The sequence below is a fragment of the Pinus tabuliformis genome, chromosome 4_2 (genome assembly GCF_031772625.1).
Source record: "Pinus tabuliformis cultivar Carrire ecotype Pingquan chromosome 4_2, CPIR1, whole genome shotgun sequence".
NCBI lineage: Eukaryota > Viridiplantae > Streptophyta > Pinopsida > Pinales > Pinaceae > Pinus > Pinus tabuliformis.
The window spans coordinates 950,796,165-950,868,253 of NC_142304.1; positions in this window are offsets into that span (position 1 = coordinate 950,796,165).

Here is a 72,089-nt window from a genome sequence, read left to right on the forward strand (position 1 = left end):
TGGAAGATGGTTCTCGTTTTTGGATTTATCATTGAGGGGGGAATGTTAGACTCTCTCATAAAACAATAATAAATCCAAAAATAAATTAATTAATTAAATATTCCAAGTTAGGAATTTGTGCCTAACTCTTGGGTTGTTCCTCTAAGATAGGAGTTAGTTTAGGTAACTCCTATATTGGTGTGTCTGGTGAGAAATTATCTCAACCAAAGGAGAAATTATCTCAACCAAAGATGTCCAAGATAGCACGCACTATCTTGAGACCAATATCTCTCATCTATTTATTTGTAACACTATTTCAATTATTTGATGTAAGAATGATAGTGAGAGAATACATGAGGCTTCAGCCTTTTTCCGTGAATATTTTGTCTCTGGGTTTTATGTGTGTGTTTCTGTAATGTGTCTGAGTTAATCTCAATTTTAATTAAATTTCAAATATAAAATTAGCTTATAAATATGAGTCATTGTTTCAATTTATAGTTAAATAAATTTTAATTTATGTTTATTAATTAAATTTATTATGTTTTTATATAATTATTAATTAAATTTTTTGAAATATGTATAATTTTTTTCATCTTTATTTTAATGCCATATATATGTTATGATTTTTTTTAATGAAAAATTTTATTTGCAATTTTATTAATAAAAATAGATTACAATATTACAAAAAAATCAAATAGATTTATTTTTTTAATTACATTTTAATTTCTTTAATATTTTTTAAAGTGAGGGAACTCTATGTTCTATAATTAATTTAATGCTTATTTTATGGAAATTGTAAATCTCTCACATTAATACAATATTTAATTGTTTACACTATTTTACAACCACTATATCATCTCCCTCATACAATACAACCTACGTCATGATGCATTGTAAAAACTTTGATTTGTTCTTAAAACTAAAAATATTATAGAATATTTTATTGTTTAAATCTCTACTATCCATTTAATAATTGTTTATAACTAAATTAAAATTATGGAAATCCTATTCTAAAATCAATATACATACATATGCATCAACATCTATATTTTTAAAAATTTAAAAAACAAAAAAACAACATTCCATTTAGATACAAATCAAATTATTACTCTGTAATATATTTAAGAATGTCAAATTATTAACCTTTAATATATTTAATGATTCTTTGAAAAAATCTTCGTAATAGATATTAAAAACATCAACCAAATATGATATTGTTATGGATATTCCAAAATTTAACTCAACAAAACCTTTAATATGACCTTTTCTTTATAAAAAAAAAAAACTTTAATAATTTCTTAAACTTATCAGAAAAAATGAATTCATTATATTTTATATTTGTAATGATCTTCAGATTCATGTTAATATAATATAGCATACTTCGAAGATAAAGATGAAGACATAAAATAACTAATTTGTTAGTGAAAAAGTTCACGAACACAATCTCTTATTGCACATATAATTATCAATCAAGTAGATTTAATTTACATATTATGATATTGTAATGTTTAAGTCAATCAATACCTTAACTACGAAACTAAATTATATATATATTTAAATGTTTTTTTTTAAATTATTTTTTATAAAATAAATTTTATTTTATAACATAAATTTATAAAATGTTTACAAATTAATAAGTACAAAGTTTCTCAATGCTCAATTTCTTGTAATTTAATTCTATAATTTTCTATTATAATACTGGATTCAAAAACCAGGTTGAATCTTTTCTTCTCTCTTCTTTTTTTTCATTCTTAAGGATAAGAGTTCATTATGAAAAATTATCTGTCACAATTAAGGTTAATAGTTGAATGTTCATTTATTTTTTTAGAAATTGCCATGGCAACGGGAGGAGCCAGATTTGACATGTTCTTCTAGCCATCAAACTCGTTTGATTCATGATTCTTCTTTTGCTAACAAACTAGAGGCGTTGTTGAATCTAAATATCACTCTTTCTCAATACACCTTTATAAATTAATAAAATAATCTAACAAGTCCCAATATTCTATTTACAACAAAAGTGGAATAAGACCCTCTTATATACATCTTCACCCCAGATCTATCAAGCTATCGAGAGGGATCAAATCTCTCAAGGTGTAAACCTCTTTTTGAGTGTAAAAACTGAGGAAAATTTTGCACCTCTAGAGATTTGATCCCTCATACATCTAGGTTTAAGATGGATATATCTTGATTTCCATCATGCGCGACCACAAAAAATATGTTGAACACCTAATTCTTATAATCATTTTAAATATGTTAAATATGCCTAAGATTAATATGATCATTGTAATTTTAAATTTCCCCAATTAGCTTAGTTTGTTGAGATAACAGAGACTATTAATGACTTCAATGACAAATATTGATGAGATAAAAAATTTGAATACAAAGTGACAATGTAACAATGTTGAATAATATGTAATAGCCTTAATATACAGTGACTAAAATCTGAAATACACACAGTAACTAAAATCTGAAATACAGAAGCCTGAACATTAAATCGGTACATACCTTAACTGCTGCTGATCCTGCTTCTGTCTGGTGAATCTGCTGCTGGTGATGCTGTGGTTAATTTGATCAAATTTTCGAGAGGCCAATACCTCCCAACCGGACGGAGCAAACCTAGCTGCTCAATCCAGAAAGCTTCTCCACAGAAGCTTTCTGTCCCTCCGTGCCCAAAGCCTCAGATCACTCAAAGCTCTTCAATAGATAATCCCCTTCTCCCAGTTTCCTCTGGTGGATTTATGCTTCTCATCCTCTGCTGCTGCTCTCCCCTGTTTTTCCCCCTGCATCGGTCCAGGATAGCGATATATATAGGCAGGCTTGGCGGTGGCCACCCTCCTGCTTCCGGCCACCGCCCTGCTCCCTCATGACACCTCCCGCATGCAATTCAATTCTCTCATATCCTGTCCTGGCCGCATTAATGGTTTCAGAGATGGTTCTGGTAGGTTACCGCATACATCCTCATGAATCTATTTATTTAGCTTACAGCATATGGACTTTATAGATAATCTGTAAGGTTTCAATTATATGCTTTATAATATCTCTTATTTATAAAGTTTCATTTACACTTTATAATATTCACATTATATAAGGTTCCATATATATATATATATATATATATATATATATATATATATATATATATATATACTTTATTTATATAAAGTTCGATATGTATATATATACTTTATAACTTTTACATTATATAAGGTTCTGTATATATATACTTTATTTATATAAAGTTCCATATGTATATATATATACTTTATAACTTTTACATTATATAAAATTCAATTATATATTTTGTAATTTAATATATGTATATATATATTATAAATTCTAATTATATATTTTATAAAATTTTAACTTATATATGTTTTAAATTTAAATTGTATTTATAAACTTAACATACTTATAGTTTAAATTTCCTCACAATTGATTTTATTATAAGTTTAAAACTTTATAAAATGGATTAATCTAGCTGGGTTGTTACATAATAGAAAATGTGAATAATAAAAATGTAGTCAATTAGATCAACATCTACACTGAAATCAATGCATAAAATTATAAAATAGCAACTACTCTGAAATCATTGCATCTAATTCAAGCAATCAAACAGGATTAGAAATCAACATCTACACTGAAATCAATACATCTAGTACTAGAAATCAAATATAATTAGAAATGAACATCTACACTAAAATCAATGCATCTAGTCCCAACAAACAAATATAATTAGAAATCAACACCTACACTAAAATCAATGCATCTAATGCAAACTGTCAAAGAGGATTAGAAATCAACATCTACACTAAAATTAATGCATCTATTGCAAACAATCAAATAGGATTAGAAATCAACATCTACTGCATACAATCAAATATGATGAGAAATCAGCATATACATTGAAATCAATGCATCTATTCCAAGCAATTTTTTTCGCTTTATCTCCCCCCTCCATCAATATCTATATCTTCATACATCTCTCATTTTTCTCTCTATCGCAAACCCCAAACACACACACACACTCCATATCTATTTATTTCTTCCTCCCCCCTCTCTTTATCTCTCTCTTTTTCCCTCTCTCCCTGATCTGTAATTGATCTAAGATAATTAATAAGGTATTATATACTCATGTGCATGGATGTGCCTATGTTATTTTGTGCAATGGATTGATAAGATTGTGAAATACACAGGCAATGAAGCAGTAAAGAAAACATAACAGGAAACACATATAAACACAACAAGTTTAATAAGGAGTTCACCCAATACTCCTGGGCTACGTCTCCTGATCCAGCCTTTAGTGGTGGCCTCTCTATTATGTCTTCAAAGCAGATTTTTTACAACATTGAGCTCAATTTGAGTCTCACACAATAGATACAAATCAGTAAGACTGTACTTGGATCCCCCAAGTCTCCCAGGAGTACACAGACTCTCCTCATTGACTCTCTATCTCTATTGGTTACAATAGTATGAGCCCAATATGATACTATATACATAACAGGCGTGCAGAGGAGTTTGCTTGAACCTCTCAAGCCTTCTCTGGAGTACCCACACTCTCTGACTCTCTTTGTCTCTATCTTAACTCTGGCTCGATGCTACCTTTGCTTCTGCAAGTCAGCTCGACTTCTTCTCTCTACTTTCAGCTTACCACTCTCTTACAGCTCTTCTCTCTTCTCTATATCAATCTGTGGCTTTAAAGCCATCTTCTTCTTGATTGTTCTTTTCCGCTTCTCGGCTTTCTAATTCCCCGCCTCTGTCTGTCTGAATCCCTTCTTTTGGCATTTACAGTCACTGCCTAACACTTCACAGGGTGGTGGCCACCTATTCTGTAACGGATGAGTGTGTCAGGTTCACTAGAAATGCTTGAACAATCGTTATTTCCATTTGCTCCAAGATTGCCCGCAAAACATGAATCTTCTGCCAACGCATCATCCATATCGGACTTCAAATCCCATGCGATCTTGCTCTATAACCTTGTCAAATCCAGTCATCCATCGGGATGCACCTCCGCTGTTGATCTGCCCCCCCCCCAAATCCTACGATTGTTGCTCATATTAGGCAATTGAGTAGCTCGATGGTTACCCATCCGATGTGAGCAGTTTTCTCTCTCTTCCGCTGGACGCGTGGAAATCACCGTGTGGCAATCGCTGTGTGGCATCAGGTGGGACTCAGTTGAAACCACTTACCGCCTCGAAGCCCTTCCGATAAACCTGCTAGTTTTGTGGAATCTCGCTCCGATGGAACCGAAACAATACTTTTTCGCATTTCATAATTATTTCGGGTCCAGGTGCTCGGGGCTTCTCTTCACTAAGAGGTTTTCCCTGTCGCTAATCACATATCGGAAACTACCTCCGTTGCTCAGATTTGTCCCTGCATTTGTTGGTTGGTGTCAGTGCGTGTTACCATGGTTCGCCGCTCTGCACGCTAGATCGACGACCCTCATTGATATGCACTGATTGCCATTGCAACTGTCTAAGGATTCCCTCTAATAGCTTGATCTTTATAAGACTTTGAATCTTTGGCATAATTTTATAAAGAGTTCATGAAAACTTAAAGAGTGTTCTAGGATCCATTTGGATCACTCCCCCTTCAATCTGTATCTCTATGCCCTTTTGTATATCCTTCTTTGTCTCTCTATATCACCTCAAAAACATACACACTCTTTACCCATATCTATCTATATCTCCCTTCCTCTTCCTCTCCCTCCCTCTCTCTCTCTCTCTCCCTCTTCACTCCCTCTTACTCTCTTCCCCATTTATCCTTCTTCCCTCTTACTCTCCTCTCTCATTCTCCCTTGACACTCCCTCTCTCTCTCCCCACCATTCTATTTTCACATCTTTCTTCTTACCTCCCTCTCTCTCTTCCTCCCTCCTTCTCTCTTTCTTCCTTCCTCTCTCTACCTTTCTCTCCCACCTACCTCTGTTTCTTCCCCTCATCACTTAGTTTCTCTCTCTCTCTCTCTCTCTCTCCTCCAAATTTTTCATTATCTCCCTCCATCTCCTCTTCTCTCTCTATTTCTCTCCCCCTTTTCTCCATCTCTCTTTTGTCTCTCTATGTTATGAAACCAGCTCACAAAAACTTAGAAAATATAGATCAACACCTTAGAATTCAGCCTCTTCAAGGGGGCAACCTCCTTTACATTACACAAATGAATAATTCTTGGATGATGCAAATGAAAAGACCTCCTTTCTATATATAGGAGTCTAAGGGGTCATAATATAATCAGAGCTGACATAACAATAATATGTAAGGGCAGAATAATAACAATAGTGGGCTTCTATGGGGCACAATAGTAACAATATGGGGACTACATGGGTACAAAAATATAATAAGGGGGTTGTACTAATAACAATAAGGGGTTACACTAGTAGTATAGGGGCCTAACATGCCCCTCTCCTTCAAAAAGTGTTGTCCTCAATGCTTGAGTAGTTCTTGCTGCTTCTGTATAAAATTCTTGTCCTCCCATGTGGAATCTTTAGAAGGTAAGTTCTTCGACTTGATGAGATACTCTGAAATTGACTGATTTTGTAGCTGTCGGGTTCTTGTTTTTTTGACTGCTCCAGGTTCCAGTATGATTTTTCCTTCCTCTTCAAGTTCTGGCAATATTGTTTGAATTGCAATCTTCTGCAACTTTTGAATGAGCGGCCATACTTCTTTGTCCTTCTTCCATTCATCCCTTGCTTCATTTATCCAATTTGGTTGGATAATAGGAATAGCACAAAACAATGCTTCCACATCCTCATCCTTCCTTGAGAGTGAATCTGCAACAAAATTTTGCTTCCCTTTTCTATAGATGATGTCAAAGTCATAACCCAACATATTTGTGACCCATTTTTTCTATTCCTCCAAAGATAATAATTGTTCTAAAAATTATTTAAGACTATCATGATCCATTTTTACGTTGAAGTGTCTTCCCATTCGGTAAGGTCGTCATTTCTTAAGTGCATGTAGTATTGCCAACATTTCCTTCTCATAAATAGCTTGCTTGAGATGTAGCAGTAAAAATACCCAATCACCTACATCAAAACAATTTTCACTACGTTGTTGATCTACCTGTTGTTTCATTCGATTTTGCACCAAATTGACGTTATCCTTTAAAAGTTGGAGAACTTGTTGTTGATGCTCGATGTGATCTTTTACTGCTTGAACCTTTTTCTTCTTGATATGTCCTTCTATCTTTAGAGTTTGAGGAGTGGTAATTTCTTCCAATGCATTAAAAGATATGGTCAGATTCATTTCTTGATGCTTGATGTGATCTTTCACTTCTTGAACATTTTTCTTCTTGATGTGTCCTTCTATCTTGATAGTTTGAGGAGTGGTAATTCCAACCAATGTATTACAAGATATGGTTGGATTCATTTCTTCTTTGTCGATGTGATATTTCACTTATTGAACCTTTTTCTTCTTGATATGTCCTTCTATCCTGAGAGTTTGAAGAGTGGTAATTCTTGCCAATGCTTTACAAGATATGGTCGGATTCATTTCTTCTTGCTCTGGGGTTGGGTCCTGGAATATATCCTCTTCTTTTGATGTTTCTTGATCATTTTCTTTCTCCTCTTCATAATCTATGTAAAATAATTTCTTCTCAGCACACTTATGACCTTTAGTGCATTTGCTACCACAATTGTAACAAAGCCCTTTTTTTCTTTTTTCTTCCAATTGTTGTGGTGTAACCCTTATAGGTTGTGGAAGGCTAGGAGAAACAACACTTCCATATTTATAGTTGTGAGGTGTAGAATTCCTTGTTTCCATAATTTTTCTCTCCACTTTGTAACGAAGCCCTTTTTCTCTTTTTTCTTCCAATTGTTGTGGTGTTGCTCTAAAGAAGGTGTTGCTCTTTGTGTTCTCATAATGTGTTATAATTTCCTCCGTGAAAATTGACCATGTAACAAGTTGTTTACGAGAAAGAAGCCCTTTATACCATCAAAATTGATCTTGTTCTAAATATGAAGATGCAATACATAGCTTTCGTAATAGTGGTACACCATGTAGATCAAAATATTTCTCCATCTGTAGTATCCAATTTACCGGATCCTTACCATCAAACTTCATCATCTCGCCTACTCTTGATTTTAGGAGCTCGATCTTGAAATGATTGTAACTCTGTACTTTCGGATCTTTATGTTCTGAAATTGTGACCTGCAGTAGCTCTCTGCATCCTCTTTCCAATGCCACCAGTCTGATCAAATTTAGATTCTCCAAGAAAGAATTGTGCACAATCTTCCAAGATGACCTAATTATGTACCTTTTCAGAAGAGCGAAATTGTATGAAGTTCGACGTGTCACTTTTTTGACCTTCAGATGTAAAAAATATACACAAGAAACTACATTCCATCCTCTTTCTGTAACTTCTTACGAAATTCTACTCTGATGCTCAGAACAAAAGTTATGAGGATTTTCCCCAGGTCACCTGTTTGGAATATAATTTGGGAGTCTACAAAAAGGAAAACTTCCTCGGATTATATCTCCACAAATATAGTGCGAAAAACTCTGAAACAATTTCAACCCAAATGGGTTTTTTTTTCGGTTCTGAAATGTTGCAGAAAAAAACTTATAGCGAACATGCCACGATGACGTGTTTGGAGCAACGAAACCCTAGAATCCAAAGCTCTGATACCAAATATCATGGAACCATCTCACAGAAACATAGAAAAGATAGATCAATGCCTTAGAATTCAGCCTCTTCGAGGGGGCAACCTCCTTTACATTACACAAATGAATAATTCTTGGATGATACAAATGAAAAGACCTCCTTTTATATATAGGAGTATAAGGGGTCATAATATAATCAGAGCCCACATAACAATAGTATGTAAGGACACAATAATAACAATAGTGGGCTTCTATGGGGCACAATAGTAACAATATGGGGACTACATGGGTACAACAATATAATAAGGCGGTTGTACTAATAACAATAAGGGGTTACACTAGTACTATAGGGGCCTAACACTCTCTCTCACCCCGAATATACATACTCTCTCCATCTCTCTCTCTCTGTCTCTCTCTCCTTCCCTCCCTATCTTTCCCTCCAACTCCATCTCTCTCTCCCTCCCCCTCTCCTCCTCTCTTATCTTTCCTCTCTCCCTTTCTCTTCTACCTCCCTCTCTCTCTCTCTCTATCCTCCAACATTATCACTATCTCCCTCCCTCTCTCCTTTTCTCTTCCGCCTCCATCTTTTTTTCTCCTTCTCTCCCTCCCTCTATCCTCTCTTCTCTCACTCTTCACTCCTCTCCTCTCCCCCTCACTTTATCACCATCTCTCCTTTCTCACTCCCTCTATGTCTCCACCTCTATCACTTTATGTCTTTGTGCTTCTCTACCATATATATGGTATTAATATATTATAATATAACAAGTTTAATATTATTATAATATAATATATTATATAATCTTAATATATTAATATATCATAATATAACAAATTTAACATTATATTAAAGTTAATCCATATCAACGTGTACTAATCATGTTGCTTATTCGAACGGAATGAAGCTTGGTGTGAAAAATAGCCTCAATCTTACATGATGAATGAGTGGTTTAATGATAAACTTAAAAGATTATCAAAATTATTTAAGTTCAATTTTTATTTATTTTTTATGATTAATTTGAAAAGTTAAAAGGAATGGAAATCAAATATTTATGAATATTTTTAACCTATAATAAACTTAATCATATAAAATAAATCAAATTTAAACTTAACATAATTTTAATAATATTTTGTAATTTTATCACACAATCAAAATCCAACTCAATTTAAAGCTTTACCCTTTGAAATTAAATCCTAAACTAAAACATTAAATCTAAAAATATTAAAAAATATAATTAAAATAAATTCCTTTTAAATCCTAAACTAAAACAGTAAATCTACAGATATTAAAAATTATAATTAAAATAAATTCCAACCATACTTTACTCCAACTTCACCATGTGGATGTAAATACTTAACCTAAACATAGAAATCTTAAAGTACGGCCAGTGCCACAAACCCTTTTCCGCTATTCAACCTAGACGCTTTATATGAATTATATCGGTGGTGAACCCATTTGAACTTAAAGAAAATAATCAATCGACCATCCATTGTTATCGAATTTCCCTTACTATATTAATCGATATTTTAATTTTTAATGAGCCAGGGTAAATTCCCATCCACGATTCTCCTCTATTTTTCCTTCTCTTCTAAAGCTGTTCGCCCTACTACCTTTGAGTGCTGCTCAACCGTCAGATCTTCCGGGCAGATCCTTGGGACCATGATTTCTTTTCCAGCCCATACTAAGATCCAAAAAATAAACAAAACGAAGAAGAATAAACTCTGCATGGAGCGGTCAGAGGGCCGCCGCTTGTAACAGTAAATAGATTCTTTTGTATCAGTGAAATATTAATTACTCTCCTCAAATTGTGCAATCAAACAATGTCAAAGTTCTCCATGTCCCTCGCTACAGGAATCCAGCGATTGTGAACTAAGTCAGTTAAAATCAGTTAATGGCTGTTAATAGATTTATAGGTATTTAGATTTTTGTTTAATTTTACATTTTATATATATATCCGTCTATATTGAAATTATATATCACTTACAAATTGTGCTGTAAAATGAGCCTCTGGGTATAATGATACAAATTGGATCCATACCTCATAAAATACAGGATTAGAATGAAGCTTTATATACTCAATTATTCCAAGCTTTATTTACTCAATCATGGTGATGTTTCCCACTGGTTTTGATGTAACCATTTAAATCAAAATATTTAAAGACTCATAATTTTTCAAAGTTATTGGAAGCTTTTAAGATATAGAAAATGTTAATGTGTTACAAAAGATTTTCAAACAACAAAATAAAATTATTGCAAATAGATTCCAAAACACCAAAATTAATTAAAAACTCTCTAATTCCCGGCTATATGACCCTTCATAGTAGCGCGGGTTTCGTAGATTCCACTGTCTGGCAGATATTTTGAAGTAAAAATCTATTATTCGAATGTGGTAATGAAGCCATATTTTAAATTTCGTTTTCCACACCAATGTCATGTGTCGCCTTCAACAGCCCTATGGACTTTGGAATTTGTCCAGCGACAATTTCTAATTCCCGCAAACAAAAGTTCCTCCAAAAATGTTCACATAAATTTGGCATCGAGAAACAAGGAATATAGTAATGAGAGTGAAAATCCCAAGGCATCACCCATGTCTTTTGAATTCTTAGCGTCAAAGGCAACTAAATTACATAAATTTCATGTTTAGAAACGAGAAAAATAATAATTCAATGGGGTAAGGACCATAGGACTAATTTTACTTGAGATAAGATTGTGTAAATTTAATAACATATTAATTAAGTAAAGAAGAAGTTGCATTAAAGCAATGAGGTTAATGACCCTCATTGTCGTAGACTAATCCAGACTTAAGTTTGTCCGGAAAATTATGGAAATTTGGATAAGATTTTAATAAAATTTATTATATATTTTTTTTTTGTAAATTTAGATTCAAGATTTAAGATAAGCAAGATAAGCAAGAGTTTTTGTTTTTATGATAAATACAATTCAAACACTGTTATTACTAACTCTTGTTTTTGATGATAAATACAATTCAAACGCTTTTATTACTAAATTAAAAAAAAAAAAAAAATGAGAGAAAGTAGTGATTTACCGTGGCCGCACGGCAGAGAACGCCAAATTGACGTGACAGCCAATCGTCGGTTCGGTGGTTCATAAAAAAAAATATAAGGTGGCATGATAATTAAAAACGTTTGTGCGTGTTGAGTACACGCATTAGGATGTCAGTGCACGAGTCAAGTACTCGACATGCTTGCGTGGCATGGTACCAGTGGCATGTATTCATGGACGAAATCAAAGCAACCTCGAGACCTTTAAATCCGACTATGTGCACTTGAAACACTTACTGGTATGAACGTATTCATGAACTCGGGAATATGGTTAAAATGCAAGAACTCTGGAATTTTACCACCTGTGTTATTGTTGGCAGGGGACAAAATTGACAGGTAATTATTTGTATTTTTTATTTAATTGTTAAACATTAATTGTTTTAAAATTTTAAAATACGTATATTATTGACGGTTAGATTGATGGGTGATCTAAAATTATATATATAACAATTTCAAGTAAAATTATAGGAAAAAAAGTTAGTAAGTTTATTGGTTAATACTACAAGATAATTATAGCACTCAACACCCACAATGTTAAAAATTTAGGATAACACTTAAAATAAATATAGACTCATTTAAAGTGGGTTTTTGGGTTTACTAGAAAAAATAATTGTCTATGTCTTCAATTACACCATGTTATCTTATTTTGTACACATTAAGCATGAACATTGTAGCCCAAAGCTTAAAGTTTGAGACTCACACGACATGTCTAAACCCATGGTCTATTGGTATTCGATATAAAACACTAACTTTTTTTATTTATGTAGGTGAAATAGTTGTTTTTCTTGATTTTGACAATTTTTTGTAGTTTCTTTAGTGTTGATGTTAGATCTCACTTTTTATAAAATGTGTCTATCTATTAATTTGATTAGAAAACAAATCTATTTTGTGGTTGAATAGGAAATCTCAAATGTGTTGTAACCAAGGCTATGATGCTTTAGATATAATCACGTTTGAATCTAAACACAATTGGGTTTGTACTTTTTAATTGTTATATATTCACACTTTAAACACAATTGGGTTTGTACTTTTTAATTGTTATATATTCACACTTGAGTCTAAACACAATTGGGTTTGTAATTTTTAAGTGTTAGCTTGTTTGCCGGAAAACTCTATTCTTATTTCTTGTATGAAGATTATGAATATATTCAAAATCCATGCTTGCTTATTCTTATTGCTTGAAATGTTGGACAACTCTCAAATTCTTAGATAAAAGTGGCTTCAAATTTGTTTTACTATTTATAGGCTCCTTCTTAAATCCAACACACCAAATTGAAAACTAAAATCGATTTTTTCTTACATTATCGTTAATAGTTTGACCAAATTACTTGAGAATTTCTCAAAACTAGTTTTAACATAATTTATATATCTTTGAAATTATGTAGATAATAACTTACATGTAATTATACCAAATTATAAACTAATTGACATTAGAAATAAACATGTTTCATCTTTTTATATATATAATTATATATAATTAATATGTTATCTATAATAATAATTAGTTAACACTTATTTTATAATCAAATCAAAATTTAAAAAATTACTAATACTAAACCCAAAACTTATATTAATTAAAAATAATTTTATATTAAAAATAAAATTAAAAATTAAAAAAAACATATAATAAATATTTCTAAACTACGTGTAAAAATGAAAATGTGAAAAAAAACATATAATAAATATTTCTAAACTACGTGTAAAAATGAAAATAAAAGTCACAGAAGGGAAATCTTAAAGAAAACTTGTCATAAAAAATTTACTTTGACCCATAAGAATGCCCGTAGATTTTATATCCTGATTATTGGATGTTACAAAGCTTCTAAAAGAGTTCAAGTGAGGTGTTTTGTGTGTTAGTATTAAAGTTGTGCATGAAAATGTTTAGTACTCGGAAAAGCTTGGAACATGGGAGTCTTGGTTCAATTCTTGCAAGATTCTTTGGATTCTCAATAATATTAAGTAGATTGACTTTTAATTATAGAGCGTGATTGACTTTTAATCATAGAGCGTTATCACAACATAAAAATTTTAAAGATGGAAATTTATTTTAATGTTTAGAAATTTTAGTAAATTTTACTAATTTATAATATATAATATGTAAAATATTTAATAATATTTTTGTAAAAATATTTAAATGTCTAATAATTTTATGCAATCTTTATATAAAATGTTGGCCCTTTTTATAGTAAAAAAATATTATATTATAAATTTTGAATTATTAATTTTTAGAAAAAAATGAAAATTGACTAATTTTTTTTAAATAACATAAACAATTAACCCAATTACAAATATTAACCCCTAACATTTTCACCCCTATAATAAAATGTATCTTCTACGAAATTTAGAAACGAACTCCAAAAAGACCATTGTCATTAAATTCCTAATTTAGGAATTTGTCCAATTTTATGTGAGGAAATGTGAAATGGGAAGGGTAGCGAAATGATTTACAGTACAAGCAAAAGAAAGAGTGACTTGAAGATGAGAAGGCGGTGAAATCGGTTGAGATGCATCTAGAAATGAAGGGATGGAAAATCAAATCCAAAGATGCATATGACCCGGTAGCCATTTTTGAGTCCACATATCTATGAAAGGCTAAGTAGCAGCAAAGAAAACCACCTGCTGGAAATGGACCAAACGCAATGCAACTAAAATCAAAATGATAAGCCTACCTTAAATTGCCATCACAAATGCACACACTAGCCAATGTTGTGCTTTTAAATATTTATGTTATATCTTTTAGTTTTTAAATGTCAAGATCGGATGATAGGTTTCAAGGATTAAAAAATAATATTAAAACTAATTATATGGCTTAAAAATTAAATTTAAAATATTTAATTTTAAGAATAATAATATTTTATTTCATTGGTTCTTTCACTTTTTTAATTGGGTTCATTTTTTAAGCAATCATAGTGGTGTAGCTGTAAGTTTATTCTTTTGAATTTTTTTGAATGATTCTTTGCATTTACTATTTTTATTTTTTATAATTTTTATAATATCAATTTTTTTAAATTAAAAAGAAATTAATCAAATTTTTATATATTATAAAAAAACGTTATATTAAATTAAGAAATAAATTTAAATTAAAAAATAAAATATAAAATCAGAAATAAATTTATATTTTTAATTTATTATATATTAAATATTTTACATATTGATTATATATAACTTTTAAGGTAAAATAATAAATATTTATATACTATTAAAAATACATAAAATATAATTTTAAATTATATATATATATATAGATAGATATATATTAATTTTTTTAGAATTTTTTGTTTCAGAAATTTCAGAATTCCAAATTTAAAATTATAAAGTTTAATAATTAAGTTTCCGTGTTTACAAATTATAAATACATTTAAATAATATAAATCAAAATATAATATCCATAAAAATAACAATCAGTTTCATCTTTTTATGTTAGTCAAATTTTATATTATACTTTTTCTCCACCCTATTAAATATTTACAATGTTTTTCTTTAGCTAATGGAAAATTTTGTGGCATTATTTCTCCTTTGTTTTAAAGAGTAAAACTAAAAATACTCCAAAACCCATTTTCTCGTAAATTGCCACCTCGATTGCCATGCAAATATCAAGTATTGTGGTCTTTTAAAGGGCACGGGTGCATACATTCATTTACATAATCCCAAGTTGTTTAAATATTATTGATAGGCCTTGGATTCTTCTTTTTCTTGGAGAGGCTGCAAAGAATAGTCTTCACTTGTATGGTCTCTAATAATCTCCATTTGTATTGTCTTGAGGTTCTAGATGTTTCTTTCAATTCTCTTTCATTTTTTTTATATAAGGTTTTGAAATCTTATCTTGTCTCGTACATAATAAGAATAAGAATATTTAGAATTTAATATACAAATGTAGTTGGAATTTTCATAACTAATTGTAAATTAATCAGACTCCTTTGCTTTGTCCTCTTACACAATAAGAATATTGGGAGTTCAACTGTCCGAGGTAATTGAATCTTGATGTAGCTAAATAAGATTGGGAATTCAATTTACAAACATAATTGAATCTTAATGTATAAAATGTTTTTCCGGAAGAAATCACATTGAAGATTTTGGTCGACGCAGCATTGTCAGCTCCTTTAGCCATAAGTTGATTGAGAGTAGCCCTATCACTCCTAGGATCTATGGGCTTCCCAAAATCCATAAAGAATGAGTCCCCCTTAGACCCATTGTCAACACCATCGGTGGGCCAACCTTCCTTTTAGCTAAATATTTAGCCGCGAAGCTAAAGCCCCTGGTGGGGCGGACGGAGTCCTTTGTCAAAGACTCCTCTTCTTTTGTTAGAGAGTTAAAGGACACGAAATTTGAACCAGATGACATTCTTGTCAGTTTTGATGTTGTTTCCCTGTACACTAGCATCCCCATTAAGGAAGCCCTAGATGTCATCTTTCGTCTTACTGATCCCGACACAACAAAATTGGTTGAGATCTGCCTCACCTCTACTTTTTTTTGTTTCGAAGGTGTGTTCTATGAACAAACCTGTGGGGTGGCCATGGGTTCCCCCCTGTCCCCTATCGTTGCTAACCTATTCATGGAAGATTTTGAATCCAAAGCTTTATCCTCAGCTTTATTTAAACCTAAGCTCTGGAAAAGATTTGTTGATGACACCTACACCATATGGCAGCATGGGCCTGATAAATTAGATCTCTTTTTCCAACATCTCAATAATTAGTCTAATTCCATTAAGTTTACGATGGAGCGTGAAGTCGATGGTTGCCTTCCTTTTCTTGATGTCCTCATTTCTAGAAAAGCTGATGGATCTTTCTCCCATGAGGTGTATCGAAAAAAGACTCATACTGAGCAGTATCTTCATGCCAATTCCCACCATTTCCCTGCTCAGAAGATAGGTGTTCTCAGCATGTTAGCCACTTGTGCTCTTAGAATTTTTTATGACGACCACTTTTCTAAAGAAAAGTCCCATCTCCTTAATGTTTTTGTCCAGAATGGTTATAGTAGACAGTAGGGTGTCAAAGCTTTCTTCAAAGCGAGTAGGGATCCTAAGGTCAAGAAAGAACCCATCGATCGCAGTTCAGGAGTCCACCTCCCCTTCATCCAGGGGACGGCAAACAAGATTGCAAGAATCTTGAAAAAACATAATATTCCCTCGACCTTTAGACCCCTCAGCACCATTAGAAGCTCCCTAAAGTCTGTAAAAAAAAAGGTGAATCCTATGGATATGAAAGGCATTTATATCATCCCGTGTTCATGTGGAACCTCATACATCGGTGAAACTGGTCATTCTATTAACTAGAGAATTAAGGAACGCGCAGCTAATATCGAGCACAGGAGGACCAAATCTTCGGCTTTAGGTGAACATGTTGAGAAGACCAAGCATCATATATGCATTGAGGAGGATATGGTTATCGCTAACATTCTTCACTTTCATCATCGTAAATTTAGGGAAGCCATTGAAATTGAGAGGTCTTCCATTAATATTAATAGGGATGACTGCTGGAAAATTAGTAGCCACTCGATTCTTGCCCTCTCTTCTTAGTTGTGCTTTGTCTTTGTCTAGAACCTTTGTCCTTTTTTTTTTTAATACGAATATTAGTATTATTAATATTAATATTACTAGTATTATTATTTTTTTTTATCATTAAAAGACTATCTAAAGCTTCTATTATATGTACAAAATCAAATTACAGACAGTAGAGCAGGCAATCCAAGGCCAGCAGATGCACCTTGGGAAGGTTCGTTCTGAGACATAAAGCTCCCTCGCAGGGGCAGCATTGACTGAACCAAAATTCCATAACAGAGAAGTTCCAAAAAGACCATTGCTTCTGGAGGAACCGAAGCAGAGAAAAACAACAACCTACGACACTTCATTCCTAAAAACATAACTGTTTCTGCCCACGCAGGGGCATTCGACCATGACAGACTGAACATAACAGGAGAGAAAAATAAAACTGAGCCCTTCATACATGGGCCAGGTATACAGATTCAGAAAATACCAATTAATCCGACGCGTAGATGAAGCCGTGACCGACTTACCCTCAGGGGCCTTGGTCGTCTTTTCGGGTGGCGAGAGGGGGGACTGAGTGAATTGGGAGCTCGCTGCCTGGTTCTTCATTGAGGCTTGGGTCCTCCACCACGTAGCACCATCCCCTTCCTTCCGGGACACCTGCCCACATGGCCTTCCATTTTGCCTCGTCCATGCCTGGAGGTGCCGGCCCCAAGTATTGCCCAGTGTCTTTGTCCTCCTCCGTTCCCAGATTTGCTTGCTCAGCCTGCGGCAGCTCCTCCATGCTCCCTTTGCCCTTGTCCTCTTTGCCCAGACTTTTTGGCAGGGTCTCCATAGCTTCCATACTCGCTCCCTCTGAAGATGTCTCCACCATGCCCTCTGGAGCGCCTGCCTCGCCACTTTCAGGAATTCTTGTGAACATAACAGAGATATGGGCATTGACCCCCGTGGCCTCCCGAGAGCTGCCCAAGGTGAAAACCACAGAGCCAAATGCAGGCAGCAGAGGCCCTCCCTCGCTTGAACTGCCCACTTCCATAAATTGCCCACACGGCAGCTGCGTTGCTCTGGCTCTCCTGTGGCAGTAGCAACAACAGCAATGATGATGTTCGTCTGCTGCAGGGGTGCGAGAGGAGGACCATCTTCCTGGTCCCCGCCTACTTGGCTGCCTCTGCCGCAATTTGACCATGCTTGCTTCTTTGCCTCCCTCGAATGTGCAGACCACTCTAATTGCCAAGCACCCTCCCTCTGTGTGCAAATTACCCCTTTGAGTCTCCCACTGAGCCAGAGAGCCTGTGAATTTCCACCACTGCAGTTTGTCACACCACCAAATACAGCGGCATGCCAAATTGTGCACAGCAGCAGCGTTTCTGGCTTGCCTCGGCTCCTTCTTCCTCTTCTTCCACATTCGCCCGGATTTATCTTGCCAGGGTTCTCGCATTGTTCTCTGTGATCGAGTTCCGAGCTTCCCCTTCCCCAGAACATTAACTGCAAGCCGCCCCCAAACATTAACTACCATGAATGTCGTCGCGTGTGTGCAGAACATCAGAGGAATGGCGGTATAACCTGCTCTTTATGAACAGCCACGAGGCGGCACATGCATGGCATGTGGCTCGTCCTCCCTTACCACGTAATCACCCGCATCCGGGGAATATTACTAGTATTATTATTATTATTATTATAAATAATTCATTCTATTAATAGCATTAATATTAATAAGACGATTAATATTAATAGTAAATACTAGTTTAATATTATTAGTATTAATAATATTAATATAAATAATTAATACTATTAGTATCATTAATATTAATAATACGATTAATATTAATAGTAAATACTAGTTTAATAATAATAAGTCGTAGATTTGATAATTCTATTAATATTAATATTAATACTAAATACTAATATTAATATTAATAATACTAATAATACTAATTTGAATATTAATAATACTAATAATAATACTTAGTATCATATTATGAATATTAATATTTAGTAATATGCAAGTTGATATCTATTAGTAATATGAGAAACAGTAGCAAAATAATAATAATAAAATATTATTAATATAATCATTGAGATAATAAGACAAAATATTAATAAGATAAATAAAACCCTTTTATAAATTTATTTGTATTATCAAAACCCTAGTCAAATACAGCCGTTGGGTTAATCATTTGACTTTAATATATATTGATTAAATAAACAATTAATAAAATAATTAAATCTATTTAAATAATATTAAATTTTTCCATTTACCTCTCATGGTCAAATATAGCCATTTTTCTAGCTTTTAGGTTGACCTTTCTCCCTATTTAAACCTCTTCCTAGATATGCTTCCTCATCGTGTCCTCAAGATGAACCACACTTGTTGGTTCAAAGCACGTTGACCAAAATCTTTAATGTGATTTCTTCCGAAAAAACATTTTATACATTATGATATGCATCATAGAAGCTTGAATTTGAATATAATTGAATCTTGACATAGCTAAATTTTAGAGAAAGACATTCTAAACTCAATGTAACATGTTAATTTACTAAGATGATCTGCAATTTTCCTTTTGGGCAAGAATGGGGTAGGAATGTTAGCTCTAGTAAATCAAACTTATTGAAAAGTAATTCGTGTGTGTTTTTTCTTTAGGGATACTTCAAGCATGTTTTAGCCATAATGTTAATTGAGGCAAGAAAAAGGGAATGAGGGAAATCTAAAGAAATAAACAAAATTGAATACCTTTCATATGTTTACTTACTTAGCCTAACAAGGAGAAGTAACAATTTATTCCATGATTTTTTTTATGCCCATTTCCTATCCATATAGTTGATATTGGTCGATATTCCTTTACAGAGTTTGGAGTTTGGACTTGTTCTTCTTGTATGTCTTCTCTCCCATGTCACCCAACAACAACATCTCTTCTCATTGCACAAAATAGCAACGTAGGAACCTTACAACAAAAACTCTCCTCATTGCATAAAATAGCAATGTGGTCACCTTATTTAGGTCCGGACCCTGCCATTAACTTTGTAGATTCCATCCTAAGAATCATTCCACTCTACTACCATTGATAATATCTAAGCTCTTACATTATACCTACTTTATCTAGAAATTCCAAGGCTTTATCTCCACTTTACAGAGGAAACTACTTGCCAAGAATTCTCGAATATAAACACACAGGCCTTGATCGATCACATTCTTATACCAAGTAATTATTACAACTCTGCAAACTTGGCCACTCAATCCCATCAAGCAAGTGCAAAGAAAACTATAGAAATAGGGAAAGCTACAAAGATATGCCATGGAAATTGGGTTGGTTTGATAAGGGATATTGAAAGAAAGATATCCATTGAAGCACCAGGATGGGCTTTGATCACAAAACTATCCAAATGATCCTTAGAAGTGAGAGGATTAAACTCCAACCACATTAGGAGAGGGAAAAAACAATTCTGTTACAAATGTTAATGATTACTTGTTATAGTTTTAAAACAAAATAACTCCATGATTGAATTCATATTTCATTAAGTGAAATCTTCAAATACTTTTATAATCAGAGATAGTTACCATATCATAACTAACTGACTAGTAGTTTTACTAACCATTGTAAAAAAATAACTAATTCCAAGCTAATATTGTATAATATCCCGTCGAATTAGTTAACATTCACCCCTTAATCCAAAGGAACATCTAACATGCCGAGTAACATTCTAAATTTTTCAAACTTTTCTCATCCTAGTTCTTTAGTGAATATATCTGTTATAGGTTCTGAAGTAGGACAATGTGTCAGATGGATAAATTTGGCCTCTACATAATGTTGAATCAAGTGATACTTCGTGTTAATATGCTTGATTCGAGCATGAAACTTTGGATCCTTGGCCAATTGTATTTCAGGAAAATTATCAAGATATAAAGGAGTTGAATCTTTCTGCTTCTCCTACAAGTCTTCAAGTATTTTGTGAAGTCAAATGATTTCTTTGGTGGCTTCAGTTACTGCAAGATATTCAGCTTCGGTATAGTCAGTGGGTACATATTGCTTGCATGACCTCGAGCTAATGCTTGTTGAGCCCAAATTCATCAAATAACTAGAAGTGGACACCCCATTCTCCTCATCACCATCAAAGTCAGAATCTGAATATCCAGTGAGATGGAAATCTACAAATTTGGAGTATTTGATGCCAAAATATTGAGTACCCTTCAAGTATTTCAGCACTTTTTTTGCTGCATTTCAATGACCTTCATAGGGCTAATTCATGAACCTCAAGAGTATCACTACAACAAACGTAATGTCAGGTCTAGTAGTGGTTAAAAAAATTAAACTTCCAACAAGTTGCCTATACTTTGTTGGATCATCAAATGGACTTCCGTCAGTGGAAGTAAGTATAAAATTCTGCTCCATAGGAGGAAAAACAAGGTTACAATCCTTCATTCCGAACTTATTGAATAGCTATCTAACATACTTCTTCTGAGAAATGAAAATGTGTTTGGTTTGTTGAGAAACTTCAATTCCCAAATAATAATGTAATAGACCCAAATTTGTCATGTCAAAGATTTTCTGCAACTCCCTTTTAACAGCCACTATATAACTATCATTGTTCCCTGTAATCATCAACATGGAAAACTAGATATACAACAGATTTTCCAATTTTTTTGACAAATAAAGTTGCATCATCTAGCTCAAAAAAATTGTAATTCAACCTAAGGAGATGTTCAGTTAATTTTTCATACAAAACACAAGATGCTTGTTTCAGTCCATATAATGCTTTGACCAATTTTCATACCTTATTTTCACATCCATATGATGTATCTTCCATCCTTTTTGTGTTGCAAGAGAAAACAAAGTTCAGATTGTACCTTATTTCGATGTAGGAGCAAAAGTATTTGTATAATCAAAACTTTCATTCTAAGCATAGTCTTTAGCTACAAGTTTGGGCTTGTATTTGTCAAGTGACCCATTTACAACCAATAGATTTGATGCCAGTAGGAGGATCCACCAACTTCCATGTGTCATTTCTAATGAGGTCATCATATTCCTTCTTCATTACATCCTTCCATTCATCAAAATTAGTAGCTTCTTTGAAACAACTAGGTTCACTAATTGTGTAATAATTACAATCATGAGAAACATTACCAGTAGAAGAACTGTCCATCTCATAATCATCATATTTGCTTCAAAATTTGTGAATATGAGTGGATCTCCTCAAATATTGTTGAGGTGGTTGTGAAGGTTGTGCATCATGAAGTGCAGGTTCTTGAGGAACACTTACTGAGTCTACATAAACAATACTATCTTCCAAATTTTCCTCAACAGAAACTTCTACATGAATTAAAGATGAAAAACCCACAGACTGATCTAGAATGGGAATTCCCCCTTCAGTTTGTGGAACTATAATATCAGATTCAAAGTAAAAAAATTTGGATGAAAATTTATCTAAATGGGTAAGTTGTCTATCAATAGTAGAGAAATCTTTTGCAGATTCTAAAAAATGACATCTCTCGAAAGAATACATTTTTTGTTTTCTACATCATATAATCTATATGCTTTTGAAGTATTGGAATATCCAAGAAAAATGCATTTTCGACTTCTGACATTAAATTTGTTTCTTTGATACTTAGGAATAAGTGCATAACAAGTATATTCAAAAACTTTAAAATGTTGAAGTGTTGGTAATCTATTGTACTAAACTTCATATGATTATTTTTTGTTGAGGACAAAGGAAGGACATATATTTTTAATATATGCTACATAGAGTACTGCTTCTCCCCAAAACATTAATTTAACATTTTTGAAAAACATCATTGATCTAACCATGTTAAAAAAAGTCCAATCCATCCTTTTTGTAACATCATTTTGTTGTGGATTACATGGAATAGTAGTTTGGTGTTTGATGCCACTATGGTAAATATTGTTCAAAAGATTTTGAAGTATATTCACCTTCATTATCACTCCTTAAGATACCAATATTCTGTTGATTTTTATTTGTAACCATAGTATGAAATGTTTTGAACATATCAAAAACTTGTGACCATTCCTTCAAAAGATAAAACCAACACATTCTTGAATAGCCATCAATAAAGGTGAGTATATGTTTATCTCCATTTGCAGTTGGTACAGACATAGGTACACACAAATCAGAATGTATAAGACCTAATTTTCTGGAAGATCTAGAAATAAAATTATGAAATGGTTGTTTATTGTGTTTCCCTAAGATGCAAGCATCACATGGTATGAGATTTCTTGAAATGGAAGACCTTTGATGCCCCATTATTTCATAACTCTAATGTTGTCATATTTGATATGAAAAAATCTAACATGCCATAGTAAACTTGAAGATAAAAAATTATCTTGTAGCACTAACACAGTTGAATTTGTAGCAAACTATGAAATAGATGACTGACTATTCAATTTCAACATTCTACCTTCTTCAAGACCAGTCATAATTACTGAATTATCACTTTCTCTATGAATTTCAATTATGCCATTAGAAATATGAATTGAATTTCCTTTTTCTCTGATATGAATGAGTGACATTAAGTTCCTCTAAAATTGGAAAATATAAAGAACATCCTTCAATATATAATCTACTAAATTTGGAATTTTTAATCTAATTGATCTAATTCCTCATGGTTTAACTTCAGACTTATCAGCAAAATAAACAATTCCATCACCATTATCAATAAAACTTTCAAAAAGATATTTCCGGAATTTCATAGACAAGTAACACCTAAATCTAAAATCCAACTGTCCTCTCATGAAGAAAATGTACTGTTAAAAACATTATCAATATTGAAATTGCAGTGAGTGACTATATAATGTGCAGATTCATTTGCTTAATTTTTGTCAAAAGATGATTTCTTTGTCTTGTCATTAACTGGTTCTTTCATGTCATTATTAATCTTCTCCCAAGGAACCATGCTTTTCCACACTTATAACATCTCATATTTGATTTAGATTGAAATTTTTTGTGCCTGGTTGGTGTAGGGTAAAGGTAACACTCGCACATACCCATAGTATGCATCCAACAACAATGCATCCACAACTGTCCCACGATATTTGACTCTATAGTGGAGTCAAATCTTTAGACCATAAATGGTCAAGTGTCCCTCTTATACAGTTCCTTTACATAGGAACTTCAATCACCCCACCTGAAACCTCTATCAGAATTATATGAACCCTTCAGAACTTTAGTTCAAGCCTTTAAATCCTTTTATCCACTTTATAAAGCATTACAAAGGAATTAATCCCAAACATGCCTTTTCCGCCTACTGTACAGTATTGTCACAGTTTCCAAGGCTAAACCTCATCGCAATCGCTATCGGCTATGTCAATGGCCCATACACATATGAACCATCCCCCTTCTCCGACTCTGATATAACTATCAGATCGTTTAACATATGCTTTTGCGTTAAAAGGCCCGCGCCATATAAACTATCAAAAATATTAAATACTTGGGAATACAAAGGAATTCCCACTCTGAACCCTTATAGCGGATCTCAAATCTATTACAACCGTGACTATAAAATGTCGGGTCCATTCACCACTGCTTCCGCACGATTGCTCCGACCTCCGCCAATTCCCAATCTCCGAACCCCCGATTACCGATATATCGCTATCGGCGATATCGCAACATTCCTAAACTGCTGACCCTTGGCACCTCCGATCGTCGATATGTGATTTAATCATGACCATTGATATGGCCACGATCCAACGGTCCATGATTAATCACGCACATTCATTGTGATTCTCCCAGACTTAATTGCGATGCAATCTCAACCGTGGATCTTCCAAATCCAATGGTGGCTGAGCGCTAACTCTTCACGCTTCTCTGTCTGTCCCTTTACTTAGTTTTTCCCTCATTTTCTTCAATCTTCTGCATAGTTTGAGTTTCCAAAGGGTTCTGGTCCTCACTGTTTCGACCGCACCACTCTCTTTTGGTTCAATTCCTCATACTCCCTTGATTGCTATCACTTCAAAGCAATTCCTGATCATTCGAGTGGATTCAACAATCCGTTACAATTCCTTTGGAATCATTCTTCTCCTCTACATGTCCTCTGCTCATTCACAGCTCACTCTTCCTTTTGAGCTTAAACTCTTAAGCACATCCTCGCTACGCCATTCCTCCAGAGCTTCCTCTGTCCCTTCACTTGGATTCGAAATCCCTTGTGATTCCTCTGAATCACTCCATACCTCTACGTCCTTCAGAATTCTTCCTGCAACCTACAGAGCCTACGAATTCTTAGTAAATCATTCATGTAAAAAATACTTCTTAACACACTGACACAAACATGGTAAAACTATGTATATATATTAATGTAAAATCAGGATTACGTTTGAGACTCCTCATTTCACACACACACATACACACAAGCCAGATTCTACTATTAATGGCCTCTTCCTATTGAACGTACAAGTTCACTTATTTGTAAGAATGCATTAGATTGGATCTTTGGAGCATCCGATCAAGCCTCTAAGAAAAGCCCTAAAGCTCTCTGCATGCATACATATGTGGCAGACTTTATCCACTCCATCTTTTCCCTTTGTTTTAAAGCAGAAAATTCTCCTTATCAGCTCAATGGTCCAAATCTACTCTAATTAATTCTTAAAAGCTCTCTCTTGCTCCTAGAGAATTAGATTTGACTTATACCACACATGTTCTCATTTATTTATATTGAGAGCATTTACATATTCTCCCATTATCTAATTAAATCACTTAAAAGCCTACATTTTTACATTGACTTGAGACTTAGGAAAACTATTTCCTAAAATGCATGACCCCCTATGTCTACTATTTACAACGATTTTCCTTGGGCTGAATGCTCCTGCATCAGACTCCCAAAGTAGAAAATATTCATGATCTCCTGATCATGTGTCTTTTGGTCTTGGTCTTCCTGGATCCCATACTTTGTTCTGTAACTTTCCAGATGCTTTGTTCCTTTACTGTTGCTGCACTTCTGCTACCTTTTGTTCCATTTTCTTCTTCCTGTCAATCAGGTTCAAGTTCTGATTGATCTTGCTTGCTAATATTACCATTTTCCTCCATTTGGACTGCTTCATCATCAGATCCCATATTTCTTCAATTTCTACGTCCAACATATCTTTGGACTGGTCCATCTTCTGCTTCATATTTCTTTCTCTTTGTTTCAGGTTACTGTTGCTGTCTTCTACGCTGGCTTTGCTTGCTGCCATTTTTGCTTTACTTGTTGCCTCCCTATCTTCCTTATCCTCTTTCATGATTGAATCATGACTGTTCAACGCTTTCTCTAGCAAATTAACTTATCTATTCCATGGATTGATTTATTCCATAGAATTCTCTTCTTCTCTCATATTTATTTGGTTGTTCACCTATGCCAAATCACCTCCAGCGTTTGCAACAAAACTTGCACACTCGAAACACTTGCTAAATTTAAAAACATAAGGCTATTGTGCCTTATTTCCCTTTGGCAACAATTCAGTTTGTTGCTCTATTTTCTCCTTCTCCTCTGTTAGCACATCAGTATGCTGATTCGAATTCTCAACAGAATTCATGAGATTATCAGTTAGTCTCTCTTTCACACCATCTGTTCTAATGATGTCTTCCTGCTTGGGTTCACAGTAGTGAACTTCTCCTCCTTTAACTTGCTGCTGGTTATCTTTACTTTGAAATTGTTTGATTCCTACCACCTCTTTACCATCTTCAAACAACCTCTGCTCAATCTCTCTGATCACATACTCATACTCATTCATTTTTTTAATGAACATACAAACAAATTATTGCATCTTCTTGTCTCCATGGCTACTTGAGACGCATCTTCTTCTTCAAAAACTATAACTGCAGCTTTTGTTCTACCATCAGGTTCTCTCATCAGTTTCTCCAGCAGTTTAATCTCTTCTTCATACTTAGCAAGCACTTCATCACAATGCCCTCTTCTTCCAGCTTCATCCTTTACATGTTGTGTTATAGTATTAAAATATTGTCTTCCTTCGACCTTTGTACTCTCAAGGTCTTTCTGCTGTAGCAAATCACTACTTTCCTCTTTCAAGAAGTCTTCTCCATTATACTCTATTCTCCTAGAGTACTCCTCCAGACTTTCGACATCTTCAAAAGACTGTCCATCCTCTTCAAAGCACTCCTTTTTTACTGTTCCTTTTCTCAAGGTTAAATCCTTTGCATAGGTTTCCTCCTTCTTAAGATCTTTCAATAGATGTCCTTCTTCCCTACTTTCGGTCTCAACAGTTCCCATGGCTATCTCCATTGTGCCTATCATCATAATGAATTGATGATCCTTTAATATGTTTTCAGCTAACATAGTCTCTTCCTCAAGTTTGCCTTCAGTCCCTTGCTATTTATATCCTCTGAAGATATTTTCAAATGGCTATTTTTCTCCTGTAATATCTGCCATCATACACAAACTATGAGTTTTATAAATATAAGACCCTATGGTCTCACTTGATGGTTTAGCCATCATATCTCCTTGTTGTTCTAAATCATTCATATGATTCAGAAATTATTTGATAGTCTCTTCTTCAATCTCCTCAAGCCCTTCACTTGGTTGCTTGACATCTTTCTCTAGCTGTATATGAGATCTACCTACCTCATCTTCTTCCAGAATAGAATTTTGATTCTGCTAGTCTTTTTCCTTCTTCATGACAATATCAGCCAATTGTCCTTCACCTGCAAACATACACAAATTGTCAGACTTAAAATCATCATACCTTTTGGTCTCAATTGAAGTTTCAGTCTTCAAGTATTCGTCTTCACTTTCTCCCAGAAATTCTCCGTGTTCTAGTTCACAAATGGATTCTTGCATTTCTAACTCAAATTCCTTGAGTTTTTCCTTCAGCCACTTCACTTGCTTTTGTTGTAGCCTTCTCTGCATCTCATGCCATTCCACTAGCTTCTTCCTCAAGACCCAACCTAGTCTCTGGCTTTCCTCAAGCATTCTCCTTAATGCATTGAGTTTTTCTTTTAATTCAGCAACTTCCTTGTCAATTTCTTCTTGACTCATCCTCTTGCCATTTGCTTTGGCATCCTCTTTCTGATATCCTCTACTGTGGCTTCTCTCTGAACCTATGCTATGTCTATCAGTAGTCATCTTCTTCTCTTCTTTCTTCATGAGCTCCTTTGCAACAAGCCTCTGCAACACCTAGCCCTCCTGGCTATAATCTTACCTCACTAAGCTCTCCTAACTCAGTCTTTTGGTAAGCATAGGTCCTCTGTCTTGAACCTCTTCTCTTCTTCTTGGGCAACACCTTTGCTCCTTCTAGGCTTCTGCAATCTCTCACTTCCTCTTGAGAACACTTCACTTGTCCTTTCTATCCAATCTCTTGTTAGATTCTTCAGGTTCACTACCACTTCTCTTTTAGAGTATTATCCTTACTCTGTCTTCAAGAACTCACTTCGTTCTTTTACCACCGCTTCTCTTGTTGTCACCTGTGCATTAGTATAAAAACACACATTCTTAACTTAAAACAGTACAGTTTACCTCACCTTCAAGATCTCAACATGATCTTGTTTCACCCATTCTTCTGCACTTTGAATGGATTGTCCTTCATTCCTGTTTACTCCAAGCCTCTGTTGGAATGCTATAGTCTTCCAAGAACTTCAAAGTTCCCTCTTACAGATAACAAATCTATTATGATGCCACTAATGGTGCAGGGTAAAGGTAACACCCGCACATATCCACAATATGCAGCCAACAACAATGCATCCAAAACTTTCCTGAGATATTTGACTCTACAATGGAGTCAAATCTTCAGACCATAAATGGTCAAGTGGCCCTCTTATACAGTTTCTTTACATAGGAACTTCAATCACGCCACCTGAAACCTCTATCGGAATTATATGAACCCTTCAGAACTTTAGTTCAAACCTTTAAATCCTTTTATCCACTTTATAAAGCATTACAAAGGAATTAATCCCAAACATGCCTTTTCTGCCTACCGTACAGTCTTATCACGGTTTCTAAGGCTAAACCTCATTGCAATCACTATCGGCTATGTCAACGGCTCATACACATATGAACCATCCCCCTTCTCCAACTCCGATATAACTATCAGATCGTTTAACATATGTTTTTGCGTTAAAAGGCCCACGCCATATAAACTATCGGAAATATTAAATACTTGGGAATACAAAGGAATTCCCACTCCAAACCCTTATAGCAGATCTCAAATCTATTGCAACCACGACTATAAAACGTCAGGTCTGTTCACCACTTCTTCCGCACTATTGCTTCGACCTCCGCCAATTCTCAATCCTCGAACCCCCGATCACCGATATATTGTTATCGGTGACATCACAACATTCCTAAACTGTTGAATCTTGGTTCCTTTGATCTCTGATATGCAATTTAATTGTGACCATTGATCTGGCCAAGATCCAATGGTCCATGACTATTCGCGCACATTCATTGTGATTCTCCCAGACTTAATTGTGATGTAATCTCAACCGTGGATCTTCCAAATCCAATGGTGGCTGAGCGCTAACTCTTCACGCTTCTCTGTCCATCCTTTTACTTAGTTTTTCCCTCATTTTCTTCAATCTTCTGCATAGTTCGGGTTTCCAAAGGGTTCCGGTCCTCACTGTTTCGACCGCACCACTCTATTTTGGTTCAATTCCTCATACTAGCTTGATTGCTATCACTTCAAAGCAATTCCTGATCATCCCAGTGGATTCAATAATCCATTAAAATTCCTTTGGAATCGTTCTTCTCCTCTGTATGTCCTCTGCTCATTCGCAGCTCTCTCTTCCTTTTGAGCTTAAACTATTAAGCGCATCGTCACTACTCCATTCCTCCAAAGCTTCCTCTGTCTCTTCACTTGGATTCGAAATCCCTTGTGATTCCTCTGAATCACTCCATCCCTCTGCGTCCTTCAGAATTCTTCCTGCAACCTGTAGCGCCTACAAATTCATAGTAAATCATTCATGTATGAAATACTTCTTAACACACCGACACAGACAGGGTAAAACTCTGTATATATATTAACGTAAAAGTAGGATTACATTTGAGACTCCTCGTCTCGCACACACACATACACACAGGCCAAATTCTACTATTGGTGGCCTCTTCCTATTGAACGTGCAGGTTCACTTATTTATAAGAATGGATTGGATTGGATCTTTGGAGGATCTGATCACCCCTCTAAGAAAAGCCCTAAAGCTCTCTACATGCATACATATGTGGCAGACTTTATCCACTCCATCTTTTCCCTCTGTTTTAAAGCACAAAAGTCTCCTTATCAGCTCAATGGTCCATATCTACTCTATTTAATTCCTGTTGGACACCTAATCCTAAATGGGTTAGTGTGGAAGTCTAATGGACAAAAGCAGTCCAAGAGACCTTGGGATCTGAAACCCAAGAGTCACAACATTGTATTATAAATGTACATCTCCTATTAATAAAAAATGTACTCACTGATTTATCTTTCATATTGTTTGCTGTCCATGTGAGTTTAACATGGTATCAGAGCCGCTTGTTTTTCTGTGGCCTTTTTATGTGCATGTCAGTGCTGCACCTCTGCCCATAATCCTGTAATAGTAAAACTGGCCTGGTAGATCTGCAAACTCAAATATATTGTCAGCGCTGCATTCTTTCCAAGATTTGTTTGCCGTTTCTTTATTTGGCCAGTCAACTATAGAAATAAAATTACTCTATGTTTATAATGTTTCTCAGTTCAATTCTGTGGCTTTTCTCTACTGTCAGTCATGCTTCCCTGAGCACTCTGCCAGCACTACCTGTCTACTTGCACTAAACATTATCGCTTCTCTCTCTCACTGAAATCGGGTCTGACACTATTCCTAACGTCTCTGCCCACCATTGCTGGCTACCAAATGCACTTGATAGTTCATAACAATCTTTACAGTGAAACGCTTGTAGAAGATAACGTTCGTTTTTCATCATTGACCTGTCTGAGGGCACTATTGTATTATGCATTGAACGTTACTTCTTTTGATGTCGATTGTCCTCTAGCCTTCTTTGTCATTGTGAAATTACCTGTTGAGCGCCATTCTGCCCCAAGTTTTGTCCATCCAGTGCAGTAAGTGAACGAATGAGATCGGTAATTTCTGGTGGTGTTATTGTGATGTGAGCCTACCCATGTCCTCAATTGTGGATTGCAAGTACAGTTAGCCACATCATACTCTGTTTTTCAAAATTCGAAGTTCCCTGAGGTATACTTAACATGCATATTTGTTAAACCTTGTACACTATACTATACGCCTGCGGCTGCACATGCTCCTGCGTAAATGAATCTTATACGCCTGCGGTTGCACATGCTCCTCTGTTGATATCTATTTGCGTATGCAGTTTCGAAGACCTGCGATTGTATCAGAGAAGGCGAGTTCAACTCTCGGCACGAGCAGAAGAAGATCAGTTTTAGCATAAATTGAAAGATTTGTTTGATGTGTCCCTTCAGAAAGATCCCCGTTCCAAAACTGAAGCATGGTGGATTCGTCAAAGATATATGCGCTAGTATTTTGTGTATTTCTGTGAGGTGTGGAAGCAGTTGAATTTTGGCGCTTTGCATAAGCTTACCTGGCCAGATAAAATTGGGCTCCTGTATATCTGTGACATTATCGGCACTGCTACCATCAGCAGCGCGAAAAACATTTCCCTGGAGTGGATCATCAATAATAGCATCAGCACTTTCCTGTAGCCGGTTTTTTTCCCCAGCATTATTGTTTCCGTTCTCCTTAGACCTTCGGTTTAAACTAGAATCCGAAGGCCCCGAAGACCACACTGAGAAATTGAGCCATTCAGGCTTTCCCACAAGAACAAGGATTTGAGTTGGAGAAATTTCTGTTCAGAACGACTTGCAATGTGCGGCAGAAGTTTTCCATTTGGGATGAGGATATTTTTGGTTTCAATGTGTGCGCCTCCGGATTATGGGCATTGCAAGAGCACCGGTATTCTGTTGCATTCAATACTGTAACTTGTTTGGTGAGCTCAGCTTTACGGTTCGTTTTCTATGGGCAGGTGATTCGTTTCTAGTTTGGGTTTCCTCGGGGAAGGTTTGGAATCTTCAAACTATGGTTAAAGAAAAAGAACACGGGTTGTTTCAGCCTTGGTCACATAACAAGATCTTATATGCTCGCCATGCTGATCAACGTAATACGACATTTCAGCGGGTTCTCCAGACGGGTGGAATTTGATAGGAATGCACGAGCAATGATGTTGCGGGCCAATATCATGAGGGCTTTTTCCACGGATGGCGATTTAGGAGGTTGTTCGGTTCCAAGGTTTTCAAAGATGGGGCCTTCTGCTGGCCTGCTTTAGTTTTGAGTATTTACTTCTGACGCTCATTTCCTTAAGTCAAGATTGTTCACAGCGTTATTCATGAATGTTTCCTTCTCAATGAACTGGTGAAGCCATGGTTCAGTTGATATCAGTCCTGTATTGCACTTGGTAATTTTGGAAATTTTATTTTTCTGTTAAAGTTCATCTTGGTAAAGACTGAGCAATAAGTGCTGACAAGAATGAGTTTATTGAAGGTGATTATGAGTTGATGCTTTGAGGATGTTGTTTCTTTCATTCTCTAATCATAATTTCCATTTGGTTCTTTGTTAAACTGATCTATTTTGTTTGAGAGGCACTAAAAAAAAAAAGGTTACAGTTTTGAGCATTCAACAAACAAAAAGAGGTTATAGTTATCGCAGTTATAGTCCATTTGGTCTGCAAACTTGCAAATTCTCATCCAGTTTTGTGTAAATTATAGCGCAAGGTATTATAGTCGCAGAAAATGGCTAGATTTGATGATGTACTAGAGCTACTGAATACACTAATACACTCTGCTATTGGTGGGAAGGTAAATGTTAGCAAAGACACTCTTTGTGACATTCAGACCTGCCTGCATGATGCACAAGAAAAAATCGATTTTTTGCAGCTTGAATCACAGCTACAGCAAGAAGAGCTACATCAAAATAGACACCATTCTGAACCTGTTTCTGTTCAGAACATTGAGACAACCACCCATCAGCAGCATGTTAATAATGGTACAGTTCATTCAAATAAAGCAGTAGTTGTATATGCAGATGCAGAAACTCAGTCTGCACTTCCCAAGCCCATCATCAGACCTTGGGAACAGCTTGTTCACAACAAGCGCAGAACTGGTCTTGGATATGACAAGGACTTGTCCTTTCATATTCCAGACTATGCCAAGCCCATTCAGTTTCAGAGTGCTGGATTCATTTATGACAGTTCACCTGCTCCTCATGACAGTTCAGCTCCAGCTGTTCCAGATTCTACTCCTCTTCCACAGCAACAACAACAACAACAACAACAGATTGAGAAATGCCAACACTGTGATCGAGTTGGCCATCTGAAAGATCACTGTTTTGATCTTCATCCATGTAAGCACTGTCATAAAACCAGCCATTCTTCACACAGATGCTTCAGAAACAAACGTCCTGCAAGAACAAAGATTCATCTTGGATGGATCGCTTCTTGGCAATGGGCATCAACAGCCAAGAAGATATTCCAAACACATGTCAGAACTTGTTCCAGAGTATTGAACAGTCTTGCAGTTGAGTTTCCTCCATCTTCTCACCTTGTACCTGACAGGGGGGGAAATGATGGTCATCTACAAGCTTCAAACTCACATCAAGCGAGCCTGAGCCACAACCCGCCACACCAGTTTCAGAGTTGTAGCCAGCGACAAAGATGCCCGTGAACAGATTGAGAACACTTCCTCTAGCAGAAGACACCAGCTTCTTGCCAGTTTTGGAAGAGTTCCAGGAATTGCATTAAGCATTCCAGAGTTGTTGGTCATCCTTAAACCATCACAGATTGAGAACACTTCCTCTAGTAGAAGACACCAGCTTCTTGCCAGTTTTGGAAGAGTTCCAGGAATTGCATTAAGCATTCCAGAGTTGTTGGTCATCCTTAAACCATCACAGATTAAGAACACTTCCTCTAGCAGAAGACTCCAGCTTCTTTCAAGTTTTGGAAGAGTTCCGGGAACTGCACTAAGCTTTCCAGTGTTGGTGGTCATCCTTAAACCACCGCCCTTTATACCAACATTTCATAGAGCACATCCAGCCTAGTGTTGCCATGCATTTTTTGCACATTTTGTATTACAGCTCTCTTCTTGGACTCATACATAACCCTTCGGATTAAGGGGGGGAATGTTGGACACCTAATCCTAAATGGGTTAGTGTGGAAGTCTAATGGACAAAAGCAGTCCAATAGACCTTGGGATCTGAAACCCAAGAGTCACAACATTGTATTATAAATGTACATCTCCTGTTAATAAAAAATGTACTCACTGATTTATCTTTCATATTGTTTGATGTCCATGTGAGTTTAACAATTCCTAAAAGCTCACTATTGCTCCTAGAGAGGTGGATTTGACTTCTGCCACTCATGTTCTCATTTATTTATTTTGAGAGCATTTACATATTCTCCCATTATCTAATTAAATCACTTAAAAGCCTACATTTTTACATTTACTTGAGACTTAGGAAAACTATTTCCTAAAATTCATGACCCCCTATGTCTACTATTTACAACAATTTTCCTTGGGCTAAATGCTCCTGCATCACTGGTCATTGTGATGTCTATCACCCTAATTTTTGTTATTGTTACCCCCCCCCCACCTCTAAAATTTCTTCTACCTCGGCCTTTTGGATTCTTGCCACCTTTCGTAGACTCATTTTGTGATTTATGTTTTTCTTTGCATGGCACAAGGTTTCGTATTAGCAATAGAAACATAGTCTTTCTTCCTGAAATCTTTTCTCTTAACGCAATTTTATTCACTAATTTATCAAAAGTAATTTCCTTTAATTGTCCACTAGCTTGGAGAGATTCCAAGTAGTGAAAGTATGCAGGGTGTAGGGCCTTGATGAAGGAAGTTAATTGTAAATCTACTTTAACACCTGTGGCTTCTATATCATGGAAAATAACCTTTATTTCAGAAGCCAATTTCATTGGATCATTGTCCTTCATTTCCAAATTAAATAACTTCAATAACAACTGAATAATCTCCAATTCTGAATGTGAATCATAGAGTTCCCTTAAAATTTCTAATGTTGCATATGTTGTCTTACAAGAATGAATGTATCTGCTTACCTCTTCAGAAACTGATGTTGTAATCATAGCATAAGCTTTATTATTCTTGACTTCCCAGATGGCATGTTTTTTGTCATCATCTAGAGGTTCTGGTGCAATTTCTTTATCTTCTATGTCTTTCTTTCCTTGGCAAACATCTTGCCACAAATCATTAAAAATTAATGCACTCCTGAGTTTTCTTATCCATTATGGGTAATTTTCTTTCCCAAAAAGTACAACTCCAACCAAAGAAATTATGGATATCATCTTAAATAAAATCAGAAATGTAGTGAACTGCAATGTGTTATTATCCCAAGAAAAAAAGAAGAAGAAAAAAAAAGAAGTGCCCATGTATGCAATCAACGGTGCTGTGGCAAGGTCGTCGCAATAGAGAAAAATGTTAACGAAATCCAACTAAGGGTAAAAAATGCGTGAGTTAACAACTTAATTAACAACAAAATAGAGTAATATTTATGACATAGAATAGTCACACACCAATTCAATCAACGATCATCATTGATGGTGGGGACAAAAATCAACAAGACTACACATGCCATTCAATCAACGATACAGTCTTACAAATTCGTGCAGGATAAAGGTAACACCCACACATACCCATAGTATGCATCCAACAACAATGCATCCACAACTAACCCAGGATATTTGACTCTACAATGGAGTCAAATCTTCAGACCATAAATGGTCAAGTGGCCCTCTTATATAGTTTCTTTACATAGGAACTTCAATCACCCTGCCTGAAAACTCTATCGGAATTATATGAACCCTTCAGAACTTTAGTTCAAGCCTTTAAGTCCTTTAATCCACTTTATAAAGCATTACAAAGTAATTAATCCCAAACATGCCTTTTCCACCTACCGTAGAGTCTTGTCATGGTTTCCGAGACTAAACCTCATCACAATCACTATCGGCTATGTCAACGGCTCATACACATATGAACCACCCCCCGTCTCTGACTCTGATATAACTATCGGATCGTTTATCATATGTTTTTGTGTTAAAAGGCCCATGCCATATAAACTATCGGAAATATTAAATACTTGGGAAGACAAAGGAATTCCCGCTCTGAACCCTTATATCGGATCTCAAATCTATTACAACTGCGACTATAAAATGTCGGGTCCATTCACCACTGCTTCCCCACTATTGCTCCGACCTCTGTCGATTCCTGATCTCTGAACCCCCGATCGCTGATATATCACTATTGGCGATATCGCAACATTCCTAAACTACTGACCCTTGGCACCTCTGATCGCCGATATACGATTTAATCATGATCGTTGATCTGGCCACGATCCAACGGTCCACAATTAATCGTGCACATTCATTGCGATTTTCCTAGACTTAATTATGATCCAATCTCAATCGTGGATCTTCCAAATCCAACGGTGGTTGAGCGCTAACTCTTCACACTTCCCTATTCATCCCTTTACGTAGTTTTTCCCCCATTTTCTTCAATCTTTTGCGTAGTTCGGGTTTCCAAAGGGTTCTAGTCCTCACTATTTCGACTGCACCACTCTCTTCTCGTTCAATTCCTCATACTCCCTTGGTTTTTATCACTTCAAAGCAATTCATGATCATCCTAGTGGATTCAAAAATCCGTTACGATTCCTTTGGAATCTTTCTTCTCCTCTGCATGTCCTCTACTCATTCGCAGCTCGCTCTTCCTTCTGAGCTTAAACTCTTAAGCGCATCCTCGCTACGCCATTCCTCTAGAGCTTCCTCTATCTCTTCACTTGGATTTGAAATCCCTTGTGATTCCTCTGAATCACTCCATCCCTCTGTGTCCTTCAGAATTCTACCTGCAACCTGCAGAGCCTACGAATTCATAGTAAATCATTCATGTATGAAATACTTATTAACACACTGACACAAACAGGGTAAAAATCTGTATATATATTCATGTAAAAGTAGGATTACATTTGAGACTCCTCATCTCACACACACACATACACACAGGCCATATTCTACTATTGGTGGCCTCTTCCTATTGAATGCGCAGGTTCACTTATTTATAAGAATGCATTGGATTAGATCTTTGGAGGATTCGATCACCCCTCTAGGAAAAGACTTAAAACTCTTTACATGCATACATATGTGGCAGACTTTATCCACTCCATCTTTTACCTCTGTTTTGAAGTAGAAAAGTCTCCTTATCAGCTCAATGGTCCATATCTACTCTAATCAATTCCTAAAAGCTCTCTCTTGCTCCTAACGAGTTGGATTTGCCTTCTACCACTCATGTTCTCAATTATTTATTTTGAGAGAATTTACATATTCTCCCATTATCTAATTAAATCAGTTAAAAGCCTACATTTTTACATTTACTTGAGACTTAGGAAAACTATTTCCTAAAATGCATGACCCCCTATGTCTACTATTTACAATAATTTTCCTTGGGCTGAAGGCTCCTACATCAGACTCCCAAAGTAGAAAATATTCATGATCTCCTGATCATGTGTCTTTTGGTCTTGGTCTTCCTGGATCCCATACTTTGTTCTGTAACTTTCGAGATGCTTTGTTCCTTTGCTGCTACTGCACTTCTGCTATCTTTTGCTCCATTTTCTTCTTCCTGTCAATTAGGTTCAACTTTTGATTGATCTTTCTTGCATGAAGAAAATCTAATTGTCCTCTCATGAATAAAATGTACTATTAAAAACATTATCAATATTGAAATTGCAATGAGCAACTATATAATGTGCAAATTCATTTGCTTAATTTTTGTCAAAAGATGATTTCTTTGTCTTGTCATTAACTGATTCTTTCTTGTCATTATTAATCTTCTCCCAAGGAACCCTAGTTTTCCACACTGATAACATCTCATATTTGATTTAGATTGAAATTTTTTATGTGCCTGGTTAGTGCAGGGTAAAGGTAACACTCGCACATACCCACAGTATGCATCCAACAACAATGCATCCACAACTGTCCCAGGATATTTGACTCTACAATGGAGTCAAATCTTTATACCATAAATGGTCAAGTGGCCCTCTTATACAGTTCCTTTACATAGGAACTTCAATCACCCCACCTGAAACCTCTATCGGAATTATATGAACCCTTCAGAACTTTAGTTCAAGCCTTTAAATCCTTTTATCCACTTTATAAAGCATTACAAAGGAATTAATCCCAAACATGCCTTTTCTACATACCGTATAGTCTTGTCACAGTTTCCAAGGCTAAACCTCATCGCAATCGCTATCGTCTATGTCAATGGCTCATACACATTTGAACCATCCCCCTTCTCCAACTCTGATATAACTATCAGATCGTTTAATATATGCTTTTGCGTTAAAAGGCCCGCGCCATATAAACTATTGGAAATATTAAATACTTCGGAATACAAAGGAATTCCCACTCCGAACCCTTATAGCGGATCTCAAATCTATTACAACTGTGACTATAAAATGTCAGGTCCATTCACCACTGCTTCCGCACTATTGCTCCGACCTCCGCCAATTCCCATTCTCCGAACCCCCGATTGCCGATATATCGCTATTGACGATATCACAACATTCCTAAACTGCTGAACCTTGACACCTTCGGTCATCAATATGTGATTTAATCATGACCATTGATCTAGTCACGATCCAACGGTCCACGATTAATCAGGCACATTCATTGTGATTCTCCCAGACTTAATTGTGATGCAATCTCAACCGTGGATCTTCCAAATCCAATGGTGGCTGAGCGCTAACTCTTCACACTTCTTTGTCTGTCCCTTTACTTAGTTTTTCCCTCATTTTCTTCAATCTTCTGCATAGTTCGGGTTTCCAAAGGGTTCTGGTCCTCACTGTTTCTACCACGCCACTCTCTTCTGGTTCAATTCCTCATACTCCCTTGATTGCTATCACTTCAAAGCAATTCTTGATCATCCCAGTGGATTCAACAATCCGTTACAATTCCTTTGGAATCGTTCTTCTCCTCTACGTGTCCTCTGCTCATTCACAGCTCACTCTTCCTTCTGAGCTTAAACTCTTAAGCACATCCTCGCTACGCCATTCCTCCAGAGCTTCCTCTGTCTCTTCACTTGGATTCGAAATCCCTTGTGATTCCTCTGAATCACTCCATACCTCTGCGTCCTTCAGAATTCTTTCTGCAACCTACAGAGCCTATGAATTCTTAGTAAATCATTCATGTACGAAATACTTCTTAACACACTGACACAAACAGGGTAAAACTATGTATATATATTAATGTAAAAGCATGATTACATTTGAGACTCCTCGTTTCACACACACACATATACACACAAGCCAGATTCTACTATTGGTGGCCTCTTCCTATTGAATGCGCGGGTTCACTTATTTATAAGAATGCATTGGATTGGATCTTTGGAGCATCCGATCAGCCTCTAAGAAAAACCCTAAAGCTCTCTGCATGCATACATATGTGGCAGACTTTATCCACTCCATATTTTCCCTCTGTTTTAAAGTAGAAAAGTCTTCTTATCAGCGCAATGGTCCATATCTACTCTAATTAATTCCTAAAAGCTCTCTCTTGCTCCTAGAGAATTGGATTTGACTTATACCACTCATGTTCTCATTTATTTATATTGAGAGCGTTTACATATTCTCCCATTATCTAATTAAATCACTTAAAAGCCTACATTTTTACATTGACTTGAGACTTAGGAAAACTATTTCCTAAAATGCATGACCCCCTATGTCTACTATTTACAATGATTTTCCTTGGGTTGAATGCTCCTGCATCACAAATCAATTGTATGTGGTTGAAAAAACTTGCTGATGGTTAACGAGGCTCGTGGTCATAGTCAGTAGCCACAAAAAATCCGACGCATAAATTGGCGGCCCTCAATCATTGCGAGGACACGTAGGTGGTTTTCAAATACCTCCAACAGTGGTCCCGTAAACTATTCAATGCACTCTAGTGGGTTGCAAAATTTACCAACGCACAGTCAACCCATGCCTGATTATGATTCCACCACGTGTTGCTGCACTATCCACGTTTCGGTAGCAACAATCCAATGGAGCAAGCCAATGGAGTTCAAACCTCGTATCCTAACCTCTGCTCTGATGCCATTGTTATAGGTTTAAAACAAGAGAACTCCACGATTGAATTCATACCTCATTAAGTGAAATCTTCAAATACTTATACACTCACAGATAGATCATAACTAACTAATTGGTAGTTTTGCTAACCCTTGTAAACAAAGAACTAATTGTAAGCTAATATTGTACAATATCGAGTCGGATGAGTTAACATTACCCACTGTAGACTTTGAGAAAATATGCCTAAAGAATCACATTAGAAATCTCAAGGTTGTCATCATAAGCATAAACTAAAATGAATAAGAAAAAACTAGAATGACAATGGAAATCTGAAGGTTGTCATCATAAGCATAAACTAAAATGAATAAAAAAAAATAAAATCACAATGGAAATCTCAAGGTTGTCATCATAAGCATACTAGGATGTTGTTTCCCTTGCCTTTGATACTTGGTGCAGTTGAGAGTTTATATCTAGCTTTGATCATGGGATAATGATACAACCAAACTAACAAAGATGCACATAAACTCCAAAATTGGTAGCATACAAAATAATTCAAAGATGACAATTAAATCCCAGAAAGAGTCTTGTACATATGTGCGCATGCAGTTTTATTACCTTGCATTTGTGTGTGATCAAGAGCCAATCTAAGTCAAGTTTCGTTACTAAAGGACCTATTGTACAGGAGGTTGTCCTCTATTAAGTAAAAATCCACCCACCATAGCATCCTTGTGTAGCGATGTATTGATAAACTATGCTTCCATCTCCCTTGACATAGAGCTTGCTCTAGAAAAGGAGCACATATGCTGACATTGGACTGGGATACAAATCAAATTGCCTTACTGTCCATCTCTTGTTTAGACTAATTGTATTTATTGCCGCTATCTGTTTTTCCTATGTTTTTCAAAATTATATGACAACAAAAACTATGGGAAGGAGAAACCACAAGTGGCAACCATGCAATGTAAGCAAGAAAAAAACACGTCTCAATCAGTAACATCTTCTGAGAAATTAAAGAAATTGTATCAACTTTTATGATCTGTGACGAGTACGACTTTGTTTTTTTCTACATCTTTCCGAGGTTCTATGTCATTCTGCCCAGCTCGAATGCTTTCCTGCATTTGTCAGTAAATAGTCCAAAGATAGTTATGGTTATAGTAGAGTGACCGTAGTAGCGGCGTCGATCATTCGATTGTAGTAATGCACCCGACTCTATTCCCACTTTTTTTCGTTGCTGCTGGTATTGATAGACATAGTGGCTATTTACTTTACCACTTCCACCTTTTTTAAAATTTAATATGTACTGTGAACTTATCTCAGTAACCTACATCCAGCTCACTATAGCAAATCACATATTGGTCCAACCATGTTGACTACCTATTAATTCATCCAAATTCCAAAACTAGCACATCACATAATGGTCAAACCACGTTGACTACCTATTAATTCATCCAAATTCCAAGACTATAACGAAAGTTTCTTTTAATTCAAATTATTTAAAAATTTAATTATATTTTATTTTAAGAAATTTGAATTTCCAATCCTTGATGGGCTAATGAATAGTAGATAGGACATAAATTCCCTGCAGGTGGTTATTTCATTTTACCAAATTGTCATTTTGTTTCACTAATTTGTCAATGCTGACAGTTTATTAAAAAAATGAGAAAATGTTAATTCTAATTGGATAAAACTAGGGTGCAGTGCATTTTACCAGCTGTTCTGTAGTGGATGTTCTATCTACTGCTTCTATCCATCTTGCAGTAGATTTTACAAGTTGGTTGGAGTTTTGGTATTTGGGTTGCATCTATCCATCTTGAATATTGTAGTCGATGTTTTATCTATCTCTACAGTTTATGTGTTATATCAAATAGAGTGACTTTACTAATTGAGGAAATCTACAGCCAGCAGCTGTGGAAATATGAAACCATGCAAATAAAGTGTTTGGTGGCTTTGCACCTGAATAGTTACATTCACCACCAAACATCACTCATATGAACTTCATTGTAGTTAATATTGGAAGTAATGTTTCTATGATTTCCAAATTGCAGTGAGTTGTAATTGTGAATCTCTGAGTGTGATTTTAGAAATAGTTATTTTTCCTACGTGTAGGTTGTAATAGCTATCTAGATGTGTCTTAGTTAATAATCTATATGCTATAAATATGTAACCATTAAAATCAATAAAATAGAGCAAATATAATTTGTGTTGTATGCTAAATCTCTCTTCTCTTTTCTATTTTCTAACGGCTAAAACGTCTTTAATTTCTCCATTCAATCCCTCTCCGGAAATTTATCATGCACAACGAAGAAAAAGGGAGCAGCAGCCAAAACATCCTGGCATTGTTGTTCACCAAGGTTATCATTTCATACCTCCTACCTTCATCGAGGTTGTCATTTCTTACCTTTTCTTACCTCCTTCCTTTCTCGTGTTTATTTGGATTAAATCATTGCTCTATGATTACTAATCTACCAGATCTACTGACCATTTTTTGAATTAAATTTGAATTGTTGCGTACCAATCTGCATCTTCTGACTGTCACATTGTTTAATTGGATTAAACCATTGCTCTGTGATTACTAATCCAACTATCACATTAATGCTTCTTTCTAACTTCACATATTTTTTTTCCCTCTCATATTTTCTTTTGCTCCGGAGAGAATTGTTTGCCCATGGCTATCAAAATGGATCAATGCTTCTCACCTGAGTTCCCCTTTCTACCAAAATGGATGAATTCTTCTCACTTGACTTCCACTTTCTACCTAAAGGACTGCTGATTCCATTACAATTCGTCCTTCTTCCCAACTCATCAGTTTGTGACTTCCCTTTTCTACCTAAAGTAGCGTCCTTCCCAACTCCTCGTTCTTCTTATTGATCATGCACTAGTGACGTTACCAAAAATTGCATGCACCAATGATGTTACCAAGAACTACGAAAGGCCCTTGTAGTAGATAAGCAAATGATTAGTCGGAACAAGTTATGGTTAAGGAAAGTCATAGAAGAACAAGAACTGGGTAAATGAAGCATGAAAACGGGGCCCAAAAAACTTTTAGGGGTCGAAGACTGGTGACAAGAGAGATGCAGGAAGAAGGATACAGTTAAGTAAATTTTAGAAGAAATTTTTACAGGTAATTTTAATATGCACCATATTATGGCACATACAAATATGATGCAATTAAAATTGCACATGCAAGTTACTTGCAGGTATTAAAATAATGGATGAACTTGATCCAGTTGCTTAGGTAGCAGCAACAAATATTTATCTATAAAAAATGCGGGATTTTTAAGATTCACGTGCAGAGACTAAAAGCTAAGGGCAGAGGTAGCAACGGCAGAACCTCGCTAAAGATGGCCTCTAGCACCAACGTAATTTGGCTTGGAGCAAGCTATGGCCAAAATAATGCAGATATTCTTTTGGATAGGCACCCAATACTCCGGCAAGATATAAATAGAAGGTTTTAGTTAATCAGCTAGTTCAGTTAATCCAATTTTTCTTTTACATAAAAATAAAGCATACAAACTTCCTCAAACTATACAAAACTTCTGCTTTGAAGTAAAATTGTGTTAGGAAGGGATGCTTGAAAAATAAAATGCATACAACTTTTAGACTTTCATGTTTAGTTGGTGGAGTTAGTGGGTGGATTGAGTTTTCAAAATTTGTTTGTGGATTTAGGTACAAAATTGTATCTTAAATACAATGAACCCACAGAATGTGCATTGTTCTACAATGGTTTCCAAAGATTTGAGTGGATAAGCGTACGATTCATTGGGCTAACAGATTAGAAAAGCTTGATAATCAAGCCTGCAATACAAGCAGAAGAAAAGTGTATCTTGTGGCTACCTTCTTTCGTAATTCTCTTCCAGATGGCTGAAAGCAAAATGTGTTCAATTTGATCACATCTAACTGTGTTCTCTTTCTTCTTTACTCACATATTAGTTTCTCTAATCTAAGATATTAGGCATCGTATTCACTTTATTTTCTGGATTTGCATGGATTTTGAAAGAAAAAAAATACAGAAAGCAAGAAACGGTAGCAAGATGTTTAAGCATTTGGAAGAAAGAAAATGAAAATTTATAAACCAACAAAATATTCCATATTGGTACTGAAAATTAACATACTGTAGTATTTAGGCATGTAATCTTTAGGCATCTTAGGATCAATTAACATAAATATGTAAAGTATAAGAAAAAGTTAACCTAATGACTTACAACTCAATGATAGATTTTAAATGTCCACGACATTCAAAGAGACTCAGGGACATAAGATTAGATATTAGTTGAGTGCTCATAGGCGTGTAAAATGATGGGCATGTATAGAACCATTACCCTATACTTTAGATAATGAAATTAGTATGTAAGTCGATATATTTTTTCCCTGAGCAATGTTGATTTAAAGTTATGAACAACTAATAGAACAAGGAGAGCTGCCAAGCAACAAGTCCCTGCCCATGACTCGAATTGGGAAGGATCCCAATGATCTAGTTTGAGGATGCTTTGTTGGTTTGGAATTAAGTTTTTCAGTCTCGTTATGACATGTATCGTGTGTTTCTGAAACAATGTATGCATTTGGCTTATGTTTTAGAATCTTTTTTCTTGTATAGTCTGTTTCTACAGAATGTATGCATTTGGTTGATGTTTTGGAATCTTTGTTTGAAACATTCATAGTTGGAATATTATTTAAGGTACACAGATTCATGTACCTTAAACATTGCTTCCTGTGTTGAAAATGTAATTTCACCTGCGCATTTATTCCTACCAAAACAACTGTCGAAAACCACCAAACCTTATTTTCACGAAAAGTGGTTTTCCTCCGAACGCGCCTGATGCAATTAGAACCTGCCATGAGTCAATTGTACTTTCAACAAAACAACTTTCCATCGGGACGTAAAGTTCGGTAGGAAAGGCTCATCCGATATCGTTCCGAACCATCCGATCGCAAGGGAGGTTGTCCGCCGTCGATTAATGCCAAGCTGCATACAAGCCTACAATTAATAAAGATTGCCTGGAGTAAAACGAATTTTCGTTGACTGCCGTTCATCTCAGTAAAACAATTAATGCACTTTATTTGGGTTGGTAAAGTTTTTAAATTTTAATATTTTTATTTCTTACAGAGGTATGGGCATAGTAAATATGTATTTATGTGTTATGATTTTTTTATGTATCGTATATGCATTATATATGTTTTTTGTGGTGTTGATCATTCTGTAATGAAACGGTGGAACGCACAGCAGTGCGAAGACGAAGACGAAGGTAGAAACTAGAACAGAGAACTGTGGATGTTTTCATGTCTTGTTTGGGAATGAAATGAAATAGCAGAAGCAGCGTGTGAGTAAGGAGAAAGGAAATGCTCAACAGAGCCTGAATGTATTTTTTTTTTATTTTGAATATGAATGTAAAAGTGCAGCACCATATGTAAGAATCATTTTTATTTTACAGCAGTAAATGTAAACAAAAATTTACACATAGCTGTGTAAATTTTTTTTATAAGGAGACAGAGTAATTTTGTTGAAATGTTTTGGTGAATCCCTCTGAGAGAAAGAGGATGAATTTTGTATCAGGTAGTTTATGAATTAATACAAGTTTATTTTGGTTGGGAAACTCTGCTTTGCTCATAAATTTTATTAGCTTCCCTGTGTAAAAGATCCTGGAGAAAAACAGAGCATTGTCTCTGTGTTCAGTTTGTTTGTTTTTGGAATTTTACCAAAAAAATTCCCAACAGTGGTATCAGAGCTTGTCCAGGCTCTTTGAAGATGTCAAAGACGCTGAAGAAAGTTTTTTTTTGCTGCAACAACTTCTCCAGCAGAGTGAAGTCTCAGGCAAAAGGATCCAGGTATTTCTCAGATTAGTTTTTTTTGTGTTACTGCTGAAGAAACAGTCAGTGTTTTTTAAATACACAGTGAAGTATTTGAAGCATAGCTGAGAGAGTGCAAGGATGGTTGGCTCCAGCACCAGTACAAGCACTAGTATGGGTATTTTTAATACTCACCTCCCACAGTTTAATGGGAAAAACTATGACTATTGGGCCATAACTATGAGAGCCCTGTTTGCCTCACAAGATTTATGGGAATTAGTTGAAGATGGTTTTGAAGAACCAACAGATGAAAATGAGTTTAATAGATTAACTCAAGCAGAGAAGGATCTGTTGAAGAGCAATAGGAAGAAGGATTCAAAAGCCCTTGTATTTTTGTATCAAGCAGTGGACCAGAGTGTGTTTCCAAGGATAGCAGCAGCTAAGACATCCAAAGAAGCATGGCAAACTCTCAAGACAGCCTATCAAGGCATGGAGAAAGTGAAGACAGCAAAACTATAATTGTTGAGGAGAGATTTTGAGAACTTGTGCATGAAGGAGTCATACAATATTGACTCATTCTTCACACATGTGATTGGTCTGGTCACACAAATAATATCTCATGGAGAAACTCTTGATGAAAGGAGGATTGTGGAGAAAATATTGAGGGTCTTACCCTCAAAGTTTGATGTGATTGTCACCACCATAGAGGAGACAAAGGATCTCTCAATTTTTTCAGTTGATTAACTTCATGCATCACTGATAACACATGAGCAGAGGTTGAGTAGAAATGAAAACTCATCTCTAGAGAAAGCCTTCAAGACCCAGATGTCCTTTGGAAGAGGAAGAGGTCAAGGCAGAGGAAGCAAGAGAGGAAGAGGCAGAAGCCAAAACAGAGGTGGAAGAAACAGTCCAGCAAATGCTCAAGGAAGAGGCAGCAATCCAAATCAGAACCAAGGCCAAGGCAGCAGCCAACAAAGAGGACAACATCATGCTCAAGGACAAAGGTATGAAAAATCCGATGTCCAATCTTATTACTGTAAAAAAATATGGGCATTATGCCAATGAATGAGGAAGAAGCAGCATGATATGAATAATAGATCTAATGCAAATATTACTAGAGAAAATATCAACCAAGATAATGTGCTTTTAGCTTGTAACATGGCTGAAACAAACAGTGAAGACATATGGTTTCTAGACTCCGGTTGCAGTAACCATATGACAGGAAACCTAGCCTTGTTTTCCAATTTAGATCAGAGTGTGAAGTCACAAGTCACACTTGGGACTGATAGTAAAATTTCTGTTATGGGAAAAGGAGAAGTAAAAATATTTACAAAGAAAGGTGAAAAGAAAACCATAGCAGATGTCTCTTATGTCCCTGGAATGAAGTGTAACCTCTTAAGTATTGGACAGCTTGTTCAAAAGGGTTACAATGTTTTCTTTGTGAAGGATGTATGCACCATCATGGATAGAGCACCCAGCAAACGATGTATTGTTGAAGTAAAGATGACAAGGAACAAGATGTTCCCTCTCAAAATAAGGGCAGATTTGAAAAACAAAGAAGTAATTGCAGCAGTTACCCAAGAGGCTTTCCAAAGTGTACCAAAGGATGAAAATTGGTTGTGGCACTTGAGATTTGGACATCTCAACTTTGGAGGTCTTAACTTGTTGAGTAGGAAAGGAATGGTAAGAGGATTACCATTGATAGAGAAACCGGACAACCTTTGTAAAGGTTGCATCTTGGGGAAACAACATAGAGAAAGTTTTCCATCAGGGAAAAGCATAAGGGCAAAAGCACCCTTAGAAATTGTCCACTCAGATTTATGTGGACCGATGCAAACCCCATCACTAGCAGGCAGCCAATATTTTCTAACATTCATTGATGATTTCACCAGAAAGACTTGGGTTTATTTCCTGAAGAACAAAAGTGAAGTGTTTGAAAAATTTCGAAATTTCAAAGCACTTGTGGAAAACCAAAGTGGGCTGCATATCAAAGTTTTAAGGACTGATAGAGGAGGTGAGTATATCTCTAAGGAATTCCTACGGTTTTGTAGAGAAAATGGAGATCACAAGAAATTTATAGCTAGGTACACCCCGCAGCAAAATGGAGTTGTTGAAAGGAAGAACAGGACCATCATGGATATGGCGAGGAGCATGTTGAAGGCAAAGCATTTGCCAAATGATTATTGGGTTGATGCTGTACACTGTGTAGTATATATTTTGAATAGGTGTCCTACAAAAGTAGTGATGAACAAAGTGCCAGAAGAAGCATGGAGTGGGAGAAAGCAAGGAGTCACCCACATGAAAGTTTTTGGTTGTGTGGCTTATGCACACATTCCAGATCAGCTAAGGAAGAAGTTGGACAACAAAGGGGAAAAATGTATTTTCATTGGATACAGTGAGGAATCCAAGGCTTACAGGTTGTATATCCCATATACCAAGAAGTTTTTTGTGAGCAGAGATGTTCAATTCATTGAGGAGGAAGCTTGGGATGGAAGCATAGAGAAAACAGTTAATGTTAAAAACTGTTTGCCTCATGATGAAGATGATGAAGAGATGGCTGAAATACATCCCCAAATAGCAGTGCCAACACAAGGACAACAAGAGACACCCTTGAGGAGAAATGAGGGTGCTTCTCCTATCACACCACAAGGAGGAAATTCAAGTGCATTTTCAAGCACTTGCACACCGAATGAAAGAGGCAAGAAATTCAGAAATTTAAGTGATATTTATGATGAAGGAATGAATTCCTTGTTTGCCTTGTATTGTCATGTTGATGACCCTATTCATTTCGAAGATGCAATTAAGGATAAGAAATGGATAGAAGCTATGGATGAGGAGATCAATGCCATAGAAAGAAACAAGACATGGGATTTTGTTGAACTACCAAAAGGAAAAGAAGTCATTGGAGTTAAATGGGTCTATAATACCAAGAGTAATGCTGAAGGCAAAATAGAAAGACACAAGGCAAGACTTGTAGTCAAAAGATACAAGCAGCAGTATGGGAGAGATTATGAGGAGACTTTCGCACCAGTTGCAAGAATGGAAACCGTGAGAGCAGTGTTGTCCATAGCAGCACAAAACAAGTGGAAAGTTTACCAAATGGACGTGAAGTTAGCATTCCTAAATGGAGTGTTAATGGAAGAGGTTTACATTGAACAACCTCCAGGCTATGAAAAGAAAGGCCAAGAACACAAAATGTGCAGATTGAAGAAAGCTCTTTATGGGCTGACGCAAGCACCAAGAGCGTGGTACAGTAGGATAGATTCTTATCTACTGGAAAATGGATTTGACAAATGTGAGGGAGAACCCACCGTCTATATCAAAGAAAAGGATGGTAAAATTTTAATTGTAGTGTTGTATGTTGATGATGTTATTTTTACAGGTAATGATGACTACCTCATTGAAAATTTCAAATCAGTCATGAAAGAGGAATTTGAAATGACTGACATGGGTTTGATGAGATACTTCTTAGGAATAGAAGTAGATCAAAATGAAAATGGGATTTTTATCTCACAAGAAAAATATGTAAATGAAGTGTTGGCAAGATTTAACATGCTGGAGTGCAAGGCAACAATCACTCCCACAGTAATGGGATTAAAACTCAGCAAAGAGGACAGCAACAAGGATTTTGATCCTAGTTTATACAATAGCATAGTTGGCAGCCTCATGTGTTTAACTACAACTAGGCCAGATATAATGTTTGTTGTTAGTTTAATTTCCAGATTCATGGAGAGGCCAAAAGAAGCACATTGGCAGGCAGCAAAAAGAATTCTGAGGTATGTCAAGGGTACTAAAAGATTTGGGATTTTATATACTACTTCAGAATGTTCAGATTTAGTTGGACACACTGATAGTGATTGGGATGGAAGTGTAGATGATCAGAAAAGCACATCCGGTTATGTTTTTCACATGGGTTCAGGAGCTATTTCACGGGCTTCTAAGAAACAGCCTATTGTAGCACTGTCTACAGCAGAGGCTGAATATGTGGCAGCTACAGCAGCAGCATGTCAAGCAGTTTGGATGAGAAGAATGTTAAGGAGCTTAGGCCAAGAGCAAGCAAAAGGAACAGTGATTTTTTGTGACAATAGCTCAGCTATTGCATTATCCAAGAATTTCGTGTTTCATAAGAGAACGAAGCACATTGATACAAGGTTTCACTACATCATGGAATTGGTGAACAATGGTGAAATCGTTTTAGAACATTGCAGGACTCAGGAACAGGTTGCAGACATTTTGACAAAGCCATTGGACCAGAAAAGCTTTGAATTTTTGAGGAAGTGTTTGGGTATGACTGATAACCCAGCAGTTGAAATTAAAGGGGAGTGTTGAAAACGTAATTTCACCTGCGCATTTATTCCTACCAAAACAGCTGCCGAAAACCACCAGACCTTATCGGACCGCTTTTCACGAAAAGTGGTTTTCCTCCAAACGCGCCCGATGCAATTAGAACCTGCCACGCGTCAATTGTACTTTCATCAAAACAACTTTCCATCGGGACGTAAAGTTCGGTAGAAAAGGCCCATCCGATATCGTTCCGAACCATCCGATCGCAAGGGAGGTTGTCCGCCGTCGATTAATGCCAAGCTGCGTACAGGCCTATAGTTAATAAAGATTGCGTGGAGTAAAACGAATTTTGGTTGACCGCCGTTCATCTCAATAAAACAATTAATGCACTTTATTTGGGTTGGTAAAGTTTTTTAATTTTAATGTTTTTATTTCTTACGGAGGTATGGGCATAGTAAATATGTATTTACGTGTTATGTTTTTTTAATGTATCGCATATGCATTGTATATGTTTTTTGTGGTGTTGACCATTCTGTAATGAAACGGTGGAACGCACAGCAGTGCGAAGACGAAGACGAAGGTAGAAACCAGAACAGAGCACCGTGGATGTTTTGATGTCTTGTTTGGGAATGAAATGAAGTAGCAGAAGCAGCGTGTGAGTAAGGAGAAAGGAAATGCTCGGCAGAGCCTGAATGTAATTTTTTTTATTTTGAATATGAATGTAAAAGTGCAGCACCATATGTAAGAATCCTTTTTATTTTACAGCAGTAAATGTAAACAAAAATTTACACACAGCTGTGTAATTTTTTTTTTATAAGGAGACAGAGTAATTTTGTTGAAATGTTTTTGGTGAATCCCTCTGAGAGAAAGAGGATGAATTTTGTATCAGGCAATTTATGAATTAATACAAGTTTATTTTGGTTGGGAAACTCTGCTATGCTCAGAAATTTTATTAGCTTCCCTGTGTAAAAGATCCTAGAGAAAAACAGAGCATTGTCTCTGTGTTCAGTTTGTTTGTTTTTGGAATTTTACTAGAAAAATTCCCAACATCCTGTTCCTTTTACCCTTTAACAATAAGGTTAAGAGCATAGGGTGCACATGATGCAAACAATGTCATCTTGAAATTAGCTAGCTAAATATTTTTTTCATTTTGTGTAGATAATCATTTCTCATAGACATGACTTTTGAGAATTTTTCTAATATGTTATCCAAACCCTTTTTAATAATTCCCATTTTGATTTTATCTTGGACATGTTTTCCATTGTTAAATTTTTAGGATATAAAAGTGAATTAGAGAGTCTACAGTCTCAAAAAGAGTAACTCCTAGAGACACTTCTGTCATACTCCCCACTCACTAGACTCCTTTGAAACTCTCCAGACTCCTCTGAAACTTGCCAGATCATACTTTTAGTATTTTTTTTCTCTTTGCCGAGTTCGAAAAGAGTCTAAAAAGAATCTTCCTGAGTCATAGGCCAGCCAAGTCTTAAAAAAATCTGTGTCTAACAACATAGATCTAGAAAATCTCATCCATATCTTCAGCTGCTCTAAAATATAAAACCATATGACTGTGTCATCAACCAATCTATATATAACTTTCTATACGATAAATTAATTTGCAGATAGAGAGAATCTTTTTACAGACTCTGTATGTTCAAAAATTTTTGTTGTTTTCTCATGGCACATTTTTTTCCTTAATCTCCATAATATTGTGCCACGTTGTATATCTATGGCTCATCTTTATGTTTTATTATGTTGGAATTTGACAACTAATTATGTAAATATGTGTAAAATTGTATTAATTACTGCTAAGTTAGTTTTATACCGAAACACGGAGGAGGCTCTTATAAAACTGATGAATGCCAGAACTATTTTAATCATGGAGAATCGTTCTTGATCAAATAGAGAATCCAATCCCTTGCCTCGTGAATGTTTCCTTGACACACTGCCAAGGTTTTACCACGTAAAATCTTATGTCTACTTGTGTGATTTATGTTTGGATTCAAATCAGTGATTCAGTTTCATTTATTTTCTGTTAGATTAAACCGCTCACACCAATAAGTGGTATCAGAGCATGCATTAAGTTGAGTTTAGCCCTTGATGAGAAAGATGAGCAGTCCTGGAAACCACATAAGAAAATATTTTTTGTAGTTGGAAAAGCATACCCATACCCACGCCCACCTCCTGACAGAGTAGATTACAAAAACAATTTTTGGGTGAGCCCGTGCATGTTGAAAGACACTGCCTGTTTTTTATCGAGCCCATGTATGTTGACCAGAGCCCGTGTATATCTAAAGAAGACTCCATCATTTTTTGTTGAAGAGGGGTTGCTGCCGAAAGATAGCTGCATTTTTCCTTTGAACTGCCTTAAAGGGTTCACTACCGCTGAAAGATAGCCACATTTTTCCTTTGAACTATCACAAAGGGTTCACTGCCGCAGAAAGATAGCTGCAACCACATTTTTCTTTAAACTACCGCTTGAAGAGGAGTTGCACAAACCTGTCTCGAAAAGATCCAATAACTGATACAGAAATCGGAGGTCCGATGCAGACATGAAATCGAAGGTCGTTGCATAGGAGAAACATCGATCCATGTCATTGCAAAGGAGAAATCGTTGGTGGCCAAGAGGAGAAATCGAAGACTACAACTCGGAAAGCGATTGATTGCTGAAATTGTAAGTTGAAAAAAAAAACATAAGTAAATTTATTAGTTTGAGCACTACTAATTCTTTGAAATTTGAATCAGTTGTGGGAGCTCTCTTGTTTGAAGAAGTATGAAGGAAATCCAGTACTGAAACAACTGCACTAGAACCCATGATAACCAAAGGACGGTCAAAGGAAAGAGGAGAAAAAACAAGAGAATCTTCTAGATCAAAATCAAATGGAAAGAAGTGTAAGGAAAAATTTTGGTACTGCAACAAAATTGACACCTCAAGAAAGACTGTTGGAAATGGAAAGAGTCTCATAACCCAAAGAAGGAAGAAAATCAGGTTGATTCAGGTATCATAGATGAAGATTTATCTGCTAAAGAATTATGTATGATCGATGAAGCTTTCCCTGTATGTAATGTCTCTCAAGATTTTGAAAGTTGGTTGTTAGATTCTGGTGCTTCTCATCACATGTGTCCACACAAAAATTGGTTTATTTCATATGAAGCTGTAAATGGTAGTTCTGTGTTTATGGGTAATAATGCATCATGTCAGACTATTGGGATGGGAAATATTAGGATTAAAATGTATGATAACATAGTTAGAACATTAACTAGCGTCAGACATGTACCTAAATTGAAGAAAAAATTTATTTCTTTGGGACTGTTGGATTCAGATGGATATAAGTTTACAAGTCAGAATGGAGTGTTGAAAGTCTCAAAAGGAGCCCTAGTTGTTATGAAAGCAGAAAAGGTAGGAACTTTTTACAGACTCAAAGGAAGTACTTAGGTCAGTGAAGCATCGATTGTGTTAGAGAAAGAAGAAGAAGGTACTCGCCTATGGCATCAACGATTGGGTCACGTGAGTGAGAAAGGTCTTCTGGTATTGATAAACCGTAAAATACTTCCTGATTTGAAATTCTTGAAGTTGGATTTCTGTAAACATTGTGTGTATGGAAGACAAAGTAAACAGAGATTTAAATCTGGAAGTCATAATAGTAAAGAAATTTTGGACTATATTCATTCTGATCTATGGGGATCATCTCTTGTTGTATCGTATGGAGGTGCTTTATATTTCTTAACATTTATTAATGATTTCTCCTGAAAAGTTTGGGTCTTTATGTTAAAAAAGAAAGCTAATGTATTCAATGTCTTTAAACAATTTAAATAAATGGTAGAAAAAAGAACAGGCAAATCAATTAAATGTTTAAGAACTGACAATGGTGGTGAATTTACTTCTCTAGAATTTGAACAATACTGTAAGGATGAAGGAATTGTTAAATATAAAACCGTTGTTTATACTCCTCAGCAAAATGGAGTTGCTGAACATATGAATCTGACTCTTATGGAAAGAGCCAGGAGCATGATCAACAATGCTAACTTGTGAAAGGAGTTGTGGGCTGAAGCAATATCCACTGCTTGTTATTTAGTTAACAAATCACCTTCAGTAGCAATTAATTGTAAAATTCCTTAAGAAGTTTGGTTAGGTCAGTCTTGTGATTATTCACATTTAAGGATATTTGGTTGTGATGCTTATGTTCTTATTCCTAAAAATCAACATTCAAAATTAGACCCAAAATCGAAATGTTATATCTTTGTTGGGTATGACTATGCGGTGAAAGGATACAAGTTGTGGGATCCTAATTCACAGAAGATAGTCATTAGTAGAGATGTAACATTTGATGAATCTTCCCTTTTAAAATCAAATGTTGAAAGAATTGGACAAGAACATGGATCGCCAAATCAACAAATTCAGTTGGAGACTAGACCTTTTCTTGAAAGTCGAAAGGAAGGAGAGACTTCTGAAGGAAAAGGTGATGAAGATACAAAGGAAATTGTTGAAGTTTCTGAACCAGTTCAACAACCAGTCACTCTAAGAAGGTCTACAAGGGAAATAAAAACTCCCAAAAGGTATGAAGATTCTGCTTCATCTTTTTCTTTGATTACTGAAGATGGGGAACCTTCTTGTTAATAGGAAACAGTAGATGAGACAGATAGTGAAAAATGGAAAATGGCTATGGAAGAAGAAATGGATTCCTTAGCCAAGAACAATACCTGGGATCTTGTAGAACTTATTGAAGGGAGAAGTGTTTTTGGATGCAAATGGGTCTTCAAATTAAAATGGAAAGTTGATGGCAGTATTGAAAGGTATAAGGCGGGGCTAGTAGCAAAAGGGTATTCTCAGGTTGAACGCATTGACTTTCATGAGATTTTTTCACCAGTTGTAAATCTTGTTTCTATTCATACTGTGTTGGAACTAACTGCATTACTTAACCTTGAGTTAGAACAGTTAGATGTTAAAACAACTTTTCTACATGGCGATTTGGATGAAGAGATATATATGGAACAGCTAGAAGGTTTTGTACAAGGTCACAGCAGAAGATTAGTTTGCAAGCTCAGGAAATCATTGTATGGCCTAAGGCAGTCTCCCAGGAAATGGTACAAGAAGTTTGACTCCTTCATGGTGAGCCAAAACTTTATTATAAGTGAGTATGATCATTGTGTATACTTTAAGAGTTTCAGTGGCATATTCATTATCTTAGTTTTGTATGTTGACGATATGCTTATTGCAAGAAAAATCATGGAAGAGATCAACATGTTAAAGGCTCAGCTCTCTAGGACGTTAGATATTAAGGATCTTGGAGCAAAAAAACATATCTTGGGTATGGAGATACACAGCGATAGGAAAAATGGTAAGCTATGGTTATCACAACAGAAGTATGTGGAAAGAGTACTTGAAAAGTTTGGTATGAACAGTGTGAAACCTGTTAATGTTCCATTAGCTTCCCATTTTAAGCTTTCTTTAGTTTTGAGTCCTAGAACTGATGAAGAAAATCAATGTATGTCTCATGTACCATATGAAAATGTTGTAGGCAACTTAATGTATGTGATGGTATCTACCAGACCTGACATTTCACGTGCAGTTGAAGTTGTCAGCAGGTTCATGGCAAATCCAAGGGAAGAACATTTGCGAACAGTGAAATGGGTGCTTCGGTATCTAAGACGCACAAGTGACCATTGCATCATCTTTAATGCTAGTGAAGGATCAGTTTGTGGATATGTAGATGTTGATTATGCAGGTGATTTGGACAAAAGGAGATCTACTACAGGTTATGTCTTTACTCTTGCAAGTAGAGCAATTAGTTTAATGTCAAAGCTTCAAGAAATAGTTGTGTTGTCCACTACCGAAACATAATATATAGCTACTTTAGATGCCAGTAAAGAAGCAATTTGGTTAAAGGGTCTACTTGATGAGATTGGAAGGACGTAGGAGAGAGTGAATGTACTCTGTGACAGTCGTAGTGCTATTCACTTAGCTACAAATCCAGCTTATCACAACAAGACCAAGCAAATTGATGTAAGGTATCATTTTCTGAGACATGTGATCGATGGTGGAAAAGTAACTCTCAAGAAGGTCCATACACGGGAAAATCTGTGTCTAACAACATTGATCTAGAAAATCTCATCCATATCTTAAGCTGCTCTAAAATATAAAACCATATGACCGTGTCATCAACCAATCTATATATAACTTTCTATACGATAAATTAATTTGCAGATAGAGAGAATCTTTTTACAGACTCTGTATGTTCAAAAATTTTTGTTGTTTTCTCATGGCACAGTTTTGTCCTTAATCTCCATAGTATTGTGCCACGTTGTATATCTGTGGCTCATCTTTATGTTTTATTATGTTGGAATTTGACAACTAATTATGTAAATATGTGTAAAATTGTATTAATTACTGCTAAGTTAGTTTTATACCGAAACACGGAGGAGGCTCTTATAAAACTGATGAATGCCAGAACTATTTTAATCATGGAGAATCGTTCTTGATCAAATAGAGAATCCAATCCCTTGCCTCGTGAATGTTTCCTTGACACACTGCCAAGGTTTTACCACGTAAAATCTTATGTCTACTTGTGTGATTTATGTTTGGATTCAAATCAGTGATTCAGTTTCATTTATTTTCTGTTAGATTAAACTGCTCACACCAATAAGTGGTATCAGTGCATGCATTAAGTTGAGTTTAGCCCTCGATGAGAAAGATGAGCAGTCCTGGAAACCACATAAGAAAATATTTTTTGTAGTTGGAAAAGCATACCCATGCCCACGCCCACCGCCTGACAGAGTAGATTACAAAAACAATTTTTGGGTGAGCCCGTGCATGTTGAAAGACACTGCCAGTTTTTGATCGAGCCCGTGTATGTTGACCAGAGCCCGTGTATATCTAAAGAAGACTCCATCATTTTTTGTTGAAGAGGGGTTGCTGCCGAAAGATAGCTGCATTTTTCCTTTGAACTGCCTCAAAGGCTTCACTGCTGCTGAAAGATAGCCACATTTTTCCTTTGAACTATCACAAAGGGTTCACTGCTGCCGAAAGATAGCTGCAACCACATTTTTCTTTAAACTACCGCTTGAAGAGGAGTTGCACAAACCTGTCTCGAAAAGATCCAATAACTGATACAGAAATCGGAGGTCCGATGCAGACATGAAATCGAAGGTCGTTGCAGAGGAGAAACATTGATCCATGTCATTGCAAAGGAGAAATCGTTGGTGGCCAAGAGGAGAAATCGAAGACTACAACTCGGAAAGCGATTGATTGCTGAAATTGTAAGTTGAAAAAAAAAAACATAAGTAAATTTATTAGTTTGAGCACTACTAATTCTTTGAAATTATAATCAGCTGTGGGAGCTCTCTTGTTTGAAGAAGTATGAAGGAAATCCAGTACTGAAACAACTGCACTAGAACCCATGATAACCAAAGGACAGTCAAAGGAAAGAGGAGAAAAAACAAGAGAATCTTCTAGATCAAAATCAAATGGAAAGAAGTGTAAGGAAAAATGTTGGTACTGCAACAAAATTGGACACCTCAAGAAAGACTGTTGGAAACGGAAAGAGTCTCATAACCCAAAGAAGGAAGAAAATCAGGTTGATTCAGGTATCATAGATGAATATTTATCTGCAAAAGAATTATGTATGATCGATGAAACTTTCCCTATATGTAATGTCTCTCAAGATTTTGAAAGTTGGTTGTTAGATTCTGGTGCTTCTCATCACATGTGTCCACACAAAACTTGGTTTATTTCATATGAAGCTGTAAATGGTAGTTCTGTGTTTATGGGTAATAATGTATCATGTCAGACTATTGGGATGGGAAATATTAGGATTAAAATGTATGATAACATAGTTAGAACATTAACTGGTGTCAGACATGTACCTAAATTGAAGAAAAAATTTATTTCTTTGGGACTGTTGGATTCAGATGGATATAAGTTTACAAGTCAGAATGGAGTGTTGAAAGTCTCAAAAGGAGCCCTAGTTGTTATGAAAGCAGAAAAGGTAGGAAATTTTTACAGACTCAAAGGAAGTACTTAGGTCAGTGAAGCATCGATTGTGTTAGAGAAAGAAGAAGAAGATACTCGCCTATGGCATCAACGATTGGGTCACGTGAGTGAGAAAGGTCTTCTGGTATTGATAAACCGTAAAATACTTCCAGATTTGAAATTCTTGAAGTTGGATTTCTGTAAACATTGTGTGTATGGAAGACAAAGTAAACAGAGATTTAAAACTGGAAGTCATAATAGTAAAGAAATTTTGGACTATATTCATTCTGATCTATGGAGATCATCTCTTGTTGTATCGTATGGAGGTGCTTTATATTCTTAACATTTATTAATGATTTCTCCTGAAAAGTTTGGGTCTTTATGTTAAAAAAGAAAGCTAATGTATTCAATGTCTTTAAACAATTTAAATAAATGGTAGAAAAAAGAATAGGCAAATCAATTAAATGTTTAAGAACTAACAATGGTGGTGAATTTACTTCTCTAGAATTTGAACAATACTGTAAGGATGAAGGAATTGTTAAATATAAAACTGTTGTTTATACTCCTCAGCAAAATGGAGTTTCTGAACATATGAATCTGACTCTTATGGAAAGAGTCGGGAGCATGATCAACAATGCTAACTTGTGAAAGGAGTTGTGGGCTGAAGCAATATCCACTGCTTGTTATTTAGTTAACAAATCACCTTCAGTAGCAATTAATTGTAAAATTCCTTAAGAAGTTTGGTTAGGTCAGTCTTGTGATTATTCACATTTAAGGATATTTGGTTGTGATGCTTATGTTCTTATTCCTAAAAATCAACATTCAAAATTAGACCCAAAATCAAAATGTTATATCTTTGTTGGGTATGACTATGCGGTGAAAGGATACAAGTTGTGGGATCCTACTTCAAAGAAGATAGTCATTAGTAGAGATGTAACATTTGATGAATCTTCCCTTTTAAAATCAAATGTTTAAAGAATTGGACAAGAACATGGATCGCCAAATCAACAAATTCAGTTGGAGACTAGACCTTTTCTTGAAAGTCGAAAGGAAGGAGAGACTTTTGAAGGAAAAGGTGATGAAGATACAAAGGAAATTGTTGAAGTTTCTGAACCAGTTCAACAACCAGTCACTCTAAGAAGGTCTACAAGGGAAATAAAAACTCCCAAAAGGTATGAAGATTCTGCTTCATCTTTTTCTTTGATTACTGAAGATGGGGAACCTTCTTTTTATTAGGAAACAGTAGATGATACAGATAGTGAAAAATGGAAAATGGCTATGGAAGAAGAAATGGGTTCCTTAGCCAAGAACAATACCTGGGATCTTGTAGAACTTACTGAAGGGAGAAGTGTTGTTGGATGCAAATGGGTCTTCAAATTAAAATGGAAAGTTGATGGCAGTATTGAAAGGTATAAGGCGAGGCTAGTAGCAAAAGGGTATTCTCAGGTTGAAGGTATTGACTTTAATGAGATTTTTTTCACCAGTTGTAAATCTTGTTTCTATTCATACTATGTTGGCACTAACTGCATTACTAAACCTTGAGTTAGAACAGTTAGATGTTAAAACAACTTTTATACATGGCGATTTGGATTAAGAGATATATATGGAACAACTAGAAGGTTTTATGCAAGGTCACAGCAGAATATTAGTTTGCAAGCTCAGGAAATCATCGTATGGCCTCAGGCAGTCTCCTAGGAAATGGTACAAGAAGTTTGACTCCTTCATGGTGAGCCAGAACTTTATTATAAGTGAGTATGATCATTGTGTATACTTTAAGAGTTTCAGTGGCATATTCATTATCTTAGTTTTGTATGTTGACGATATGGTTATTGCAAGAAAAATCATGGAAGAGATCAACATATTAAAGGCTCAGCTCTCTAGGACGTTAGATATTAAGGATCTTGGAGCAAAAAAACATATCTTGGGCATGGAGATACACAGCGATAGGAAAGATGGTAAGCTATGGTTATCACAACAGAAGTATGTGGAAAGAGTACTTGAAAAGTTTGGTATGAACAGTGTGAAACCTGTTAATGTTCCATTAGCTTCCCATTTTAAGCTTTCTTTAGTTTTGAGTCCTAGAACTGATGAAGAAAATCAATATATGTCTCATGTACCATATGAAAATGTTGTAGGCAACTTAATGTATGTGATGGTATCTACCAGACCTGACATTTCACGTGCAGTTGAAGTTGTCAGCAGGTTCATGGCAAATCCAAGGGAAGAACATTTGCGAACAATGAAATGGGTGCTTCGGTATCTAAGACGCACAAGTGACCATTGCATCATCTTTAATGCTAGTGAAGGATCAGTTTGTGGATATGTAGATGCTGATTATGCAGGTGATTTGGACAAAAGGAGATCTACTACAGGTTATGTCTTCACTCTTGCAAGTAGAGCAATTAGTTGAATGTCAAAGCTTCAAGAAATAGTTGTGTTGTCCACTACCGAAGCATAATATATAGCTACTTTAGATGCCAGTAAAGAAGCAGTTTGGTTAAAGGGTCTACTTGATGAGATTGGAAGGACGTAGGAGAGAGTGAATGTACTCTGTGACAGTCGTAGTGCTATTCACTTAGCTACAAATCCAGCTTATCACAACAAGACCAAGCAAATTGATGTAAGGTATCATTTTCTGAGACATGTGATCGATGGTGGAAAAGTAACTCTCAAGAAGGTCCATACACGGGAAAATTGTGTAGACATATTCACGAAGCCAGTTACAGTAGAGAAACTACGATGATGTTTAACTTCTCTTGGCTTGCAGAAGAGATGATGAATGGGCATGGGAAAGGGATTAGGAAAATTGTTGTCAAGGTGGAGTTTGTTGGAAATTGACAACTAATTATTTAAATATGTGTAAAATAGTATTAATTACTGCTAAGTTAGTTTTATACTGAAACAACAGTTATGTAATGCAGGAGGCTCTTATAAAACTGATGAATTCCCAAACTATTGTAATCATGGAGAATCATTCTTGATCAAATAGAGAATCCAATCCCTTGCCCTGTGGATGCTTCCTTGAAACATTGTCAAGGTTTTACCACGTAAAATCTTGTGTTTACTTGTGTGATTTATGTTTGGATTCAAATTAGTTATTCAGTTTCATTTCTTTTCTGTTTGATTAAAACGCTAAGACCAACATATTATGCCAAAGTTTATCATTTGCATTTTCGATGGAAGAATAAACAATGTTTTTGCACGTATGTTTATCTCATGGCTTCCCCTACCACTTGTTCAATCCATTGTTAACAACAACATCTATCTTTATGGAGAGATATTTGTGAATGCACCAAGATGGTATATAACCTTCTTCACACTGATATATCCATTTCTAACACAAGAAGCTAAGAGCAAGTTTGTTGTCACCCGTCCTGCCAAAGTGACAGAGACCTTGTTCAAGTAATACATTGTTAATACGCATGCATTACAGTAGAAAAGTTGATTTCATTATAGTATCCTCAATTTTTTATATGTCTAAGGGCTTGCACAGTCACATTCTATCATAACTTAGATTTTATTCTTTCATAGGTACATTCTAAATAAAGGAGAATATATGTTATCCACAGTTGGAATTAAATGTTAACTGCATTTGTTTGCCATAAATAGACGAACTAAATAAAAACAAAGGCAAATTAACCATAACAATTGACATTTTGGTTGTAATGAGCAAGAAATAAAGCCATTATCGTTCCCTTCTCAACTCAATGCATTGGAAAGGATTTGTTAATTGGATGGAAACACAATCAAACTCGTTGATTGATTGAATTGGCATGGGTGAAAAGTTGAAGGGCTTATGTAAATGCTCAAAAATAGACATTCATATACAGTAATGGGATCTGGGAAGTAACTTGCATTGTAGGAGATGTTATTATGAAAAAAAATAGAGCTATGGATGGCACTATTAAGAATAAGTACATATGGGTTGTAGAGTTGTTATGTGTGAGCGGTTGCGGAAAAGCAAGGACCAAAAAATAATAATGAGAGTTGTCATGAGCACATGTGCTTGGAGTGTCTCCTTATGGTCCACCCTCCTATTCTTCTTCATGCCTGAATTACCTTAATTTATTCTACTATGGATATATCAAGTCCTTTTTTTTGTTTCCCTCTCTCATAACTTTCTCCCCTCTACCAAAATTTCCTCTGTAAATCCCAGAATTTTGGAAATTTAACCAGGAAGGTGCCCACAACAGCAAAGGCAATTCATGGTTATTGTACATGGGAAAATGTGATCCTTTGCCTTTTCGCGTGGTTGGGTTTTCTGAGGAGAAAATATCTTGGATGTCAATACAGCATGAGCTTTGAGCTCAGATGATTGTGTGTACCTGCACTACAATTTACCTTTCGCCACTGGAAGCAAGCACAGAGGTAACATGGAGTCATGCGTCAGTGCCCTCAAATCAAGGTGTTGGCTCATCAATTAAGTTTTGGAAATAATGGCATCCCTCTCTACTAGATCATGCATCCAGAGAACCACTGCTTTCTACAGTAATCATGGACATATTCTCCAATCGGAAAGTTTTCTGTAAGATCAATTCTTCTATAGAAGTAAATAAAACAAAATTGATTGCTTGGAAGATGACATTTAATAACCATTGAATCCTATATAGGAATTCTTAGATGTTCCGTGATCACGCCATCCAATTTAACAACCATTCAATGGGGTCCCACAGACCACTTATTTGAAGAATACTGATCATTTCTTTGAACAATTGAATTGCAATGTACATTATAACAATGTCTTGTTAGCTATGGATGTCAATCTTGATAAATGACAATTAAGAAAAGAAGATTTGGTCTTTTAGGAATCAATTATACTCTAAGTCTAATGGGAAAGGAATCAATTATACTCTTTAGGGTTTTCAATGGGGTTTTACTATTTTCCAAGTGACGGGTGTTAGAATTAGTATTACTATTCAGTAAAACAAAACTTTCATGGTTTATATTTATCTGCTCGTTTCAGGCTTTTGTGAGACACTTTGGCCTAAAAACTCAAAACTCATCCAAACATGGTGAGACTATCATAATGGAAAATCTCACTGTATTCCATTACCCAAAATTGGTCCCTTTAATGTATAAACCTATCAAAACATCATGAAACTTTGATCCCAAAATTGGTGCCTTTGACATAAAGATTATCAGAGCTCAATTAACAGGTTTTTACTCTTCAACCAGGAAAGGCGATTAGCAAACTGTTCAAACTCACCAAGACATTACTACAGTGAGAAGATGCACATTGGGATGAATAATCTTGTGTTTGAGCCCTGAGATTAGGGCAAAATAACAAAAAACTTACAGACAAAATCTATGCAATGCCATGCTTAAAATACCTCTAGATTTCCACACAATTCAACATGCATGTCCTAGATAAGATGATAACTCTTGCAAGAAACTATGAAGCTTTGTAGTAGTTCCCTACTAATAGGTAAATTGAGCTAGCTCACTTAGCTACTAATTCATAAAATTCTCTTTTTTTAAGACTAACATGTTGAATTTGTATTGGAACAAGTTTGTCTAAATTACTAGCTCATTCATAAAATTCTCTCTTTTGAAGACCAAACTGTTGGGATTGTATTAACAATATTTCCTAATGTTGGATATGAAGCTACTGAAGGCTACCACTGTTATAGACATTTTTGTGCCTTACAGCATAGCGCATGAAATGTCAATAATCTAAGGGATCCAAAGTCCCTAAACATGTTGTTCTTACCCTTAGAGGAACAAGGTCAGCAAACCACAGCACTGCAGATCAGTTCTCCACTGAAAAACACTCAAAAACAGGTCAGTTTTAGATCAAAGCAGCTGCTCCACTAAGCATCTGCGCTGCATAGCAAGTGCAACAAAGGCTACCTGCATTGCATAGCAGGTACAACAAAGGCTACCTGCACTGGGCGTACTTTGACATGTGGAGGAATCTTTTTCTCAATGTGCCAGTGCCCAGGAAGCTTCCAGAAAGACACTTGATCATAAGATTCGCCTAATGATGAGTTAAGAGCTTCTAAAACTCCAAGTGGAAGACAGAAACTCCAAGTGAAGAACTGAAGAACAAATGGAGTTGAAGAGGACAACAAGTCACACATCAAGCTGACTTATCTTCACTCCAAAACTCTATATAAGGATCTCATCCCATGGGATCTGGAGGCCGGAATTGAGGGCAAAGGATTGCTGTTGGTTTTCAGTTGAGAGCATTGGGTGATTGCTTGAGGGAGGTGAAGAAGAGATTTCTCTCCGTCGGGAAGGTGATGCTGGATTGGACCTCTCATGGTTGTATCACCGCCTGAACCTTACTTCCATATATTAATAAAGCATTTGAGGTTCTTCTATTCGCATGTGTTTCAATGATGTATTGTCTTACTTGCGTTTTTGCTTTATGCTAATCCTTGAATCATTTATGAATGCACGCTTCTTGTAGTTTCCTTTTCTTGTCTTATTTGCAGGATCTCGTGTAGCTGGGCCCGTGAAAAGACTTGGAGCTGGGAGCAAGCGGCAAACAAAGGAGATTGGATCGACCATTTGCGCAAGACATCGGTAAGTGGATCCCTTCCTTTCATTCCTTGCATGTCATAAAGAAGAAACTTTAGATAGCTTTGCTTTCACCTGTTGCTAAGGAAATGTCACCCTTAGAGTGGGTTAGGGTCATTCCGAGTTGGATACTTTCCCCCACAACAGACTGGCGACTCCGCTGGGGATCGTGTCTTGTTGGTAGCTTGTGTTTCTTGCTATTCATTTCTTAAACAAAGGAGTACCGAATCGAACTGCATTCGAGTCCTTCGAATGCAAAGTAGAGGGCAGCTACTCTAGCCCAGTGCTGGGCATGTTTATGATTTGAAGAGCTGATCCACAAGGACTCTGTTTAGCTCTTTGTGATAGTGTTCATCTTCCTTTAATCATCCTCTAGTGTATACTTGACTAATAGCCTCTGATTTGGCCAAAAACCGTTGATTTTTGAGCAAACTGTGACCCGGAATCTGAGAGAGACGAGAGTTGTCTCATCAGTGCAGCTGCAACAAAGGCTACCTTCACTGCAACGCAGGTCCCGAAGGGGCTACCTGCGCTGCATCTCAGATTGACAGTGCAGCACCTGCGCTGATCCAGTTTTCCCTTGTGCAACTGGGATTCCCCACTGTCTGTTGCCCAGTTTTCAGTATTGTTTTTGCAGCCTGTTGTCAACCTGTATACCCAGCTGAAACCACTTCTCTTTGCCTTCATTCCGCCTCAGTTGTATGAAGAAACCGCGATTGTTCTTATTGTATTTCTTGCTGTCATTCACAGTTTCCCATAGCGAAAGTGAACTAGTCTTGCTATGACCTCTTGGATCTAGACCTATGAGAAAGTGTCGTTGCGATTCTAAGAGCTAGTTTATTGCTGTTCATAGTTGCTTGAGCATTTGCTTTCATTATATGGTTCGAATTTCAGTATTTCTTGTGTTGAAACGAGTGAATCTTAAGGTGTTCTTTTGATTATTGGACAAACACTTGTTTGCTTTCGCTTAAAATTGAATTCGAAATCGTACAACAGCTTTCTTTTTGTCATACACCAACATTAAGAGAGAAGAAAAAGAAATACTTGCATTGTGCATGCGCATTTTGACAACTTGCATTTCGATTTAGGAAAAGTGCATCAGTGTGTGCTCTATGATTTGTTTGAAAAGATGATGTCTTTCTTTTCCTTCAGTAGTTAAGGTTTTCATAAGTTGAAAGAATTGAAAAAGCTTGCTTATCATTCTTAGACTGCATTTAGGAGTTGTATCATACATCACGTGGTGATCCATAAAGGCAAACTACTAAGCAAGATCAACCTAAAAAGAACTGAATTTATCTAACAATGCTTTGAAACATAATGAAACACAGTAGAGGTCTAGGTAGAGACGTGAACCGGCGTCGTTAAACATAGTGACTGTCGATCTCTACGAAGGTGGGTGATTCCTCCTGAGGGACGATAGCACTAATACGGACTTGTGCCCCCGCGTACCGTTGCGTATATTGGGGGACCCCTATAAGAACAAAGCCTTTATCCATAGGAAGCCATGTCGGCCGCCCTACTGATCGCGATGCAGTGAACACAGCATTCACGAAGATCGACCACTCGTACCGTAAAACGTATTCTGTGGTTTCGCGAAATGTTTGGCACACCCTTGCCTAGAACTCCAGAGTAGTTTCTTTTGGCCTTTTTCAAACTCTATAACTGAAAATGTCCATCCGAGCATTTGTCACTTCGGGCTCGTTAATACATCGAAGGAGACTAGAGTCATCTTTAGCTTTTTCTCGACTCTTAAAAAGTGAAAAAGCAAGTTGTGTCTTAAAAAGCGTCTAAAATTAATTCAATTCGAAAACACATTTTACCCTGTGCATTGTTGGTTGATCAAGTAATCCGCAATTGTGGAAGAAAGTCAATCGATGAACCGTCGTTCGTGGAGGAATACGAGACAAACGTCTTTGTCCCCGGAATCGAAAACAACCCGGGCAAAGCGACCTCGTTCAACTGGTTCCAAATCTCCTGTCAAAGTTAGAACAAGTGTTCCAACGACATCTGAGGTTCCAGTTACTCCAAACATTTCTGGAAACCCTACCCCTATTGAAGAAGTTCAACAGCCCCAGAAGGACAGTAACACTGATCCTAGTCTAAGAGCAAATACTTGTGTTACTGAATCAGTTCCATCAGTGATCGGCTCAGAGAGTCTTGCTCCTCAAACAACTGTCGCTGTCGAAACAACCCCTTCTTCGGCACCAGAAATATTCTACGGACCTGACGGTCTTCCTCTTCCACCCGGTCTGATCGCAATAGAAGAAATTGTAGAAGATCTGCAAGCAACAACTCCGACACATTTTGGAGCAGGGATCACTCTACTTCCTACTACATCAGAAGCTAGCCTATCACCCAGAGAAGTTCCTGAATAATCACTAGGCAATCTACTGGATAGACTAAAAATGTCTGAACAACCGTCGACATCCAGGACTGTGCCAAATGACACAGCGACCGCAGAACTCCCTGCGGTCATTCCGACAATGTTCGTCGGCATACCATCTGTCCCTAACTCTCAACAGCTTGAGGGGGTCCCTTCAGGGGCCATGACGACAGTATGGTCTGTTCCTGTTTGTTCTCCCGGGATAATACCCGGTAACTCCTATGTTGGAACTCAACAGATTGATCCTTTCGGAAATCAGTTTGGGCAATCCGGTCCTCGAGGTGTAACAAATCCTCTCAGTTCCGGACCACCACCATATGGGGGGCAATATGCTTTCTCATTACCCCCTCCTGGAGGGTACCCATACGGGAGTTCACAACCATACCCAAGTTATACTGGAATAACTACCAGTGGTTGGATACTTATGCTACCCCAGCAACCAAGAGTTGTGTATTCTATGCAACAACAGATGCCTGTGACGAACATCCCGACGACACCAGCAATTGTGACTGTGTCGCAAGTTCAAACAATACCTGTTGCATGTCAACCTCAGTTTTCTTAGGTTGTAATGCAACAACCCTTTGACCCTGCAACTCAACCACAATCGCCGAATGGTGGGGCGACACAAGCACAAACGGGTACCCTTGCCCCTCATCTTTGCCCAGTGGTAAGAATCGCACGACAACCAATGGTATCACAACCATGGTTGGTGCAGTATCAACAACCGTAGTTCCAGCAAGTGTACCAAGGTACCGAGCAGCAAATTTTTGCGAACAATGGACAACCGTACCTACAATACGGTCAAAACCAGCCACTCTATGGTGGAGTAGTCCATCAACCGTGTCAATCATATCAGCATCAATTACATTATGCTGGTATGCAAAGACCAACTGCTCAGGCGATTCCATCGTATCCTGGGTACGCTTCACCTAACTTGAGTCAGCAGCTGCCATTCGTGGCAACTCTGGAGTTACCCGATCTACATCGGTTGACAAACGATCCTATCGCCTACGCCCCTTGGTGGCCCATGATTCCTCACAAACTTCCATCGGACATTCCTAAATTCAATGGAAATCCAGGTGAAGACCCGTCGAATCACGTCATGACCTTTCATTTGTGGTGTTCATCGAACACTCTGAACGATGATTCGATAAGACTTCGCCTCTTCCAGAGGACATTGACAGGTTCGGCGGCTAAATGGTATATAGAATTGCCGAGAGCCTCTTTCGACAATTTCAGCTCCTTAGCCACGACTTTCTTAACCCATTTTCAATTACCTATCAGGTATGAAACAGGAACCGAGATACTGACCAACTTCAAACAGACGACAGCTACTCACATATCTGATCATATACATGAGTGGCGTCGTCGACGAAGGATGGTGAAAACATACGTTCCTGATCAGCTATTAGCCGAATGGTTTATAAAGTCATTACTTCCGGCTATAACGGAAGATGTGGCCAAGGGGGGAGTCGTAACGGAGGAGCAAGTCATCGCTCGTGCTCAATATTTAGACTTAGTATATACTCAGTCTGGCACGCTCTACGACAAGATACCTGACGCCCCTAGACCTGAATTTTCAATTCCTCCCCCTCCCAAATCGAATATCGACTCTCATGCCGGAGATGGCGTGATTGGCACTGCAAGCACGAAGTCGAGAAAGGCTTCACCTCAGGAAGCCCGTAAGACTTCAGATCGAAATTCCCATGAAGAGATTCTTGCTTCAGAAGTAAATGCCATATTAGCAGATAAAGGCAAAGAAACCAATCAACCAGGAAGCAAGAAGAAGCAAAACAAAGGGAAGAAGAAGCAACAGGATGATCCGTCACCTGAAAAAACTTCTTCTAACTCTCCTGAGAAAGGGAAAAAGAAATGGACCTATATGATATGTGACGAATATCACAAGACAACAGAGTGTCCGTACAAAGCTGAGCTCAAGAGATTCTTTAAAAGTCCAAAGAACCCAGCTGTGTTGACTGATCCATTTCCCAATCCAGGTCAAAATATGGTTGATAATGGAAATGCTTCCCCGTCGCAAGTGCTAATGTTGTCGATCTCTAAGCAGCAAAATGATGCTTTGATTTCGACAAGGAACAAAGATTATGGGAATCCGCAACTGTCAAACGAAAAAGGTAAAGATCAACCTAGTAGTTCGACAACAACTTCGACCGAAGTTGTCCCACCCATAATGCCAGAATTAACGATAAAACCACCTAAGGGTGTAGTACACAAGTCGACTTTTAATCCTCGTGCCAGAGCGGCGCAACATTATAACATAGTGGAAGATTTGGCTCAATCGCCATCCGCTATGTCGACTCTAGAAGTACTACAAAATTGTCCATCCCAAAGGCAGGCATTGTTATCGGCAATAGGGGGGTTGATCCTAAGGATTCCAATCTTGTTTCCTTTGATCACAAAGGGTATGACCCTCAGTTACCAGCTCAACTAGCTTTCCTTATTCAAGTGAAGGCCCTCAACAAAACTGTTCACAGAACAATTATTGACGAGGGGGCATCGACATGTATTATGTCAATGAGCTGCTGGAAAATGCTAGGGTCACCAACCTTATCGAGATCTTCGACAACACTAAAGGCTTTCGACGGTAGGACATATACCCCTTATGGTATCCTAAGTAACTTGAAAGTTGAACTAGGTGGAAAAACAGTAGAGATTGATGTTGAAGTCATAGATGGAAATCTGGATTACAACATCCTACTGGGAAGACCATGGATTTATGCCATGGCAGCTGTCGTGTCGACTTATTTTAGGAAGATCGCATTCCCGTTTGAAGGAGGGATTACGATCATCGACCAACAGAACTTCCTCCTTAATGGTTCACAAGTTACGGGGAGCATTCCCATGATCCATGAGAGCGACCATTCAATTCAAGATATAGGAGTAGGCCTGTTGAAAGACCCCACGATGATGGGGACTTTCTCGCTACCAAATCATATGTACATAGGAAATGTACCATTGGTAGCTACCTGCAACATGATATCTTCCACGAAAGTCGCAAAAGACAAAGTCGTCATGGATCGGGCAATGGTGTTGCACCCGAGCCCAATCGAAATATTGTAGAAATCAATATTTCAGGCATGGGAGGCGAGCCCAAATCAACACTCGTCAAGCGTTTGGGTAGATAGGTCAGGATAATGTGGTACCCCTTTGGATCCTTGGTCACGAGTGCATGCAAGTGACGAAGGAATCCTTCAGTCAATGATGATTGAGGGGGCACCATGGGATGATAACCACCATCGTTCCCTTCCAAAGGAAGATACTCAAGGCGACCTGTATCACCCTTCAGTATTTGAATTCCTAACAAATACGGTAAATACTGTAATGTTGGCAAAGGTTGTTCCCCTTCAGAACAAGAAATATATAAAGCTCTTTTCCACGAATTTAGAGATGTCTTTGCTTGGTCATATAATGAAATGCCAGGCATCGACTCGAGTATCGTTGAACATGAAATTAAGATGTATCCTGATGTCAAACCAGTAAGACAACGGCTTCGGCAGGTGCACCCCAAGAAAGCCGCTTCCATTAAGGCAGAAGTTGAAAAACTCCTCCATGCTGGTTTCATCTACCCGATTCCTCTAACCGATTGGGTATCAAATATTGTCCCTGTTATGAAGAAACAAGGAACAATACGAGTGTGCGTCGATTATAGGGATGTAAATCAAGCTTGTCCAAAGGACAACTACCCTACACCCTTCATCGACCAGATAATTGATGAATGCGCCAGATGTGAAATCTTTTCGTTTATGGACGGATTTTCCGGGTATAATCAAATTAATATCTGCCCACAGGACCAGTCAAAGACTGCATTTATTTTTCCATGGGGCACCTTCGCTTATCGAAAATTACCCTTTGGTTTAAAGAGCGCAGGGGCGACTTTTCAGAGAGCAATGAATTATGCTTTCCATGACATCAAGAACATCGTTCAACCTTATCTCGACGATCTTCCGGCTCATTCGCAAAAGCGGACTGATCATCCGCATCATTTAAGAGCAATATTTCTACGATGCCGACACTACAAGATAAGACTCAACCCGCACAAATGTGTGTTTTGCGTCGGTTCTGGTCGTTTACTTGGCTTCATAGTCTCCAAGGATGGGATTCGTCTCGACCCTTGCAAGGTGCAGGCAATCATTAATTTGCCTCCACCTTCGAACTTGCTTCAGATTCAGAAACTCCAAGGGAAAGCAAACTTTCTGAGGAGGTTCATTCCAAATTACGCAGAATTTGCTAAAGGTTATACCCGTCTCCTGAAAAAGGATGTACCTTTCGTCTGGGACCAGGTTGCACAAGCTTCCTTTGATGCTTTGAAAGAAGCGCTAGTCAAAGCATCATTAATGTACGCCCCAGACTATCTAAGGGATTTTAACCTGTATCTCGCTGCAGCAGATACGACCATTGCGATGGTTTTGGTTCAAGAAGTCGATGGAAGTGAACACCCTATATATTATTTAAGTAAAAACTTAAATGATATGAAAAGTAGATATTCTCATGTTGAAAAGCTGGCATTAGCAGCTGTTCAAGCGATTCAAAGATTTCGGCATTATGTCCTCTTTAGGAAGACCACTGTATTGTCAGATTGCAACCCCGTGACTTATATACTGTCGCGACAGTTGCTTGGGGGCAAATATTCAAAGTGGATAGCTATCCTTCAAGAGTTTGATCTGGAATTTGTGAAATCCAAATCAAAGAAAGCTTTAGTTTTCGCAGAATTATTATGCGATCTCCCGTCATCGTACAACGATGAAACGTCCAAAGAATCGATCGTGGACGAAAGTTTGTTTCTGATATCAGCAAGTGATGAGTGGTATGGAGATATAATAGTTTATCTCCAAACCCAAAAGTTTCGGCCAGAGACCTCTCACTCAGAACAAAAACGCATTCGATACCAAGCAAAAGACTACATGATCGTCGGTGATACGCTTTACCGTCGTGGTGTCGATACGGTCCTGAGAAGGTGTCTAACCCATGAGGAGGCC